This window comes from Salvelinus namaycush, chromosome 17 (assembly GCF_016432855.1).
Source record: "Salvelinus namaycush isolate Seneca chromosome 17, SaNama_1.0, whole genome shotgun sequence".
In the NCBI taxonomy this organism is placed as follows: Eukaryota; Metazoa; Chordata; class Actinopteri; order Salmoniformes; family Salmonidae; genus Salvelinus; species Salvelinus namaycush.
This window is the reverse complement of record NC_052323.1, coordinates 19,498,090-19,570,178: the sequence shown is the minus strand read 5'-3', so window position 1 is coordinate 19,570,178 and position 72,089 is coordinate 19,498,090. Positions and strand designations below refer to the sequence as shown.

Below are 72,089 nucleotides of genomic sequence, written 5' to 3'. Positions count from 1 at the left end.
GAATCCATGTCACAGGCAGGCTAGACAACAATATGACTGATTCACGTTGCCTTTAGTCACTGTTCAGTGTGTCTCTTGGCTCATTTCACTGTAACGGTGAGACTCCAGCTACAGAGGTAAGGAATGACAGACTCACCCTAGCTGCCTCTGAAAACCTGATACATACACAGAGGTATTTAAGACAGACCTATCAACTTGAAGATCCCACTAATCTAAGACATTAGGATGGATGAAAGAGAAGGATCCCACTAATCTAAGACATTAGGATGGATGAAAGAGAAGGATCCCACTAATCTAAGACATTAGGATGGATGAAAGAGAAGGATCCCACTAATCTAAGACATTAGGATGGATGAAAGAGAAGGATCCCACTAATCTAAGACATTAGGATGGATGAAAGAGAAGGATCCCACCATTGCTTCAACTCAGAGCAGTGTAAACCTTCAAGGAATGAATAGAAGGCATGTTCAGAGAGGATTTTACAGATACTACTGAACAAGAGTGCTTTATCAAGAGTTATCAAGAGTGCTTTATAGTCCAGGAGACGAGAGTAATGTAGGTCGAATCCAGGTTAGAATGATTCCACCTCATCTCTTTCCCACGCTCTCTCTCCCTCTCAGTTCTGGCTGAGTTTGGCCTTGGTGGCGAAGTCAACACTGAGTTTCCTCATTACCTCACCGTGGCTCTGACCCACCAGGTTTTGGCGAACACTGCCATAGTTCTCCTTGACAAAGTTGGCGAAGGGCGTGGGCGCCCGGGGCTTGGCGGGGGTGAGCAGGACCAGCGGACCCGTACAGACGGCACACACAAACCTCTGGGTGTCCAGAGACTTAGAGTGACGACCGAGTCTACAGAGGGGAGGAAGAGAACAGTTTAGCCATCAACTGGTTTTAGAGTTTAGCCATGAATTGATGGGAATCCATGGTAGACTGAGGGCTTGGACTACCTAGTCTGACAGCATTACTATAAACTGTGACAATACATACTGTAGTCTAGTCTCAGGCAACTAATATAGCAATAATATAATGCAATTTAGTGGACACTTTAATCCGCAGTGATTAACACAGTGAGTATATATTGTTGGTGTAATGTGACCCCTGCTGAGCCACACAGGACAACTACTTCATTTGACGGAATGACTCCGTTTCCTTGGATTAAATAAATCCATTTTAATATCCACAAACTCCCTTTCATTTGCAGCACTAAAACAGCATTCATGTAAGTGTAAGCCGGGGACAGACAGGAAGTTAGTGACCTACGTGTTTTTGCAGCGGCTGCACTGGTACTGGTACTTGTAGTTAATGTCGTAGCTGTGGCAGCGGGTGACCACGGGCAGCTCGGGGTGTGCCAGCGTGGCCTTGCGGGCGTAGAGCTTCCAGAAGGGACCGTGCCCATCCCTCACACTGTTGATCAACCAGGTGGCAGCGTGGCACATCTCATGGACTAACGTGTCACGCAGACGGTCTGGGAGGAGAGAAGGGGGAGGATGGGGATTGGAAGAGAGAGGGAGGGAGAATGAGGGAAGGTGGGAGATAAGAGATATTTTAAATCATACAGACACAGGCTATTCACATTAAAGTTGAACTTTAAATGACTTACACCAGAACCTAATTTAAAATGTTAGAACAACATGTCATTAGTTCTTCAACCAGTGAAGCCTTACCTGCAGAGTCACAGACTTTCTCAGAGAGCTGGATACGGGCGTACCGGTTCCCTCCTCCTCTCTCCTGCCCTGTGATGCAGTAGCCAGCAGTCTTTCTCATCTTGTTATTCCAGCTCACTGACATGTTACTGGGCAGCTGGGGAACAAAGACGTTATAAAGGTAAGAGGAGGTAAAACATGCAAGATAATCCCGGGTCACATGATGGTAAGGTGCAAGTCAACACAAAACACTTTATAAGATGCCATCTTTATCACTCTCCAAGTGATATGGCAGTATGTGTATGCTTATAACCTGTGTGTTTAACACTGTATAGCCTGTTGATGGGTTCTGACTTCTAAACGTGAAAATATGAAATATCCTTATTCATGTCACTGAGGGAGATGGAATGTAGAATATTTACATTCTGTCAGAACATGTTATTGTTAGACATCAGGGATCCTTTAAAAAGAAAAATGGCCACTGTCTGGTTGTTACACCAGAAGTTAATGGTAGGAAGAATATATATGGTGGAGTCAATGAAGCTTGGAGTGTTACCGAGTCAGGGAAAGGCAATCACATGGGTGCAGTAACTGATAAGGGTGGAGAGCTGTGGATTAGTGAGGAACGGGAGGGCAGGTCACATTAAGGGAGAAGGAACAGTTTACTACCCACATCACTTAACTTCCTGCCTAGCAATAAAGATGTGATGTATAGAGGGAAGGAGGAGTTCACCTAAATGGGAGTATCTATACTGGTGCTGGTGGGAACATATCTTAGTCTGTTCACCTGTCTGACCCATTGGATGAATAAACTTGGTTTGAGCTTTTCATAGTTGTCCGTCAGGTTCTTAATGACAGGGTCAAAACTAACACTCTGTATAGTTAAAGTGTGTGTTTACCTTGTTGTTGAACACGCTGGTGTTGTACAGGTGGTAAAGTTTGGTGGTGAGCTCCTCCTTGGTCTGTTTGAAGTTGCGGCTGTAGATGGAGCCTGGTCCAGACAGAGACTGGAGGAAACATCCCGGAGTCTGACACCCTGCTGCTGACACACTGAGGAGAGAAACACAGCCTGGAGTCTGACACACTGAGGAGAGAAACACAGCCTGGAGTCTAACACACTGAGGAGAGAAACACAGCCTGGAGTCTGACACACTGAGGAGAGAAACACAGCCTGGAGTCTGATACACTGAGGAGAGAAACACAGCCTGGAGTCTAACACACTGAGGAGAGAAACACAGCCTGGAGTCTAACACACTGAGGAGAGAAACACAGCCTGGAGTCTGATACACTGAGGAGAGAAACACAGCCTGGAGTCTAACACACTGAGGAGAGAAACACAGCCTGGAGTCTAACACACTGAGGAGAGAAACACAGCCTGGAGTCTGATACACTGAGGAGAGAAACACAGCCTGGAGTCTAACACACTGAGGAGAGAAACACAGCCTGGAGTCTGACACACTGAGGAGAGAAACACAGCCTGGAATCTAACACACTGAGGAGAGAAACACAGCCTGGAGTCTAACACACTGAGGAGAGAAACACAGCCTGGAATCTAACACACTGAGGAGAGAAACACAGCCTGGAATCTAACACACTGAGGAGAGAAACACAGCCTGGAGTCTGACACACTGAGGAGAGAAACACAGCCTGGAGTCTGACACACTGAGGAGAGAAACACAGCCTGGAGTCTGACACACTGAGGAGAGAAACACAGCCTGGAGTCTGACACACTGAGGAGAGAAACACAGCCTGGAGTCTGACACACTGAGGAGAGAAACACAGCCTGGAGTCTGACACACTGAGGAGAGAAACACAGCCTGGAGTCTGATACACTGAGGAGAGAAACACAGCCAGATTTAGCCACACACAAACACTTCACTGAACCTATGTATTTAGATCAGTGTAGAACAGGTGAAGGAGAGGAGACAGAGTATGGAGCTACACTCTGCCCTAGGCCCTAGTCAGCACAGTATTGAGCTACACCCTGCCCTAGGCCCTGTTCAGTAGAGTATTGAGCTACACTCCCAGGCCCTGGCTAGTCAGTAGAGTATTGAGCTACACTCTCAGGCCCTAGTCAGTAGAGTATTGAGCTACACTCCCAGGCCCTGGTCATTAGAGTACTGAGCTACACCCTGCCCTAGGCCCTGGTCAGTAGAGTATTGAGCTAGACTCCTAGGCCCTGGTCAGTAGAGTATTGAGCTACACCCTGCCCTAGGCCTTGGTCAGCAGAGTATTGAGCTACACCCTGCCCTAGGCCCTGGTCAGCAGAGTATTGAGCTACACCCTGCCCTGGTCAGTAGAGTATTGAGCTACACCCTGCCCTGGTCAGTAGAGTATTGAGCTACACCCTGCCCTAGATCCTGGTCAGTAGAGTATTGAGCTACACCCTGGCCTAGATCCTGGTCAGTAGAGTATTGAGCTACACCCTGCCCTAGGCCCTGGTCAGTAGAGTATTGAGCTACACCCTGCCCTAGGCCCTGGTCAGTAGAGTATTGAGCTACACCCTGCCCTAGGCCCTGGTCAGTAGAGTATTGAGCTACACCCTGCCCTAGGCCCTGGTCAGTAGAGTATTGAGCTACACCCTGCCCTAGGCCCTGGTCAGTAGAGTATTGAGCTACACCCTGCCCTAGGCCCTGGTCAGTAGAGTATTGAGCTACACCCTGCCCTAGGCCCTGGTCAGTAGAGTATTGAGCTACACCCTGCCCTAGGCCCTGGTCAGTAGAGTATTGAGCTACACCCTGCCCTAGGCCCTGGTCAGTAGAGTATTGAGCTACACCCTGCCCTAGGCCCTGGTCAGTAGAGTATTGAGCTACACCCTGCCCTAGGCCCTGGTCAGTAGAGTATTGAGCTACACCCTGCCCTAGGCCCTGGTCAGTAGAGTATTGAGCTACACTCCCAGGCCTAGGCCCTGGTCAGTAGAGTATTGAGCTACACTCCCAGGCCCTGGTCAGTAGAGTATTGAGCTACACTCCCAGGCCCTGGTCAGTAGAGTATTGAGCTACACTCCCAGGCCCTGGTCAGTAGAGTATTGAGCTACACTCCCAGGCCCTGGTCAGTAGAGTATTGAGCTACACTCCCAGGCCCTGGTCAGTAGAGTATTGAGCTACACTCCCAGGCCCTGGTCAGTAGAGTATTGAGCTACACCCCTAGGCCCTGGTCATTAGAGTATTGAGCTACACTCCCAGGCCCTGGTCATTAGAGTATTGCGCTACACTCCCAGGCCCTGGTCATTAGAGTATTGAGCTACACTCCTAGGCCCTGGTCATTAGAGTATTGAGCTACACTCCTAGGCCCTGGTCATTAGAGTATTGAGCTACACTCCCAGGCCCTGGTCAGTATTACCTGGAGGAAGAAAGGCTGCTGGTCTTGAGTCTGGATTCCGGCTGGGACACAGTGGGTTTAGTGACGGGCGGCCGCACCGGGGTCTTCAGATCCAAGGGCGTTCTCACTAACGGCCGAGGGCACACCTCTTTCGAGGCTTTTTGCCGTGGAGCTGACAGGGGGGGCTTCTGATTGGGCCCTGGATTCACACACACCAGGAAGCAGCCAATGAGATGACATGATATAGAAACGAAAATGGAAATGTACCAATTAAAGACCACAGCTGGCAGAAGCCTTGTTGGTGGACACTGTCTGAACAGAAATATATGAGTTATATTTAAACATGTTGGGAGCAGTATACCAGCATGCAGATTTACTTTGTTACGTTACCCTCTCTGATCCAACACCTTTTTAGGTATGTGCCTCCCCATTGTACAGAAAGATCCCCCGGTATTACACTCACAACTGCTGGACCTCCGACAGCAAGGCACTACAGAGGGTAGTGAGTACGGCCCAGTACATCACTGGCACCAAGCTTCCTGCCATCCAGGACCTCTATACCAGGCCGTGTCAGAGGAAGGCCCCAAAAAATTGCCTAAGACTCCATCCACCTTAGTCATAGACTGTTCTCTCTGCTACCGCACGGCAAGCGGTACCGGAGTGTCAAGTCTAGGTCCAAAATGCTTCTAAACAGCTTCTACCCCCAAGCCAAAAGACTCCTGAACACCTAATCAAATGGCTACCCAGACTATTTGCATTGCCCCCCTCTCGTCTATGCATAGTCACTTTACCTCTACCTACATACTACCTCAATTACGTCGACTAACCTGTACCCCCGCACATTGTACCAGTACCCCCTGTATATAGCCTCCTAACATTGACTCTGTACCAGTACCCCCTGTATATAGCCTCCTCACATTGACTCTGTACCAGTACCCCCTGTATATAGCCTCCTCACATTGACTCTGTACCAGTACCCCCTGTATATAGCCTCCACATTGACTCTGTACCAGTACCCCCTGTATATAGCCTCCACATTGACTCTGTACCAGTACCCCCTGTATATAGCCTCCTAACATTGACTCTGTACCAGTACCCCCTGTATATAGCCTCCTAACATTGACTATGTACCGTAACACCCTGTATATAGCCTCCACATTGACTCTGTACCGTAACACCCTGTATATAGCCTCCACATTGACTCTGTACCGTAACACCCTGTATATAGCCTCCACATTGACTCTGTACCGTAACACCCTGTATATAGCCTCCACATTGACTCTGTACCAGTACCCCCTGTATATAGCCTCCTAACATTGACTCTGTACCGTAACACCCTGTATATAGCCTCCTCACATTGACTCTGTACCGTAACACCCTGTATATAGCCTCCTCACATTGTACCAGTACCCCCTGTATATAGCCTCCTCACATCGACTCTGTACCAGTACCCCCTGTATATAGCCTCCTCACATCGACTCTGTACCAGTACCCCCTGTATATAGCCTCCTCACATTGACTCTGTACCAGTACCCCCTGTATATAGCCTCCTCACATTGACTCTGTACCAGTACCCCCTGTATATAGCCTCCTCACATTGACTCTGTACCAGTACCCCCTGTATATAGCCTCCTCACATTGACTCTGTACCAGTACCCCCTGTATATAGCCTCCTCACATTGACTCTGTACCAGTACCCCCTGTATATAGCCTCCTCACATTGACTCTGTACCAGTACCCCCTGTATATAGCCTCCTCACATTGACTCTGTACCAGTACCCCCTGTATATAGCCTCCTCACATTGACTCTGTACCAGTACCCCCTGTATATAGCCTCCTCACGTTGACTCTGTACCAGTACCCCCTGTATATAGCCTCCTCACGTTGACTCTGTACCAGTACCCCCTGTATATAGCCTCCTCACATTGACTCTGTACCAGTACCCCCTGTATATAGCCTCCTCACATTGACTCTGTACCAGTACCCCCTGTATATAGCCTCCTCACATTGACTCTGTACCAGTACCCCCTGTATATAGCCTCCTCACATTGACTCTGTACCAGTACCCCCTGTATATAGCCTCCTCACATTGACTCTGTACCAGTACCCCCTGTATATAGCCTCCTCACATTGACTCTGTACCAGTACCCCCTGTATATAGCCTCCTCACATTGACTCTGTACCAGTACCCCCTGTATATAGCCTCCTCACATTGACTCTGTACCAGTACCCCCTGTATATAGCCTCCTCACATTGACTCTGTACCAGTACCCCCTGTATATAGCCTCCTCACATTGACTCTGTACCAGTACCCCCTGTATATAGCCTCCTCACATTGACTCTGTACCAGTACCCCCTGTATATAGCCTCCTCACATTGACTCTGTACCAGTACCCCCTGTATATAGCCTCCTCACATTGACTCTGTACCAGTACCCCCTGTATATAGCCTCCTCACATTGACTCTGTACCAGTACCCCCTGTATATAGCCTCCTCACATTGACTCTGTACCAGTACCCCCTGTATATAGCCTCCTCACATTGACTCTGTACCAGTACCCCCTGTATATAGCCTCCTCACATTGACTCTGTACCAGTACCCCCTGTATATAGCCTCCTCACATTGACTCTGTACCAGTACCCCCTGTATATAGCCTCCTCACATTGACTCTGTACCAGTACCCCCTGTATATAGCCTCCTCACATTGACTCTGTACCAGTACCCCCTGTATATAGCCTCCTCACATTGACTCTGTACCAGTACCCCCTGTATATAGCCTCCTCACATTGACTCTGTACCAGTACCCCCTGTATATAGCCTCCTCACATTGACTCTGTACCAGTACCCCCTGTATATAGCCTCCTCACATTGACTCTGTACCAGTACCCCCTGTATATAGCATCGCTACTTATTTTATTGTAGCTCCTTAATTATTCTGTATTTTTCTATTTTTCATATTTAATAAATTTTTTACTTCAGCTTATTTTTGTAAATACTTGAAAACTTTATGAACTGCATTGTTGGTTAAGGGTTTGTAAGTAAGCATGTACAACTATGGTTGTATTCAGCGCATGTGACAAACACATGATTTGATTTATTACTGTGACCTGTGTTTAGGTGTTGGGGTGTTACCCGTGTCGTGTGGGGTGTTACCCGTGTCGTGTTTAGGTGTTGGGGTGTTACCCGTGTCGTGTTTAGGTGTTGGGGTGTTACCCGTGTCGTGTTGTTACCCGTGTCGTGTTGGGGTGTTACCCGTGTCGTGTTGGGGTGTTACCCGTGTCGTGTTGGGGTGTTACCCGTGTCGTGTTGGGGTGTTACCCGTGTCGTGTTGGGGTGTTACCCGTGTCGTGTTTAGGTGTTGGGATGTTACCCGTATTGGGTTTAGGTGTTGGGTTGTTACCCGTATTGTGTTGGGTTGTTACCCGTATTGTGTTGGGTTGTTACCCGTATTGTGTTGGGGTGTTACCCGTATTGTGTTGGGGTGTTGGGGTGTTACCCGTATTGTGTTTAGGTGTTGGGGTGTTAGCCGTATTGTGTTTAGGTGTTGGGGTGTTAGCCGTATTGTGTTTAGGTGTTGGGGTGTTAGCCGTATTGTGTTTAGGTGTTGGGGTGTTAGCCGTATTGTGTTTAGGTGTTGGGGTGTTAGCCGTATTGTGTTTAGGTGTTGGGGTGTTACCCGTATTGTGTTTAGGTGTTGGGGTGTTGCCGGTCTTGTGGTTCTTCTTAATTCTGTCCAGTAAGCTGAGGAACTCTTCCTCTGAGCTGGCTGAGTCCTCCACCTTCGACGGGGCTGAGTAGTTCCGCTGTGGAAGGGGGGTCTTGGAGGGGGTGAAGGAGGAGCGGAGAGGAGGAGAGCTGGGAGAGAGGAAAGGCAAAGGAGGAGGGGAGGGAGAGAGGGAAGGCAGAGGAGGAGGGCTGGGAGAGGGAAAGAAGATTTTGTCCTTCTGGTTACTTTGTAGGACGTTGACTTTGTGGGTCTGTGGCGGCGGCGGCGGCCGGTGCACAGGGTGGCATGTCCTCCACGTGCTCTTCATCACAATACCATCATCTTCTTCACTGTCGCTGAGGAAAACTGGAGTGTCACACTGGGACAGGGGTCTTCTGACTGGGGTCTGGAAGGATGACGACTTAGGGGTCTTAAAGGCACCTGTAGAAGACATGACGAGTCTCCATGTAATGCTGTCGGCCTAACAACTCCCCCTAGCCGTGACAATATATCATATTAACCAAGGCTTCCTGGGTATTACTTCAATTCTGGCTATGAAAATAAAAGTAATCACAGTGCTGAACTGAAATCAAGAAGAAGGAACTTAGAAACACATTTCAGATTACTACAAGCACGTATGAGGACAGTCAACGACAGCGTGTCAAAAGGCAACCTATTCACTAAATAGTCCACTACTTTTGAATAGAGCCCTATTCGCCCTGGTCAAAAGTAGTGTATTAAATTGCCATTAGGGAAGCAGTCGATGTTACCTTTAGAGGTAGGTTTTTTCTTCCTCTCAACGACAAAGTCATCATCGGAGGAAAAGCTGTCGACAATGAAGTTTCTGATGCTGAGGAAAAAACAGGAGATAAACCTGAGTATTTTACACACGATAGGGACCATAGTCATGGTAAGAGGTTGGCACCACTGTACCTGTCTACACTGCCACGTTCCGCTTCCTTGGGCTTAGGCTTGGGAGTTTTCACACGGCTCAGGACTTCAGGGGCACCAGACGAGACACAAGGGAACAGTAAACATGTCATCCCCCATGATGCAGCAGCGCCAGTTATACCTCTCACTTGGTCTTTTCCTCTCTGCTGTGACTAACACATTTCCGTTAATTACCTCATCATTCACCAGAAATTAGTCAAAATCGTGTGACTAACGTACGAATGTATGAACAGGCGGGTGGAGATCGATCTACAGTCCCCTACTCGATTTCTTCGTGGGGACAATGACACGAGTTTGGAGATGTGGAAGGGACCTGGGCCCGGTTTCCCCAATAGTGATGGAACTTACGAGTGTTTTAACGATGCATCTTTCCTACAACGGCCGAAGACGTAAAATAAGTTCCCCAAAACCCCACGCAGAGAGAACATTCACTAAGTACGTTGTTGGAGAATGTGTCCATACTGATAGGATTGAAAGAAAGGCTACGCTGCTCTCGGATCAGCTTTCTCCATTCAAATCTTACCTTAACATTATAATTATTTCATAATACTGACGACGGATCAGCTCCTAAAGAGATATTATCACCTATGGCTGCAAATATTGGGGTGGGTTATTCTACCGCTTAGCCTATAATAATGCATTAAATGAAGATTTGGAAAGTTAGGCTTCACATTGAAACATTTATAATATATAGGCCTATAGTCTATACTGTAGGTAGGCTATTTATAATATATAGGTCTATACTGTAGGTAGGCTATTTATAATATATAGGTCTATAGTCTATACTGTAGGTAGGCTATTTATAGTATATAGGCCTATAGTCTATAATGTAGGTAGGCTATTTATAATATATAGGCCTATAGTCTATAATGTAGGTAGGCTATTTATAATATATAGGCCTATAGTCTATAATGTAGGTAGGCTATTTATAATATATAGGCCTATAGTCTATAATGTAGGTAGGCTATTTATAATATATAGGTCTATACTGTAGGTAGGCTATTTATAATATATAGGTCTATAGTCTATACTGTAGGTAGGCTATTTATAATATATAGGCCTATAGTCTGTACTGTAGGTAGGCTATTTATAATATATAGGTCTATAGTCTATACTGTAGGTAGACTACTTATAATATATAGGCCTATACTGTAATGCAGTCATCTCGGGTTTTATTTGAAGTTTTGTTTTCAAATATTTTTATCCTTTGCTTGTTTGTAACATTTGCAATGACATTGGCAACTTAGTATTTGTAAATCAACTTCGTTGTGAAGTTATTGGCGGTCACAGAGAGTGATACACATCTTGATTCTATGTTTAGTGACGATCTTCTGTGTGTAAAGTGACGTGGTAAGAAACCCCCCCCGAATCTAACGACACACTTTGCTGTTCTACAAGTAGTTTGAGTTAGATGCATTTAGGAAACCAGTCAGAAAGACTTCTGTTCTTTGACTTAGAAATGACATACACCAAATTAGACATGGCAAAGACCCATTTACATACAACATTGTTTCAATAAAGAATTCTGAAGCCGCATTGGGTTTCAAAATATGATGACATAATGATCAAAACATGACTTCCCCAATACATATGTCAAGGCACCAGTATGATACTTACAGTTTTCAAAGTGGTCATCACTGTCTGAGCTTAATACAAGGACTGGTTCACTAGAGGGGAGAGAATCAGAGAAGAAACAATAACACATTTAGTCCAATTGAATGACTAGATAGAGAAAAGGGGATTAAGGGCACTATTCAATCCGTATCGTGGAAGTTCAGTGTTACAGCGTGATTGAAATGTAAAGGCAATGTTCCCAGGTTAGCGGAGAGCGCATTCACGGTAAACGCTGCATATGTCGGCCCAATCGGACATTGATTGAATAGAGCCATAAGACTACAAGGCTTTTAAGGCTGGAAGTAGGACTGTGACAGTTATGGAATTTTGAATGACGGTAATTGGCCAGCCAAATGAGAGCTGTCACTGTAATAAATGCAAAGAAATTAATAAAATAAACAACAATTATAATATTCTATTCTCCTCTGCATGCGCTGCCATAGAGATAGAATGAATAGAACGGGTGTCCCCATTCAAGTCAATTATGGCATAATGGGTGGACTGGCGGCCATTGCGAGTGTACCCATATGAGAAAAGCAGGAAGTAAAATGTGCTGCGATTTGTTGATTGAACTCAACTGACATTTAAAAAAAATACATTCCGTTGCATGAGCCACATCAGTTAACATCACTTCAATGAACATTCTACATTTCCATGGAAATGATTGCTTCACAATACCAGGCAGTAAACAAGACACCCCACTCCCTCATTTTTTCTGGTTACGTTACAGTCAGCTGCTATTGTATTGGTGTCTATGGGTTAAGCAGACCGGAACTGACCACTTTTTTAAAAAAATGGTAAAGTGAATTATCTTCATTTATCCACCATGTTTGAAATAGACTCAACAGGGCACTAATGCTGTCCCATCTTTACTGTGTTTTTTTTAACGGGTATTTTATTTTCATGACGGTCTTCATACATAACCGTCAGTTACAGTTATACGATAATTGTGCCAACCTTAGCTGGACAAATCACTACTTTACCTGACTTTCTTAGCAGCACTGCAATGTTTCCGAGAAGCCGTTTTGGGTGTAGCCTGCTCCACAAGAACTACAGACAAGAAGAACATGGAGATTCATTCATTCAACTACAGTATTTCAATGCATAGCTGTCATAGGCATACATGTTTTGCACCATGACAACCATAATCAGGAGTTGGCCAATGCTCATACAGCTCTGGACCAGGTGTAAAGGAATCTTCCAGATGAACAAAAAGACAGCAGTCGTAGGTCAAGTCAAGCAAAAACCAGTCCAGGTTTAATATAACTCACAACAAGGAGACACCCTTCAGCACAGAAGCAAAGAACATGTTTAACAGGCCTCTTGGAAACAGCCCTTTATATCCTAATAGTCTAGTAACCCAACCCACTGACTCTCACTTACACTGGTCGAAATCATCGTCACTGGACTCCATGAACACCTTGGTCCTGTAACTGTTGCCCTTGGAGACCTGGTTCTCTTTCCCTGAGCCTCTGTCATCCTCTTCCTCACTGTCTAGCAGGTGTAGCTGGACTGGGGGAGGAAGGTTTTGAGCACCCCTGGAGCCATGACAGCCTGTGGCCAGACGCCGAGACTTACTGATGCTCTTAATCAGCTGCAGAGAAGACACAGGATGTGTTTGAAATGGAACCCTATTCCCTATATAGTGCACTACTTTTGACCGGGGACTATAGGACTCTATTCCCTATATAGTGCACTACTTTTGACAGGGGACTATATTCCCTATATAGTGCACTACTTTTGACAGGGGACTATAGGACTCTATTCCCTATATAGAGCACTACTTTTGACCTGGTCAAATGTATTGCACTACATAGGAAATAGTGTGCAATTGATTAAGATAATCACTAGTGGTTGTAATTCATGTGACGAAGTAACCACAACATACCTGTTTCTCTGCGGTTTCCAATCCTCCCTTCTCTGACCAGCCCAGTTTCTCTGCAACTCTTTGAAATAATCTGTGATTATCGTCATCCATGGTCCCTTTCTCTCTGTAAGGGGGACAATATGACTATTATCTGGAAACAACACGGTAACAACATGCCCGGGCTGCTTACCCACCGATAGTTAGCAATGCCCTGGCCAGCCCTCTTTGGGCAATAAAAACAAACAAGACACATTTTGATAATGCAGTATCTTGATTAGCTAACAATAGCTAGTAGCAAGACACATTCTCGTAGCAGGCAAATGTATTTTAGCTAGGTATTTGATTATGCACGGGGTGTAAGTAGTAGCCTAGCTAGCTAATGGGCTGTGCTATCTGATATATCCTTGGGACGTCCCTAACCTAAACCCTAACTAACCTTAACTAACCATACCCCCTATCCTAACCATAACTCGTACCTAGCATCGTCGAGATCCAGGCTTCCAACGACGTGATTTGAGATATTGCAACGCTAGACTAACTCTTACCAAACCATTTTAAATGTAAACTTCAATGAGGGGATATAGACGTCCCAATGATACCGGATTGCACGTTACCTAATGCCTGCTACCAAAACCCCTATAACCACGACTGTAAATAAAGGCTAAACGTTACAGTTTCTCGTGTTTAACTCACTATGCATTACTATTGGTTTATTCAATATTAGATTTTCGCGAATCGGGACATAACGTTACCTTTGAAGATTATGGTCAGTACATTTGCTTTGGGCCCAAACCTCGGATAGCAACCGAAAGCGAACAACGAAGATTCAAAATTGTGCACCGGAAGTTCTCATAGGCCGAGCGGAAAACTAGTAGTAATGACGTGGATAAAGTTACACAGAGCAGGTTTGTATTGACGACTTCCAACTGTATTAACATAAATCATTCATTTGGCATCTTGGCAAGATAGAAGCCAAAGGTACACGATTGTAAATATACAAGTAGAAAGACAACGCTGTAATTGTGTAAGGAATTGTAATAGAGACTGAAAACTAGTAATAACTACATTTCAACATAAGCCATATTTTATACATAAATACACATACTCCTCATTTCTCTTGGATATATGCTGGACTTATTAAGACACCGACTACAGACACACATAATTCCCCTCCCCCATAATAACCACAGAACACTCACAACACATGCTTGGAGCTCAGGACAAAGAACTGTCTCAGGAACCAATGGAACGTGGACACCAGGCCTGTTCGGGACTACCCAAGACCCAGATCGACCAATCGGAAGGCCAGGCTCGCAGATCTACCTACTTTGCTTATTGTCTATATAATACTGTACGAGTCTTGAAACTCCCTCTTCTCCGACGATTTCATAAGAATCAGACAGAAAGGAGCCGTGCACGCTTTTGCCTGATATCTTTACACTTGAATAAAACGGCCTTATTATAAAATTATCCACCTCGTCCTATGTCTCCACTTGGTCTCCTGTCTCAAGTAAAACGAATTATCAACAATTGTAATGTTGAATCCCATAGCATTATTCTCTGTGTACTGAAACCAATAAACTAGTTAGCTTTTTCAAATGTTGTAATTTCATGTTTTAGACAGGACCTAGAGAAGAACACTTTGGATTTAGTTTTAGACCAAATATTTATTGAATTATCAGAAACTTTATCAGATCCCCAGAAGCTCACTCTCCCCATATCTGAGGAGGATGTTCCCCCTGAGCAGGAGCACTGTGAGCAGGAGTGGAGCCCCAGTCTGTGGCAGGAGGACCCAGAGCCCAGACAAATTAAAGAGGAACAAGATGAACTCAGGACCAGTCAGGAGGAAGAGCAGCTTCAAGGACTGGGGGAGGCTGGTATCATATAGTTCATATTCTCTCCTGCATGTGTGGAAAATGTATTGTGATCAAGAGAACCCACCTCAGCCCTCACATCTTCACCAAACCCAAACTGTGGAGGACAGAGAGAGGGACTCTCTACCCACCAACACAACTGAAGAAAACAGACCCTGATGGAGAGGATTACAGAGTATCAGAACCAATCAGTGACTCTCAACCCCTCTGCAGTAAATCCAGACTGTTCTGCAGCTCAGAGTGAAAACAGGGAAAGTGATGAAGTGGAGAGTAGAAGACTACTGTCAGGGTCTAAGACACTCAAATCAAAGAGAAATTGGACAATGAAAGAAAGCTGTGCTGGAGGCAGGATGGCCACAAAAATATAGATCACCTGCAAATTCACAGTAAAGAAACATTTTATTATCATACTTCTGTCCAATTTTTCTCTAAAAATACGAGTCCCACAGGGGAAAAATCATATCGATGCCAAAAATGTGGCAAACAATTGACTCAAAGACGAACCCTGAGGCCACATATGAGAATTCACACAGGGGAGAAGTCATGTCAGTGCAAAGAATGTAGGAAACGCTTCACACGGAAGGGTCACCTGACAGATCATATGAAAACTCATACAGGAGCGAAACCATATCGATGTTTAAAGAATGTGGAAAAATGCTTCAGCCATAGTAAACACCCTCTCCAAACATATTGTTTGATGATCCACAGAGGGGAGAAATAATACCAGTGCCAGAATAGTAAGAAACACCTCACACAGAAGGTATACCTGACTAAGTATGAGAATTCATACAGGGGATAAATCACATAGGTGACAAGAATGTAGCAAATGCTTCAACCGTAGTGACACCCCGACTAGGCATATGAAAATAAAAACTAGTGAAGAGTAGCGTGAAGGAGGAAGGAGGGGATACACCTGCGGGATCCAACAACAGACAAGAGTTCAAGGCCTTTTCTTGTTTGGGCACAAGTCCTTCCTCCACCTTGTCCTCTGTGACCCAGAAACCGTTAAGTGGTCGAGGAGATGTCAATTCGTTAGTAAGGGAACGAGTAAGAGGCTCCTCCCCTCAATAGCCACCTTTCATGGAGGATTGTCATGTGTAACCTGCCAGAGTCCTTCGAAATCTGTCACAGCCTTTGAATCTGCTGTTTTGTCAGAGGCGAAAAGCACGCATGCGTTTAAAAACAATATGCTACTCATTTTATCTAGAAAATGTCGTTTATCACTTTGCACATGTATTTAGGGACGTGGAGGAGTCATTTCATAGAAGCGCATTTTGTCCATATTCCCGTCTCACCGTCTCTCCTCGATTTACCTTTTCAAAAGGAGGCGAGACGACGGAAGCGGATGCAGGAGTTGAGCAAATCCAATTGAGAGAATGCCCAAGTCACAGGGGAGGGAAGGAGGGAGGCTTAACAGGAGCAGATAGCCCCTCTTGCCAAAAGCCAAGTGCCTGAGTGGAGGGTTAGGGGCCAGTGGAGGGTGAGGGGTCAGGATTCAAGCCCAGGCGCTTCTGCTGCTCTGGAAGGGCTGGAGTTGGGGACATGGTCATGTGTAGAGGTTAGAGGGCAGGTTGGGGCGGTGTGCATCAATCTATGGAACGTCTTTGATTAACGTTTTCAGAGAAATATGCTTCAAGGTAGAGTAATTGCCCTTTTGATAGCTGGATTTTGTTCATCATGATACAAGTTACTGCACAGAAAATGACTGAATGTTAAGACAAACCAACTCTTCGTTAGCTTGTTCAAAAATATATTTATAGTTTTATTCATTTTGCAGTTTTTTGTAATTATTACAAAACTACTACTTATGGCTAACAGTTATTACATTTAGAAAATCTATTTACAGCCACAGTTCTGTGTCTTGTGTACACCGTTCAGAACATCTATTTACAGCCACAGTTCTGTGTCTTGTGTACACCGTTCAGAACATTTACAGCTACAGATCTGTGTCTTGTGTACACCGTTCAGAACATTTACAGCTACAGATCTGTGTCTTGTGTACACCGTTCAGAACATTTACAGCTACAGTTCCGTCCCTTGTGTACACCGTTCAGAACATTTACAGCTACAGATCTGTGTCTTGTGTACACCGTTCAGAACATTTACAGCTACAGTTCCGTCCCTTGTGTACACCGTTCAGAACATCTATTTACAGCCCCAGTTCCGTGTCTTGGGTACACCGTTCAGAACATTTACAGCTACAGATCTGTGTCTTGTGTACACGTTTTGAAAATCTACATGGTAAAAACATTTTTTATACCAAATTGAGAAAAACATCTGTAAGGTGGAAGCAATATTGGGGGAACGTGCCCATACACTACCCTGATTATAGCAGCAAAATGATCACACATTCCAAGAGGTTTACCATATTTTTCTTTATTTCAACAGAAATGGAGTCAGAGCCTTGCAGCATACCAGACAAAGCTTAAATAAAACAGTTCACAGAAAGACCAGTAACAAAACTAAAACTGCTTAGAAAATACTTACCTAGGCCATTCCTGGTTGAAGTGATAAAATCAATCATTACGTAGGGAGAGGTGGGCATAACTAAGGGTGAAAGAAATACAGGGCCTTTCAAATGGGTCGTACTGACAAGAACCTCCTGTCTGTCCAGTTTATCCATACGGTTTGGTCTTAACCAGCATAGTGCGTGACATCGAACAAGAGGACAAAGCAATTGAGAGTATTTTTTTGTTTTCTTACATTGAAACATGACAAAATCCTTAAAGTTGGCATTTGGTGGTGGTGGGGGAAGGGAGCGGTTATGATCTTTCTCTCTGAAATGTGATAATAAACACCGGCATCTACTCTCATCCTGAATAACCAATAGCCTAAGATGAAAAAAACAAACTGTTTAAGCTGATTCAACGTTTTTACTTCAAGACTAGAGTTACTAGATGTTCAGACTGCGGTGCAACAGTCCCTTTATACTCTTACTGCAGATTACATTATTACATTGCGATGGAAAAACATTGATGCAGGCTTGTGTAACAAGCCCCATATACACACACAGAGAAGAGAAGAAGCCACGGGGAGTCTCTTCCAGGCGCTGGATGGAGGGCGGGATGGAGAGGGTGTTCCACCTCGTCCTCTCGTACCCTGTATGGAAGCTGTGGTTTGGGGAAGAGTCTCAGGTGAAGAGCAAAGTGGTTCTGGCTCAGTCTGGCTCAGGGAAACAGACATGGATGGGATATGACTAGAGTGGAGGAGGGAGAAGGTGGGATGAGGTGATGAGACGGTGGACACACCTGCAGGCTCTACAACAGACAAGAGTCCAAGTCACAGGGGAGGGTTGAAAGGGGCTAAATAGGAGCAGATAGGCGCGAAGCTTTGGGCAGGAGGGGTAGAGAGAAGGGCGAGTGGGGGTCAGTTCCAGCCCAGGCGCTTCTACTGCTCTGGAGGGGCTGGAGTTGGACAGGGGGTGAGGTTAGAGGGTGGGGCGGCTGGAGTTGGACAGGGTCAGGTGGTGAGGTTAGAGGTCAGGGTGGGGCGGCTGGAGTTGGACAGGGTCAGGTGGTGAGGTCAGGGTGGGGCGGCTGGAGTTGGACAGGGTCAGGTGGTGAGGTCAGGGTGGGGCGGCTGGAGTTGGACAGGGTCAGGTGGTGAGGTTAGAGGTCAGGGTGGGGCGGCTGGAGTTGGACAGGGTCAGGTGGTGAGGTTAGAGGTCAGGGTGGGGCGGCTGGAGTTGGACAGGGTCAGGTGGTGAGGTTAGAGGTCAGGGTGGGGCGGTTGGAGTTGGACAGGGTCAGGTGGTGAGGTTAGAGGTCAGGGTGGGGCGGCTGGAGTTGGACAGGGTCAGGTGGTGAGGTTAGAGGTCAGGGTGGGGCGGCTGGAGTTGGACAGGGTCAGGTGGTGAGGTTAGAGGTCAGGGTGGGGCGGCGTGCATCGATCGATGGGACATCTGGTCGGGGGCTGCATCCCATATAGCACCCTGTTCCTTTTTTTGTAGTGCACTACATTTGTCCACGTCCTCTTTAGGTCCTGGTCATAAGCAGTGTACTGAATAGGGTGCCATTTGGGACGTACCCAGGGTCCAGGACTTCAGGCGCTCTCGCTGCTCTCGACGGGCTGCAGTTTGACCAGGTGGTCTGGCTTGCCGCCGCTGGCGTGACGCTCCCACATCTGCAGGTAGAGCTTCTCCAGATCCATAGTGTACTGCTTGGTGTTGAACAGAGGGCTGCAGATACGCTGCTTCCACACACGGGACCGGATCATCTTCAGACTGGGGGGAGAACCGGGTCAGTTACAACAATGGTGAGAAGAGGGAGAGATGCTCAACCACAGGAGAGATGGAGAGACAGATGGAGTGTGAGAAGAGGGAGAGATGCTCAACCACAGGAGAGATGGAGAGACAGATGGAGTGTGAGAAGAGGGAGAGATGCTCAACCACAGAAGAGATGGAGAGACAGATGGAGTGTGAGAAGAGGGAGAGATGCTCAACCACAGGAGAGATGGAGAGACAGATGGAGTGTGAGAAGAGGGAGAGATGCTCAACCACAGGAGAGATGGAGAGACAGATGGAGTGTGAGAAGAGGGAGAGATGCTCAACCACAGGAGAGATGGAGACAGATGGAGTGTGAGAAGAGGGAGAGATGCTCAACCACAGAAGAGATGGAGACAGATGGAGTGTGAGAAGAGGGAGAGATGCTCAACCACAGGAGAGATGGAGAGACAGATGGAGTGTGAGAAGAGGGAGAGATGCTCAACCACAGAAGAGATGGAGACAGATGGAGTGTGAGAAGAGGGAGAGATGCTCAACCACAGGAGAGATGGAGAGACAGATGGAGTGTGAGAAGAGGGAGAGATGCTCAACCACAGGAGAGATGGAGAGACAGATGGAGTGTGAGAAGAGGGAGAGATGCTCAACCACAGGAGAGATGGAGACAGATGGAGTGTGAGAAGAGGGAGAGATGCTCAACCACAGAAGAGATGGAGACAGATGGAGTGTGAGAAGAGGGAGAGATGCTCAACCACAGGAGAGATGGAGAGAGATGGAGTGTGAGAAGAGGGAGAGATGCTCAACCACAGGAGAGATGGAGAGAGATGGAGTGTGAGAAGAGGGAGAGATGCTCAACCACAGAAGAGATGGAGACAGATGGAGTGTGAGAAGAGGGAGAGATGCTCAACCACAGAAGAGATGGAGACAGATGGAGTGTGAGAAGAGGGAGAGATGCTCAACCACAGGAGAGATGGAGAGAGATGGAGTGTGAGAAGAGGGAGAGATGCTCAACCACAGGAGAGATGGAGAGAGATGGAGTGTGAGAAGAGGGAGAGATGCTCAACCACAGAAGAGATGGAGACAGATGGAGTGTGAGAAGAGGGAGAGATGCTCAACCACAGGAGAGATGGAGAGACAGATGGAGTGTGAGAAGAGGGAGAGATGCTCAACCACAGGAGAGATGGAGAGACAGATGGAGTGTGAGAAGAGGGAGAGATGCTCAACCACAGAAGAGATGGAGAGACAGATGGAGTGTGAGAAGAGGGAGAGATGCTCAACCACAGAAGAGATGGAGACAGATGGAGTGTGAGAAGAGGGAGAGATGCTCAACCACAGAAGAGATGGAGACAGATGGAGTGTGAGAAGAGGGAGATATGCTCAACCACAGGAGAGATGGAGACAGATGGAGTGTGAGAAGAGGGAGAGATGCTCAACCACAGGAGAGATGGAGAGACAGATGGAGTGTGAGAAGAGGGAGAGATGCTCAACCACAGAAGAGATGGAGAGACAAATGGAGTGTGAGAAGAGGGGGAGATGCTCAACCACAGGAGAGATGGAGACAGATGGAGTGTGAGAAGAGGGAGAGATGCTCAACCACAGAAGAGATGGAGACAGATGGAGTGTGAGAAGAGGGAGAGATGCTCAACCACAGAAGAGATGGAGAGACAGATGGAGTGTGAGAAGAGGGAGAGATGCTCAACCACAGAAGAGATGGAGACAGATGGAGTGTGAGAAGAGGGAGAGATGCTCAACCACAGAAGAGATGGAGACAGATGGAGTGTGAGAAGGGGGGGAGATTTAGAAGGAGCTAGCTGGAGTGTGTGTTAGTCAGAAGTTCTTACTATTCCATGTCGCAGCCCAGTTTGACAGCCACGTCCTCATATTCCTGTCTGGTGTGGGCGATAAGCTCAGGACAACCCAGACACTGTAGCTGAGAGGCTGCCACGCGTGACGCCAGGGTCTCACCTGTACGGGCACACGTCACATTTAAAGACCGACTTGTCGTTCACACACCACTGCTACTACAACACACAGAACCGTACATCCCAATTATCTCTCCGTAGTGTGCATTTGTTCCCTTCATGGATTAGAAATGACTGGGACATAGGTTAGAGGGAGTTTCTAAGTCAACACTGATCCAAAACGTTGTAATTTATGGAGAGTAGTGAACACTTCTGGAGGAAACATCTGTCCTGCGATCCTACACGGTCTCACCTGGCATTGTAACCATGGGTGTCCCGGCCCAGAGGACGTCCATGCCGGTGGTGTGTCCGTTACAGAGTGGCGTGTCCAGACACACGTCGGCCAGCTGGCCCCGTCTCACGTGTTCCTCCTTGGGCGCCACGGGAGAGAAGATGATACGGGAGCCGGGCAGGCCGAAGTTCTGGGCGTACTGCTGGATGTTGGGCTCGCCCACCGCAGGGAAACGCAGCAACCACAGAACACTGTTGGGAACACGTTTCAGGATCTACAGGAGAGACCGAAGACGAGATCAGTAAGAGTCTGAAATGGAATTGAAATGGCACTACTGTTGACCAGAGCCCCTATTCCCCATATAGTGCACTACTACAACAGGATCATGGAGCATGGAGACAGTGTTTTCTAGCTTGGTGCTTACATTGGCCCACATCTGCAGGGTGGGAGGGTCGATCTTGTAGAGCTGGTTGAAGTTGCAGTAGACGATGGAGTCCTCAGGCAGCCCGTACTGGGAGCGGGTTGTCACCACGATGGTACGAGGAACCTCCTCTCCTGTAGCCGCCTTGTTGTTGAGCTGAGATGGAGGACAAGGAGGAGGTTATGATGGACAGATTTATTATGAGCAGAGAGAGATAGATGGGGGCAGAGGAGAGGCCAGTGCATAGTGACAGTGTTAACCTTACACCCCTGTTCTAAACCCTGTTCTGACCCCTGTTCACCACAGTACTGGAACCATTTTCGCAGGTGTCAAAGACCCAAAAGTAGACATGCAAGTGACCCAATGTCTTTATCCAGTACTAGCCAGTCTTTGTGCCATACCTGGAGTGATTCAGACCCTGATACTACAACCTTCTCCCCTGGAAGTATCTCAAAACACACAGTATACATGAGATGTAACACTACAGACCCTAGTCATGTCACATGGCTGGGATCAAAGGTCAACCATACAGGTAACTTCCTGCTTCACTTCAACCAGCAAAATAACAGCCTGGTACTCATTCTTATCCATTTCCTGTGTGTGTGTGCGTGTCCCTCCAGTACCTGTGTGGTGGCCAGTCCATTACTGACGGTGAATCCGTTGATGGTGACCTGTATCTGTCCCTGGTTGATCATGTTGATGATGGCCTCAGCGGCTGTGTTCATGGGGATGACGGGCATGGACAGAGCCCCGTTGGTTTCTGCTGCGCCACTCTCCCCAATGGAACACTTCATCTGGACAGGAAGGAAGGAAGGAGTCAGTGATCTACAAAGCATTTACATCATACTTTCTGGAGGATAAGGGCAGGTCTTCACTGTTCAAATTTAAGAACACAACAAGGAACAGACAATGGGGTACCTTTCCAATAGTTCAATGGAGATATGGTCACAGAACATTCCCTATGTCACCGTCTCACCTTGACGTCAGGCAGGCTGTCCAGGAAGGGTTAGGACTATTCACCATGTCCCTGTCTCACCTTGACCACCTTGACGTCAGGCAGGCTGTCCAGGAAGGGTTAGGACTATTCACCATGTCCCTGTCTCACCTTGACGTCAGGCAGGCTGTCCAGGAAGGGTTAGAACTATTCACCATGTCCCTGTCTCACCTTGACCACCTTGACGTCAGGCAGGCTGTCCAGGAAGGGTTAGGGCTATTCACCATGTCCCTGTCTCACCTTGACCACCTTGACGTCAGGCAGGCTGTCCAGGAAGGGTTAGGGCTATTCACCATGTCCCTGTCTCACCTTGACCACCTTGACGTCAGGCAGGCTGTCCAGGAAGGGTTAGAACTATTCACCATGTCCCTGTCTCACCTTGACCACCTTGACGTCAGGCAGGCTGTCCAGGAAGGGTTAGGGCTATTCACCATGTCACCTTGACGTCAGGCAGGCTGTCCAGGAAGGGTTAGGACTATTCACCATGTCCCTGTCTCACCTTGACCACCTTGACGTCAGGCAGGCTGTCCAGGAAGGGTTAGGGCTATTCACCATGTCACCTTGACGTCAGGCAGGCTGTCCAGGAAGGGTTAGAACTATTCACTATGTCACCGTCTCACCTTGACGTCAGGCAGGCTGTCCAGGAAGGGTTAGAACTATTCACTATGTCACCGTCTCACCTTGACGTCAGGCAGGCTGTCCAGGAAGGGTTAGAACTATTCACCATGTCACCGTCTCACCTTGACGTCAGGCAGGCTGTCCAGGAAGGGTTAGAACTATTCACTATGTCACCGTCTCACCTTGACGTCAGGCAGGCTGTCCAGGAAGGGTTAGGACTATTCACCATGTCACCGTCTCACCTTGACGTCAGGCAGGCTGTCCAGGAAGGGTTAGAACTATTCACCATGTCCCTGTCTCACCTTGACGTCAGGCAGGCTGTCCAGGAAGGGTTAGGACTATTCACCATGTCACCGTCTCACCTTGACGTCAGGCAGGCTGTCCAGGAAGGGTTAGAACTATTCACTATGTCACCGTCTCACCTTGACGTCAGGCAGGCTGTCCAGGAAGGGTTAGGGCTATTCACCATGTCACCGTCTCACCTTGACGTCAGGCAGGCTGTCCAGGAAGGGTTAGGACTATTCACCATGTCACCGTCTCACCTTGACGTCAGGCAGGCTGTCCAGGAAGGGTTAGAACTATTCACCATGTCCCTGTCTCACCTTGACGTCAGGCAGGCTGTCCAGGAAGGGTTAGGACTATTCACCATGTCACCGTCTCACCTTGACGTCAGGCAGGCTGTCCAGGAAGGGTTAGGACTATTCACCATGTCACCGTCTCACCTTGACGCCAGGCAGGCTGTCCAGGAAGGGTTAGGACTATTCACCATGTCACCGTCTCACCTTGACGTCAGGCAGGCTGTCCAGGAAGGGTTAGGGCTATTCACCATGTCACCGTCTCACCTTGACCACCTTGACGTCAGGCAGGCTGTCCAGGAAGGGTTAGGGCTATTCACCATGTCCCTGTCTCACCTTGACCACCTTGACGTCAGGCAGGCTGTCCAGGAAGGGTTAGAACTATTCACCATGTCCCTGTCTCACCTTGACGTCAGGCAGGCTGTCCAGGAAGGGTTAGAACTATTCACCATGTCACCGTCTCACCTTGACGTCAGGCAGGCTGTCCAGGAAGGGTTAGAACTATTCACCATGTCACCGTCTCACCTTGACCACCTTGACGTCAGGCAGGCTGTCCAGGAAGGGTTAGAACTATTCACCATGTCACCGTCTCACCTTGACGTCAGGCAGGCTGTCCAGGAAGGGTTAGAACTATTCACCATGTCACCGTCTCACCTTGACCACCTTGACGTCAGGCAGGCTGTCCAGGAAGGGTTAGAACTATTCACCATGTCACCGTCTCACCTTGACCACCTTGACGTCAGGCAGGCTGTCCAGGAAGGGTTAGAACTATTCACCATGTCACCGTCTCACCTTGACCACCTTGACGTCAGGCAGGCTGTCCAGGAAGGGTTAGAACTATTCACCATGTCACCGTCTCACCTTGACGTCAGGCAGGCTGTCCAGGAAGGGTTAGAACTATTCACCATGTCACCGTCTCACCTTGACCACCTTGACGTCAGGCAGGCTGTCCAGGAAGGCCTTGAGGTCGATACCATTCAGAACGATGCGGTTGTCAAAGATGTGGCCGTTAGACTTGAAGTCAATCACCGCCTTTTTCTGTTGAAGAAAATAAAAACAAGAACACTGGAGGTGAAGAGGTGAACTGCATGTCAAGTGTTGTTCCAAGAAACCAAGTCAGGGTTGTAGATCTAAAAAGCATTATTTTCATTCATCAAAGCACACCTTTTTCCTTTCAGATGAATGTCAGTGTATTTTTATGTAAACAGGGTAAACCCATTGAGACCAGGGTCTCATTTTCAAGGGTACCCTGGGAATAATAATTACCGCCATAGCACACAATAGAGCATTAACAACGCAAGAAAAGCCTCTATCACCGGAATGCTAACAAAACATAGCTGTTGTTAGCTAAAGGCTAACGAACGAAAAATCTTATTGCAGACAGGCAAATCCAGCTCAAAGTTATACAAGCATAGCTAGTAGCTACCGAATGTCATTTTCAGTGAGTGTGGACATTTACAAGCTTAAGTGAAGGAGAGAAATTGAGCAAATGAACAAAGTTGTGATGCATGCTTTTCAGAAGGAAGAACAGCATGTGTACCTGCAGCAGAGGGGAGAAGAAAAAAAACACTAATAGGAACAGGCTGTGGTTCAGGTGGTTGTTTTCCTTGATGATCTTTTTGGCCTTCCTATGGCATCGGGTGCTGTAGGTGTCCAGGAGGGCGGGAAGTTTGCCCCTGGTAATGTGTTGAGCAGACCACGCCACCCTCTGGAGAGCCCTGCGGTTTTTGGGCGGTGCAGTTGCCGTACCAGGCAGTGTTACAGCCCAACAGGATGCTCTCAATTGTGCATCTATAAATGTTTGTGAGGGTTTTAGGTGACAAGCCAAATTTCTTCAGCCTCCTGAGGTTTCAGATCGTCAGTGATGTGTACGGCGAGGAACTTGAAGCTTTTCACCCGCTCCACTGCAGCCCCATCAATGTGGATAGGGGCGTGCTCCCTCTGCCGTTTCCTGAAGTCCACGATCATCTCCTTTGTTTTGTTGACGTTGAGTGAGGTTATTTTCCTGGCACCACTCTGCCCGGGCCCTCACCTCCTCCCGGTAGACTGTCTCGTCATTGTTGGTAGTTAGGCTTACTACTGTTGTGTCGTCTGCAAACTGCATAATTGAGTTGGAGGCGTGCGTGGTCACGCAGTCATGGATGTACAGGAGGGGGCTGAGCACACACCCTTGTGGGCCCCTGTGTTGAAGATAAGTGAAGATGTTGTTTCCTACCTTCACCACCTGGGAGCAGCCCGTCAGGAAGTCCAGGACCCAATTGCACAGGGTGGGGTTCAAACCCAGGGCCCCAAGCTTAGTGATGAGCCTGGAGGGTACTATGGTGCTGAATGCTGAGCTATAGTCAATAAACAGCATTCTTACATAGGTATTCCTCTTGTCCAGATGGGATAGGGCAGTGTGCAGGCGATTGCATCGTCTGTGGATCTATTGGGGTGCTAAGCAAATTGAAGTGGGTCTAGGATGTCAGGTAAGGTAGAGGTGATATGATCCTTAACTAACCTCTCAAAGCACTTCATGATGACAGAAGTGAGTGCTACGGGGCGATAGTCATTTAGTTCAGTTACCTTTGCTTTATTGGGTACAGGAACAACGGTGGACATCTTGAAGCAAGTTGTGACAGGGAGAGATCGATTATGTCCCTAAACACTCAAACCAGCTCCTATACGCATATTCTGAGGACACGGCTAGGGACGCCGTTTGGGCTGGCAGCCTTGAGGGTTAACACGCTTAAATGTCTTACTCACATCGGCCACGGAGAAGGAGAGCCCACAGTCCTTGGTAGCGGGATGCGTCGGAGGCACTGTGTTATCCTCAAAGCGGGCAAAGGTTTTTAGCTTGTCCGGAAGCAAGACAGTGTCCGCGATGTGGCTGGTTTTCCCTTTGTAGTCCGTGATTGTCTGTAGACCCTGCCACATAAGTCTCGTGTCTGAGCCATTGAATTCCGACTCCACTGTCTCTGTACTGATGTTTTGCCTGTTTGATTGCCTTATGGAGGGAATAACTACACTGTTCGTATTCAGCCATATTCCCAGTCAACTTGCCATGGTTAAATGCAGAGGTTCGCACTTTCAGTTTTGCACAAATGCTGCCATCTATCCACGGTTTCTGGTTTGAGTAGGATTTAATAGTCACAGCGGGTACAACATCTCCTATACACTTCCTGATGAACTCAGACACCATATCTGTGTATTCGTCAATGTTATTCTCAGAGGCTACCCGGATCACATCAGTCCGCATGTGCAAAACAATCTTGAAGCATGGATTCCGATTGGTCAGACCAGCGTTGAAGACACCTTAGCACAGGTACTTCCTGTTTGAGTTTCTGGCTATAGGAAGGGTGGAGCAAAACGGAGTTGTGATCAGATTTGCCGTTCTACAGTACTAATGTGTTGGTAGAATTTCGGAAGCGTTTTCCTCAAATTTGCTTTGTTAAAATCCTCAGCTACAATAAATGCAGCCTCAGGATGTGGTTTCCAGTTTGCATAAAGTCTAGTGTAGTTCCTTGAGGGCCGTCGTGGTATCGGCTTTAGGGGGATGATACACGGCTGTGACTATAACCGAAGAAGATTCTCTTGGGAGGGAATACAGTCGGCATTTGATTGTGAGGTATTCTAGGTTGGGTGAACAAAAGGATTTGAGTTTCTGTATGTTATCACAACCACACCATGAGTAGTTAATCATGAAACATACACCACAACCTTTCTTCTTCCCTGAGAGTTCTTTATTCCTGTCTGCGCGATGTACTGAGAACACAGATGGCTATATGGATTGGAACAGTATATCGCGAGAGAGCCATGTTTCTGTGAAACAGAGTATGTTACAATCCCTGATGTCTCTCTGGAAGGAGATCCTCGCCCTGAGCTCAATACTGTGGAACTCTTAAAGAGATGGGTCTGATAGATATCTGGAGAGAGACTAATAGCTTATCCATGGACTATACATACTACTTCAATGTCCATAACACCTACTCTCGTATAGATTACATTTTTATCCCAAAGATTTCCATAAAGTCTGCCACTTGTACAAAATCGGACACACAGCAATTTCAGATCACGTCTTTGTCTGCCTCCGCTTTGACCTCTAAAAACATCCTGAGGTCAAAGAGCTGGAAATTCAACAGCTCCATGTTATCAAACGAAGCATTCCATACATCGGTTACTACATGGATCGACAACAAAGTCTCTCCTATTTCTCCGGCCAATGTGGGACGCTGCCAAAGCCACACTTAAGAGGTCTTCTAATTGCATATGCTTCCTCTAAGAAAAAAGCAATGGAAGCACACAGGTTAGATCTTGAGGGAGTTGGAACACAGCGAAAAAGTACATAAATAATCCCCAGACAGTAACCTCCTAGAGTCAACTTAAAGTAGCCAAAGCCAAACTAAACTTGGACTATACTCAGGAGATGTACTAAACAGAAATAGCAGATTGCTTGCCTATTAAAATAAGAGCAGTCAGAGCATACAATCATCGCCATCTGAACAGCAGACGATGAGGTCACATACGATCCCATTTTTTTTTTTTTTTTTTAACTTTTCATGGTTTTTACTGCAAATTATATACTTCTGAGAGAAAAACATAGATGCAGAACTCCATTCCTTCCTAGAGGGACTCTTGCGACCAAAACTATCTGAGACCCACCAAGATCTGAACTCCCTTTTCATGCCTGAGATCCTCAAAGCAATTATCTCCATGCCACCTAACAAGTCCCCAGGCCCAGATGGATTTCCCCAGAGAGTTCTACAAAGCTTTTTGGCCCCAGCTGAGCCCTATTTTCATGCGCTCTCCCAGACTATTACAGTGTTGTTAAAACGGGCGCTCTCCCAGACGATTACAGTGTTGTTAAAACGGCCGCTCTCCCAGACGATTACAGTGTTGTTAAAACGGCCGCTCTCCCAGACGATTACAGTGTTGTTAAAACGGCCGCTCTCCCAGGCGATTACAGTGTTGTTAAAACGGCCGCTCTCCCAGACGATTACAGTGTTGTTAAAATGGGCGCTCCCAGACTATTACAGTGTTGTTAAAACGGGCGCTCTACCAGACTATTACAGTGTTGTTAAAACGGCCGCTCTCCCAGACGATTACAGTGTTGTTAAAACGGGCGCTCTCCCAGACTATTACAGTGTTGTTAAAACGGGCGCTCTCCCAGACTATTACAGTGTTGTTAAAACGGGCGCTCTCCCAGACTATTACAGTGTTGTTAAAACGGCCGCTCTCCCAGACGATTACAGTGTTGTTAAAATGGGCGCTCTCCCAGACTATTACAGTGTTGTTAAAACGGCCGCTCTCCCAGACGATTACAGTGTTGTTAAAACGGCCGCTCTCCCAGACGATTACAGTGTTGTTAAAACGGCCGCTCTCCCAGGCGATTACAGTGTTGTTAAAACGGCCGCTCTCCCAGACGATTACAGTGTTGTTAAAATGGGCGCTCTCCCAGACGATTACAGTGTTGTTAAAATGGGCGCTCTCCCAGACTATTACAGTGTTGTTAAAACGGCCGCTCTCCCAGACGATTACAGTGTTGTTAAAACGGGCGCTCTCCCAGACTATTACAGTGTTGTTAAAACGGCCGCTCTCCCAGACGATTACAGTGTTGTTAAAACGGGCGCTCTCCCAGGCGATTACAGTGTTGTTAAAACGGCCGCTCTCCCAGACGATTACAGTGTTGTTAAAATGGGCGCTCTCCCAGACGATTACAGTGTTGTTAAAATGGGCGCTCTCCCAGACGATTACAGTGTTGTTAAAATGGGCGCTCTCCCAGACTATGTTCACAGCCCTCATTACAGTGTTGCTATAAAAGACAAGGACCCTCTATCCTGCTCGTCCTTCCAGCCCATTCCGACTATAAAATAACTACCAAAATGCTCGCCAAAAGACGAAAACACTTCTTCTCAAAGTAATAAAAGCGGATCAAACAGATTTTATTAGAGACAGATACTCTTCATTCACCATCTTTTTTTATATATTATAGATCAAGTTAAACGCACAGAAGACCACTGTCCTGCTGTCGTCACTGGATGTTGAGAAGGTGTTCGACAGGATGGAGTGGAACGTTTTGTTCTTAGTCTTAGAAAAGTTCAATATGGGCCCAAACTTTATTAAATGGATTAAGTCCCTATATTCTCATCCAAAATGCCATGGTGACTACTAACGGTCTGAATTCTGATAGATTCCCTTTGGAACGTGGCACAAGACAAGGATGCTCGCTGTAGCCCCTGTTGGGGGCGGATTTGATAAGGAGCAATCCAAGTATTATATGGGTGTTTCTGCAGGCGACCTTCAGCACAAGATTTCACTCTACGCGGATGATGTCTTGCATGGATCACAAACAGACAAGACTCAATGTGGATTCAGATAGAGGCCCAATCCTGTGGTTCATTGCCCCTAAGCTCAATTACATTCATGAATAACTTTAGCAAAGTGGGCAACATAGCCAAAACCTTAGCGATTGTGACATGGTATACTGCTGCTCTACTAATGTAAAAATGAAATAATCTAATTACACATTTGTGGTGTACAAATTGTATCACAGCCCAGTGAGAATCCATCGAATGAATACAGACATTTCTCCTGATTGTAAAATACGTACCTGTTCTTAGTTAAGTCTTTTTAAAACGCACATTGAAAAACCTGAGGGAGTTCAAGGTGCAGATCTTCAGGGTCAAGTCTACGAGACGTGGTTTTATCACCATTTAGCACTCATTTAAGATTGGTGAGCAATTTTTGATTTGAATCAAAGCCAAGCTGAAGGTCTTTAACCAGTTAAATGTAATCTACATAATGCCCAAAGGTAATTATCATGAGAAGGCCATAAACAATAACAATTAATGCTGCGTACTTAAGTTAAAATCTCACCTGTCTGATAAAAATAACTATAAATTGCTGAGGTGTAGTCGCTTGAAGACAAGCGCAAGTACAGTTACAAATATGAAAATGAAATATTTGATAATGCATTTCCTATTCAACAATAATGTATGAATAAGGTTTGAAATTATTTATATGCTTTCTAAATAAAGCATAATCAAATTATAAAACGACTAATTATACGATTTCACCTTCCTTATAACTGTAAAGTACATATTTGTATGTTTAGAGTTAGAGAGAACGTGCATATTTTCTTAAGGTCTCTTGATCAAAACGTCTGACCCCATCGCTGTGAACGTCTCAGGGCTCTAGTTTTGCTTCCTGAGCTCGCTAGGAACTCGCCATTCATCTCATATTCATCTTGTCCGTCTATGATAAACAGAAAGTGTTTTGTTCTATTCTTTATTTTTACATGAATGCGCTATGATGTAACGATTGCAGGAATGTGCTTTGTCAGTGGCTGCGATGTAGGGTTGAGCCAGGAGTTAATGGACAGTCGGAAGAGCGAATGAAACGGTAGGACGGACATCCCAGCTTCAAGTGGTTTCAGATTTCACATCCTACGTCACAAGCTCATATTTTTTTTATACAAAAAAATAAAAAAATATATTTTTTTAACTGTCCGTGGGAAACAGGGCTATCATTCAATGCAGGCCATTCTGATCTACGGCGTCCACAGATCGATTTAAGCAAAATTGACAGTCGGAACCGGTAACAGAAGCACTTTGGTCCCCAAAACAGGGGACCTTACATCTAAGAGGTTTTAAATGGTGAATAAATAACTCACCTGCACAGTCCCATGTATTATTAAAAAGGTACAAACCAACATTATTAAATGTAAATAGTGAACAATAAAGGGCCTAGTATTGAGCCAGGCAGCTTGCTCTCAACCAATTACCACACCTTTATATTTCAATTCACTGGAGTGATATCCTTGATGCTGAAACTTGACCTTTGACTTGAAAAACATATACAGGAAAAAAATAACCTTTATGTAAATATGCATATTATTTTATCGCTCTAGGAAAGTAATTTACTATGCATAGATTCACCCCCCCCCCCCACCCCACTCTATGCAATGCGCAATGCACAGAACACCGGAAGAAGAATTATCGTAATGTTTGAGCGACAACTAATCCCATAAGGGATATGTTGCCAACTGGCGATTTGAAATAAAATTCATTCATTCACAGGAAACATGGCAAGAGAACAAAACAGTCCCTCCAGGATTCCTTGATTGCAATTTGTTTGGCAAAATCAACAATTCCCTGTATATTATGAGGGCTTGCAAATTTGACCTATCACTACACATTAGCAACATAATAACATCCAAATCAAGCCACTCAACAAACTTTTAATTGACTTGATAAACAGGAATCTCACCTTGAGGTGGGGGAACATGTTAGCGTGGTCTCCAATGAAGAAGGTGTGTGGCATGTAGGCTAGTTTCTCAGAGTACTGCTCTGCCACCTCGAAGGGGGACGTCTCCTTGTCTGACACAATGTAGTCCATGAAGGGAGCTCCGCTGGTCCCTGGGTAGCCCAGCCACATACACTGAGAAGGAGAGAACAGTTGGCACAGTGAACTTTATTTGGACATTATATCCCGGCTGTGGTGTAGTGACTTTTTTTGATGAGGGAGCGCACTAAAAACAAAAAAACAAAAAAAAATGTAATGACAGATGTAGCCTACTGAATATCATTGTAGAATAGGCCTCAGTAACAGTGGCAGTCTGAATGGGGGTTATCATAACAGTATAGTAACAGTCTGAATGGGGGTTATCATAACAGTATAGTAACAGTCTGAATGGGGGTTATCATAACAGTATAGTAACAGTCTGAATGGGGGTTATCATAACAGTATAGTAACAGTCTGAATGGGGGTTATCATAACAGTATAGTAACAGTCTGAATGGGGGTTATCATAACAGTATAGTAACAGTCTGAATGGGGGTTATCATAACAGTATAGTAACAGTCTGAATGGGGGTTATCATAACAGTATAGTAACAGTCTGAATGGGGGTTATCATAACAGTATACGCCCAAATATATTGTCTCAATAAAATGTGATATTTTCAATACCCTCAAAACACCAAGTAAGGCTTAACTCATTTCCAAATAGGCCATCACTGTCAATCGTAAATGATAATTCTTCATGTGTTAATGATGAAATGTCCAAACCGAATGCCTGCCAACCATGTGATCTCAATCAGTTTCATGGAAATATGCAGTTAGATCTTCTGGAATTACTTTTGTGAGCAAAAAAAGATTGTTAAAATATTAGCCTTTCTTCTAGGCCTATTTTGTTTCAATTAAAGCATAGTGTACAAAACATTAGGAACACCTGCTCTTTCCATGACAGAGTGACTAGGTGAATCGTATGATCCCTTATTGACGTCACTTGTTAAATCGACTTCAATCAGTGTAGATGAAGGGGAGGAGACAGGTTAAAGAATGATTTTAAAGCCTTGAGACATGGATTGTGTGTGCCATTCAGAGGGCGAATGGGAAAGACAAAAGAGCCTTTGAACAGGGTATGACAGGCGCACCGGTTTGAGTATGTCAAGAACTGCAACGCTGCTGGGTTTTTCCACACTCAACAGTTTCCCGTGTGCGTCAAGAATGGGCCATCACCCCAAAGACATCCAGCCAACTTGACAACTGTGGGAAACATTGGAGTCAACATGGGCCAGAACCCCTGTGGAATTTATTTGACATCTTGTAGAGTTCATACCCTGACGAATTAAGGGATGTGAAAAAGGGGGTGCAACTCACACAAATGCGTGGACACCCCTTCAAATGAGTGGATTCGGTTATTTCAGCCACACCTGTTGATGGCAGGTGTATAAATACAGTTGAAGTCAGAAGTTTACATACACTTAGGTTGAAGTCATTAAAACTCGTTTTTCAACCACTCCACAAATTTCTTGTTAACAAACTATAGTTTTGGCAAGTCGGTTAGGACATCTACTTTGTGCATGACACAGGTAATTTTTCCAACAATTGTTTACAGACAGATTTTTTCACTTATAATTCACTGTCACAATTCCAGTGTGTCAGAAGTTAACATAAATACACTAAGTTGACTGTGCCTTTATACAGCTTGGAAAATTCCAGAAAATGATGTCATGGCTTTAGAAGCTTCTGATAGGCTAATTGACATCATTTGAGTCAATTGGAGGCGTACCTGTGGATGTATTTCAAGGCCTACCTTCAAACTCAGTGCCTCTTTGCTTGACATCATGGGAAAATCAAAAGAAATCAGCCAAGATCTCAGAAAAAAAATTGTAGACCTCCACAAGTCTGCTTCATCCTTGGGAGCAATTTACGAACGCCTGAAGGTACCACGTTCATCTGTACAAACAATAGTACGCAAATATAAACACCATGGGACCACGCAGCCGTCATACCGCTCAGGAAGGAGACGCGTTCTGTCTCCTAGAGATGAATGTACTTTGGTGTGAAAAGTGCAAATCAATCCCTGAACAACAGCAAAGGACCTTGTGAAGATGCTGGAGGAAACAGGTACAAAAGTATCTATATCCAAAGTAAAACGAGTCCTATATCGACATAACCTGAAAGGCCGCTCAGCTAGGAAGTGCTCACTGCTCACAAAACCGCCATAAAAAAGCCAGACTACGGTTTGCAATTGCACATGAGGATAAAGATCGTACTTTTTGGAGAAATGTCCTCTGGTCTGATGAAACAAAAATAGAACTGTTTAGCCATAATGACCATCGTTATGTTTGGAGTAAAAAGGGGGAAGCTTGCAAGCCGAGGAACACCATCCCAACCGTGAAGAACGGGGGTGGCAGCATCATGTTGTGTGGGTGCTTTGCTGCAGGAGGGACTGGTGCCCTTCACAAAATAGATGGCATCATGAGGGTGGAAAATTACGTGGATATATTGAAGCAACATCTCAAGACATCAGTCAGGAAGTTAAAGCTTGGTTGCAAATGGGTCTTCCAAATGGACAATGACCCCAAGCATACTTCCAAAGTTGTGGCAGGACAACAAAGTCAAGGTATTGGAGTGGCCATCACAAAGCCCTGACCTCAATCCTATAGAAAACGTATGGGCAGAACTGAAAAAGCGTGTGTGAGCAAGGAGGCCTACAAACCTGACTCAGTTACACCAGCTCTGTCAGGAGGAATGGGCCACAATTCACCCAACTTATTGTGGGAAGCTTGTGGAAGGCTACCCGAAACGTTTGACCCAAGTTAAACAATTTAAAGGCAATGCTACCAAATACTAATTGAGCGTATGTAAATTTCTGACCCACTGGGAATGTGATGAAAGAAACAAAAGCTGAACTAAATCATTCTCTCTACTATTATTCTGACATTTCACATTCTTAAAATAAAGTGGTGATCCTAACTGACCAAAAACAGGGAATTTTTACTAGGACTAAATGTCAGGAATTGTGAAAAACTGAGTTTAAATGTATTTGGCTAAGGTGTATGTAAACTTCCGACTTCAACTGTGTGTATATATATACAGTATATAAAATAAAAAATAAAGCACAGCCATGCAATCTCCATAGACAAACATTGGCAGTAGAACGGCTTTACTGAAGAGCTCAGTGATTTTCAAAATGGCACAGTCACCTTTCCAACAAGTCAACAAGTCAGTGCTCCGGTCAACTCTAAGTGTTGTTATTGTGAAGTGGAAAAGTCTAGGTGCAACTACGGCTCAGCAGCGAAGTGGTAGGCCACACACGCTCACAGAACGGGAACGCCGAGTGCTGAAGCCTGTAGCGCGTAAATATCGTCTGTCCTCGGTTGCATCACTCACTACCGAGTTCCAAACTGCCTCTGGAAGCAACGTCAGCACAGGAACTGTTCATCGGGAGCTTCATGAAATTGGTTTCGATGGCCTAAGATCACCATGCGCAACGCCATGCGTTGGCTGGAGTGGTGTAAAGCTCGCGGCAATTGGACTCAGGAGCAGCGTAAACGCTGTCTGTAGAGTGATGAATCACACTTCACCATCTGGCAGTCTGACGGTCGAACCTGGGGTTGGCGGATGTCAGGAGAACGCTACCTGCCCCAATGCATAGCGCCAACTAAAGTTAGATTATGGTCTGGGGCTGTTTTTCATGGTTTGGACTAGGCCACTTAGTTACAGTGAAGTGAATCTTAACGCTACAGCATACAATTCATTCTGTTATTCAATGCGTTTGTATGGTCAAATAGCAGTAAGGCCGAATACAATTCATTCTGTTATTCAATGCATTTGTATGGTCAAATAGCAGTAAGGCCGAATACAATTCATTCTGTTATTCAATGCGTTTGTATGGTCAAATAGCAGTAAGGCCGAATACAATTCATTCTGTTATTCAATGCATTTGTATGGTCAAATAGCAGTAAGGCCGAATACAATTCGTTTTATACTTCAAGGGGTATTTAAAATTCATAATCAAATAGCAAAATGATCGTTGGTATGACATTAAAACAATTAAATACAGCTCATGAAACATGGCACAAACACTTCACATGATGTGTTTATATTGTTGTTCAGTATCGAAATGAACACGGCTAAATAAAGCCTGATTATCTCACCTGGATGGGAGCGGGGCGCAGGGCAAACAGCTCGTTGCGGGCTCCTTTGGTATAGCCGTTCATATTGACCAGGATGTGGAGTCCATCCTGATGGATCCTGTCTGCTGCCTTACCGTTACACGGGAGCTGACAGAGGGGAGGAGTGGAGATGGAGGGAGAGACAGGAGGAGGGGGAAGGGAGAGGCTTTCAATCTGTACTCTGAAGTGCTGGATGTGGCTGAGAGGACAGAGAAAAGGAAGCTACTTCTAAAGTACTTAGATTCAGTTCTCAATCTGAGTTTACTCACCTGTGACAGGTCAGTGAAGTGATGGGCCTCGGCCACTACTTTAACCCTAAAGTTGGTGTTGTCATCTGGGCTCAGGGCATAGCAGAACACCTGGGGAGAGGATGTTATAACCATGTTACGACCAACACATTTCAAGTAATGTTTGGTCACTATAACACCTCACTCTTATCCATTATTTATTCAGTTACGTCAAAAAAAACATTGGTTTAAATGAAAAATCTAATCCAAGTAAGCAAACATCAGTTCATTTTAAATCATGGGTTGTTACCAGTCTAGTGCTAATGTCACACAACAGTAAGAAACCCTCACCTCAAACTTCTCAGAGTTGTGCATGCCGGGGATGGACTGCATGAGGTGGGAGGTGGGGTGGTTCCCGAAGTCAGAGCTGACATATCCCACCCTCAGACGACCCGCGCTGGCCTTCAGGTCTTTGGGGTACTCAAAGGCCGGCTTGTGGAGCGCATTGATCTGTGGGGGGGGGTTAGACTAACCAGGATGCACCCCAAATGGATTCCTATTCCCTATATAGTGAACTACTTTTAACCAGAAGTACTGCTCTATGTAATGAAAAGGGGGCCATTTGAAACCTAGGCCAAGGCTCTATTCTAGCATACTACATAGAATGATTGCTAGTATGGACATTGGAACATCATAGCCTGTCCGACAATGACCATAAACCCTAACTCCTTTCAGGTGGTCCAACTTGACAAGGTAGATTGTGTAATGGACGAGGGATCTGGATTCAGTTACAACTAGCCTGAACCTGACCTTAACATCCAACTAACCACCCGACCCTAACCAATCTGACTGAACCAACCTCTTCACCCTGCAAGCAAGCCAACCACCTTCTGCCATCTAAGGCTGCTTTTTACTGTTTATTATCAACTAAATAAAAGACTACGGGCCTAAGTTTCCTTAAAATAACTTCTAAGACATCCCACCTTACCGTTTACCCTTCACCATGCAAGCATCCCAGCCTAACTTTCCCCTGAATAAAAGGTCAATACTGTACTTGCTTTGATGAGGGCCTGTACCTTGTCCAGACAGAGGTTGCCGTGCCTCTCAGCGATGGCCTTGCGGAAGCCGTGAGAGAGGGGGTACAGCATGCTGTGGTGGGGGTGCACCGAGGGCAGCCGGTTCTTATCCAACTGGTCAGCCACGATGCTCACCAGCTTCTTCATACGATCATCATAGTCTGTCCAGTCACACACAATCTGGGGAGAAGAGAGGACTGCTGTCTAAGTGGTGAGGTGTGAGAAGTGAGGCAGTCTGAAGTGGAAACTCAGAGAAATGTCAATCAAAGAGCAGTAACTCGAGCATTACTTGGTTTATCTCTCGCAATGGCTCACATCAATACATGACTTATACTCAAGTTACAGTTAAGTCCCAAATCAGGATTTGGCATCAAGTGTATCTGCAGTAACTTGACATAGGAGACTAGTGTGTGTGTGTGTACCTGCAAGCAGTGTGCTAGGTTGCAGTAGGCATCAGGGAAGTCAGGCTTCAGTTTCAGGGCTGTACGGTATGAAGCAATGGCTTCTGGGATGTTACCAGAGTCCTGGGGGGGGGGGGGGGGGGGGGCAATAACATATCATTACAATAATGCAATCATAGGACAACTTCCTTTATAAATACATGCATTTTAATATTTTCATTAATTAAAAAACAAATTGCAGACCAATTTTGTCCTACGGAATATCAGTGACAGAAGATGAGTGATGCCAACGCTAAAGTCTACTTCACTGCACTTCTGTAGGTCTGATAGGAGTTGATTTAGAAATGGGGGTTAGAACAAAGATGGCAGACGAGTCACCTTGTGTATGGAGGCCAGGTTAGAGTGAGCATCAGCGAAGGCAGGGTTGATCTGGATGGCTCTGGTGTAACACTGTAGAGCCCCCTGGACATCCTGCATCTCCTTCAGAGTGTTGCCCATGTTGGAGTAGGCATCAGCAAACGTAGGGCTGATTCTACAGCGACACAGAAACAATTCAGTAGGACGCAAATCAACTAGAACCTTGAAACAACATCCCTAAAAGTCGTGTCTCTGTCGATTGTCAAACCACAACTGATTGAGATAAGAGGGAGAGACAGAGGGAGGCGTCTGTCTACGGACCTGATGGCCTCCTTGTAGTGCATGAGGGCCTCCTGGAGTTTCCCCTGCTGCTGCAGAACGCTGGCCAGGTTAGAGTGGGCCGCTGCAAACTCTGGAAACACCTGAAGACAACACAACCACACGTTAAAATACATATTACAACAGAACACTGGCCAGGTTAGAGTGGGCCGCTGCAAACACCAACACACACACAGGTTATAGGGTGTCCAATCAAAAAGTGCATAATTTGACCACTGGGTAAGATAGAGGATTATCTACGATATTAACATATTAAAACCCATGTTCCAAACATCAGGTCTCTACCATGATCCATTCAAAAATTATTGGCGTGTTCACCCTTGTAGGATGGCCAGAATCAGGACGACTAAATCAATGGAGGCCAGAGAAAAAGTAGTAATAAAATATAAATCTGGAAAATTGCATCGCGTCAGATAGGTAGCCTAAATTCTACACATAATTCAGCCTAACAGCTCACCGTTGAACTCGTCCCCTTCTCCAAATCCGCAGGACATGTAATCAATAGATGCTAGATGACATCGACTGAGACATGTAGTATTTTCATATTTTAGTAAGAGGTCTCAAAAAAACAAGCATATGATGTGAAGTGTCAACGGAGCACTGGGCGTATACCAAGCTTTTTACATATAACTCTGCTCGTGTCATGCTAAATGTAGCTTTTTACATATAACTCTGCTCGTGTCATGCTAAATGTAGCTTTTTACATATAACTCTGCTCGTGTCATGCTAAATGTAGCTTTTTACATATAACTCTGCTCGTGTCATGCTAAATGTAGCTTTTTACATATAGCTCTGCTCGTGTCATGCTAAATGTAGCTTTTTACATATAGCTCTGCTCGTGTCATGCTAAATGTAGCTTTTTACATATAACTCTGCTCGTGTCATGCTAAATGTAGCTTTTTACATATAGCTCTGCTCGTGTCATGCTAAATGTAGCTTTTTACATATAGCTCTGCTCGTGTCATGCTAAATGTAGCTTTTTACATATAGCTCTGCTCGTGTCATGCTAAATGTAGCTTTTTACATATAGCTCTGCTCGTGTCATGCTAAATGTAGCTTTTTACATATAGCTCTGCTCGTGTCATGCTAAATGTAGCTTTTTACATATAGCTCTGCTCGTGTCATGCTAAATGTAGCTTTTTACATATAGCTCTGCTCGTGTCATGCTAAATGTAGCTTTTTACATATAGCTCTGCTCGTGTCATGCTAAATGTAGCTTTTTACATATAGCTCTGCTCGTGTCATGCTAAATGTAGCTTTTTACATATAGCTCTGCTCGTGTCATGCTAAATGTAGCTTTTTACATATAACTCTGCTCGTGTCATGCTAAATGTAGCTTTTTACATATAACTCTGCTCGTGTCATGCTAAATGTAGCTTTTTACATATAACTCTGCTCGTGTCATGCTAAATGTAGCTTTTTACATATAGCTCTGCTCGTGTCATGCTAAATGTAGCTTTTTACATATAGCTCTGCTCGTGTCATGCTAAATGTAGCTTTTTACATATAGCTCTGCTCGTGTCATGCTAAATGTAGCTTTTTACATATAGCTCTGCTCGTGTCATGCTAAATGTAGCTTTTTACATATAGCTCTGCTCGTGTCATGCTAAATGTAGCTTTTTACATATAGCTCTGCTCGTGTCATGCTAAATGTAGCTTTTTACATATAGCTCTGCTCGTGTCATGCTAAATGTAGCTTTTTACATATAACTCTGCTCGTGTCATGCTAAATGTAGCTTTTTACATATAACTCTGCTCGTGTCATGCTAAATGTAGCTTTTTACATATAACTCTGCTCGTGTCATGCTAAATGTAGCTTTTTACATATAACTCTGCTCGTGTCATGCTAAATGTAGCTTTTTACATATAACTCTGCTCGTGTCATGCTAAATGTAGCTTTTTACATATAACTCTGCTCGTGTCATGCTAAATGTAGCTTTTTACATATAGCTCTGCTCGTGTCATGCTAAATGTAGCTTTTTACATATAGCTCTGCTCGTGTCATGCTAAATGTAGCTTTTTACATATAGCTCTGCTCGTGTCATGCTAAATGTAGCTTTTTACATATAGCTCTGCTCGTGTCATGCTAAATGTAGCTTTTTACATATAGCTCTGCTCGTGTCATGCTAAATGTAGCTTTTTACATATAGCTCTGCTCGTGTCATGCTAAATGTAGCTTTTTACATATAGCTCTGCTCGTGTCATGCTAAATGTAGCTTTTTACATATAGCTCTGCTCGTGTCATGCTAAATGTAGCTTTTTACATATAACTCTGCTCGTGTCATGCTAAATGTAGCTTTTTACATATAACTCTGCTCGTGTCATGCTAAATGTAGCTTTTTACATATAACTCTGCTCGTGTCATGCTAAATGTAGCTTTTTACATATAACTCTGCTCGTGTCATGCTAAATGTAGCTTTTTACATATAGCTCTGCTCGTGTCATGCTAAATGTAGCTTTTTACATATAGCTCTGCTCGTGTCATGCTAAATGTAGCTTTTTACATATAGCTCTGCTCGTGTCATGCTAAATGTAGCTTTTTACATATAGCTCTGCTCGTGTCATGCTAAATGTAGCTTTTTACATATAGCTCTGCTCGTGTCATGCTAAATGTAGCTTTTTACATATAGCTCTGCTCGTGTCATGCTAAATGTAGCTTTTTACATATAGCTCTGCTCGTGTCATGCTAAATGTAGCTTTTTACATATAACTCTGCTCGTGTCATGCTAAATGTAGCTTTTTACATATAACTCTGCTCGTGTCATGCTAAATGTAGCTTTTTACATATAGCTCTGCTCGTGTCATGCTAAATGTAGCTTTTTACATATAGCTCTGCTCGTGTCATGCTAAATGTAGCTTTTTACATATAGCTCTGCTCGTGTCATGCTAAATGTAGCTTTTTACATATAGCTCTGCTCGTGTCATGCTAAATGTAGCTTTTTACATATAGCTCTGCTCGTGTCATGCTAAATGTAGCTTTTTACATATAGCTCTGCTCGTGTCATGCTAAATGTAGCTTTTTACATATAGCTCTGCTCGTGTCATGCTAAATGTAGCTTTTTACATATAGCTCTGCTCGTGTCATGCTAAATGTAGCTTTTTACATATAGCTCTGCTCGTGTCATGCTAAATGTAGCTTTTTACATATAGCTCTGCTCGTGTCATGCTAAATGTAGCTTTTTACATATAACTCTGCTCGTGTCATGCTAAATGTAGCTTTTTACATATAACTCTGCTCGTGTCATGCTAAATGTAGCTTTTTACATATAGCTCTGCTCGTGTCATGCTAAATGTAGCTTTTTACATATAGCTCTGCTCGTGTCATGCTAAATGTAGCTTTTTACATATAGCTCTGCTCGTGTCATGCTAAATGTAGCTTTTTACATATAACTCTGCTCGTGTCATGCTAAATGTAGCTTTTTACATATAACTCTGCTCGTGTCATGCTAAATGTAGCTTTTTACATATAACTCTGCTCGTGTCATGCTAAATGTAGCTTTTTACATATAACTCTGCTCGTGTCATGCTAAATGTAGCTTTTTACATATAACTCTGCTCGTGTCATGCTAAATGTAGCTTTTTACATATAACTCTGCTCGTGTCATGCTAAATGTAGCTTTTTACATATAACTCTGCTCGTGTCATGCTAAATGTAGCTTTTTACATATAACTCTGCTCGTGTCATGCTAAATGTAGCTTTTTACATATAACTCTGCTCGTGTCATGCTAAATGTAGCTTTTTACATATAACTCTGCTCGTGTCATGCTAAATGTAGCTTTTTACATATAACTCTGCTCGTGTCATGCTAAATGTAGCTTTTTACATATAACTCTGCTCGTGTCATGCTAAATGTAGCTTTTTACATATAACTCTGCTCGTGTCATGCTAAATGTAGCTTTTTACATATAACTCTGCTCGTGTCATGCTAAATGTAGCTTTTTACATATAACTCTGCTCGTGTCATGCTAAATGTAGCTTTTTACATATAACTCTGCTCGTGTCATGCTAAATGTAGCTTTTTGCAACCTGCGGAAACACCTTGGACGACGAGCAAAATGGAAAATCCTCAAAAGTCGAGGCGAGAAACCGGCGCCGCTCTGTCAGAGCTCGGTGCATATTACCGGATGTATTACGTTACGAAATCCAACTCTTTACATATCATGTTAATATTAGAGAAAGACCACCACTGAACGATTCAGAACATGAATAAATCATATTTGTCTTGGTAAAATGTACATTAAAATATAAGGAGGCGAAATGATCGCCAAAGCACGTTTTCACCCACTCTGGGCAGAGTGAGTGGACACCTATAGGTTAAAATACATACTACAACGGGACACTAGCCAGGTTAGAGTGGGCCCGCTGCAAACTCTGGAAATACCCCCCCCCCCCAAAAGGTTCAGTCACCACCAGATTCATGAAATGACACTTCCTTAAAAAGAGAACACTGAGCTGACGTGATTAAGATTGTGGGGGGAAAAACAAGGGCTTATAAACAGCCTTCCTTTAACCTATCATGACAGGTAAAATACTTTTCAATGCTACCGTCAATGCTTTCTATGAGCATTCTGCCATATAGTTAACTATCTCACCTCCAGGGCTTTCCTGTAGAGCTGGACGGCGTCCTCGATGTTGCCCTGCTCCCTCTTGATGTTGGCCAGGTTGTTGAGAGAGTCTGCGTGGGTGGGACACAGACGCAGGGCCGTGTTGTAACACTCCTCAGCTTCGGACACCTGGGAGAGGCGGGGTTCAAACCACACATGGTTAAACCACACACACACACACACAGCCAGATACATTCACAGACACACAGACACCCCACACACAAACACTCAGATTTTCATACAGAAAAGGGAAACCCCAACAGACTGACGCCAAGGCCCAGAGGCGGCCAACAGAGAGGCAGAACAGAGACAACAGCAACAGCTAACGGACAGCTGGAACCCATATCAATCTACATCTATTTGTAGTTGAACAGAGGACATTTAAGCATCCCAAAATAATCATTGTCTAGAGTAGTGGTGAAAGGGATGGCCTCACAACAATCATGAAGATCAGTGTGTCATGCATATCCATCTAACCACACCCAGTCTGATCTCTGACCCCTGTCGTCTAGTAAACTGGGTCAAGGAAGACATGGCATGCACAGGGCACAGTGACCTGCTGCGGCCTGCTGGGACAGCCATGCCTCACACACTGGGAGTAGGGATGCAGAATAACGGAGCAGTTGCTCACTGCGTGGACACACACACACACCGTGTTCTTCCTTACATTGCCCTTCTCCTTGAGGGCGTTGGCCAGGTTACAGTAGGCGTCGGGGAAGTGGGGCTGCAGCTCGATGGCACGGCGGTACGTGTCGATGGCCAGGTCGATAAGACCCTGCTCGTAGTAGACGCACGCCAGGTTGCCGTGGACGACTGCGTGGTTGGGGCTCAGGCTGAGGGCACGCAGGTAGCCAGCCACCGCTCTGAATGGTTGGAAGAAGAGAGAAGGGTGGGTAAACTACTGGTAACAATTAAGGCAAATACTACTAAAGGCTGAGGACTCAGCGGTAGCCCACCACCGCTCTGCAGAGGAGAGTATAGAGTGGCATTAGTGCTACTGAGCTGTAGTAAAATTAGTCTTTGCTAAGATGGCGCTGTACTGGATGGCCTCCGGTTTGCCAACTTTGAGATTATTTTGTACTTTATTTTCTCTAAATGTATTCGCTATCATTTCTTACAAACGGACGACTTTTGAACATCAGATCGGCAGTTACCGCAATTCCGGCTTCAACTTATCTGCCCTGGGCTCTTTATGTTATTCCGACCAAATTCAGGCTACCCAAGAAGAAACAGCAACATTAAAGGTAAGGGGGGGGGGGGGGGGGGGGGGGGTCGTCATGGAGAGATTAAGGTGAAGGGAGAACCGGCCATCTCGTCTAACCATTCTACTAGTCACTTGATAAAAAGATAACGTCCGATCACAGATTTGCTACCAACGGGACTCCCAAAACTGAAATAGTCTCTGCTTTTCTGAAACATGGCTCTTGGGCAAGATACCCCGTCATGGCTATTCAACTCGATTTGGGCTGTCACACCCCCCCCCCAAAAAAAAACTAGAGTTGTTTGTTCTTTCGTTCAACGGTTTGTTAGAAATGTTAAAACATTTATTTTTCCCAATAAAGACACAACCTGTGTTTAATTAAAATCAACAATATGTAGGCTACTGAGCTCATCTGATGCTTTAAGCACACTGTAATTAAATAACACAAATGACTCGAGCCTAACCATGAAAAACAATAATAGTATCTCAATGTAGCTTATTTGAAAAATCTTTACAGCTCTCTTTCAATAAAGACGCAGCATTAAAAGAAAGAAGTAATGCTCTGATCCCATAGAAACATCGTAAAACAAGCCTACCGGATTACTTTTTTATCCCTTGCAGAGCTTCCAGCCATGTCTGTCCGGAGCTCACTGGGAAACAGAGCCGAGAATATTTTATACAATTAGCAAGTAGCCAATGTGATTTATACAGCCTATCAACCAAACAAACTGACCCATCGACTAAATGGGGTCAGCCCTAAACTCGATGGATTTCTCCATTCACCGTGTCGACAGGACAGCGGGAGAAATCGAGGAGGGGCTTTTGCCACTTCGACAACTGGTGTGCTGACTAGAGCGTGGTGGAGGTGTCGACTCATTGTTCACCACTTTTGAAATACATGGTCAAACGCTGCCCCTTTTCCTTCCAGGGGCTGCTTTTCGGGGTCGCCGGAGATATTTATTCCACGTCATTAAGACACTTGATGGCCAACTTTCATCAACAAGTCTCCCTTGCCACGTGGCACCGTCATAGGATGCCACCTTCCCAACAAGTCAGTCAAATTTCTGCTCTGCTAGAGCTGTCCCAGTCAACTGTAAGTGCTGCTATTGTGAAGTGGAAACGTCTAGGAGCAACTATGGCTCAGCCCCGACGTGGTAGTCCACACAAGTTCACAGAAAGGGAAGGCTGAGTGCAGAAGCCTGTAGCGCATAAAAAATTTGGTTGCAACACTCACTACCGTGTTCCAAACTGCCTGTGGAAGCAACGCCAGCACAATAACTGTTTGTCAGGAACTTAATGAATTCAGTTTTCATGGAAGATCACCATACGCAATGCCAAGTGTCAGCTGGAGTGGTGTAAAGCTCATGGTTTTTCATGGTTCGGGCCCCTTAGTTCCAGTGAAGGGAGATCTTAACACTACAGCATACAATTACATTCTAGATGATTCTGTGCTTTCTACTTTGTGGCAACAGTTTGGGGAAGGAGGCTCTTTCCTGTTTCAGCATGACAATGCCTCTGAACAAAGCGAGGTCCATACAGAACTGGTTTGTTGAGATCGGTGTGGAAGAACTTGACTGGCCTGCACAGAGCCCTGACCTCAACCCCATCTTACACCTTTGAGATGAATTGGAACGCGGGCTGCAAGCTAGGCCTAATCGGCCAAAATCAGTGCCCAACCTCACTAATGCGCGAGGCTGAATGGAAGCAAGTCCCTGCAGCAATGTTCCAACATCTAGTGGAAAGTCTTCCCAGGAGAGTTTAGTGAAGAGCACTTTTTGCCAGTCCTGTCTGGTCCAGCGATGGTGGCATTGTGCCCATAGGTGACGTTGTTGCCGGTGAAGTCTGGTGAGGACCTGCCTTACAACAGGCCTACAAGCCCTCAGTCCAGCCTCTCTCAGCCTATTGCGGACAGTCTGAGCACTGATGGAGGGGTTGTGCGTTCCTGGTGTAACTTGGGCAGTTGTTGCCACCCTGTACCTGTCCTGCAGGTGTGATGTTCGGATGTACCGGTACAGGTGTTGTTACACATGGTCTGCCACTGCGAGGACGATCAGCTGTCCGTCCTGTCTCCCTGTAGCGCTGTCTTAGGCGTCTCACAGTACGAACATTGCAATTTATTGCCCTGGCCACATCTGCAGTCATCATGCCTCCTTGCAGCATGCCTAAGGCATGTTCATGCAGATGAGCAGGGACCCTGGGCATCTTTCTTTTGGTGTTTTCAGAGTCAGTAGAAAGGCCTCTTTAGTGTCCTAAGTTTTCATAATTGTGACCTTAATTCCCTACCGTCTGTAAACTGTTAGTGTCTTAACGACCGTTCCACAGGTGCATGTTCATTAATTGTTTATGGTTCATTGAACAAGCATGGGAAACAATGTTAAACCATTTACAATGAAGATCTGTGAAGTTATTTAGATTTTTATGAATTATCTTTGAAAGACAGGGTCCTGAAAAAGGGACGTTTCTTTTTTTGCCGAGTTTATTTTCCATAACCAAAAATATTGCATTTTCAGCTAGTGTACAAAACCGAAAGTACGAGAATAATAGAAATAGTGCATATAGAACAGTTCTACATCTTGGATTTGCTTTCAATGAGAAAGACAGATCTATAACTCACATTTCTATGTGAATATGCAAAAAAAGTTATATATTCCAGCTTTAAATAAAAGGTTAAATACTACAGAAAGTCAGATTATGTACAATTTATACTATATAAAACATACTTACCCACAAGATACTATACTACCCTTACAAACCAGAACCAAGGCCCGACAAACGCTCTACTTGAGGCAGAAACATTGGGTTTGTGCGCTGCTGCTACTACCTACCACTACCAAATCTACTACTACCTACCCTTACTACTAAATCTGCCTACCACCACCAAATCTACTACTAAATCTGCCTACCACCACCAAATCTACTACTAAATCTGCCTACCACCACCAAATCTACTACTAAATCTGCCTACCACCACCAAATCTGCCTACCACCACCAAATCTACTACTAAATCTGCCTACCACTACCAAATCTACTACTACCTACCCTTACTACTAAATCTGCCTACCACCACCAAATCTACTACTACCTACCCTTACTACTAAATCTGCCTACCACTACCAAATCTACTACTACCTACCCTTACTACTAAATCTGCCTACCACCACCAAATCTACTACTAAATCTGCCTACCACCACCAAATCTACTACTACCTACCCTTACTACTAAATCTGCCTACCACCACCAAATCTACTACTAAATCTGCCTACCACCACCAAATCTACTACTAAATCTGCCTACCACCACCAAATCTACTACTAAATCTGCCTACCACCACCAAATCTGCCTACCACCACATCTACTACTAAATCTGCCTACCACTACCAAATCTACTACTACCTACCCTTACTACTAAATCTGCCTACCACCACCAAATCTACTACTAAATCTGCCTACCACCACCAAATCTACTACTACCTACCACTACTACTAAATCTGCCTACTACCACCAAATCTGCTACTACCTACCCTTACTCCTAAATCTGCCTACCACCACAAAATCTGCCTACCACCACCAAATCTACTACTAAATCTGCCTACCACCACCAAATCTGCCTACCACCACCAAATCTGCCTACCACCACCAAATCTACTACTAAATCTGCCTACCACCACCAAATCTACTACTAAATCTGCCTACCACCACCAAATCTACTACTACCTACCACTACTACTAAATCTGCCTACCACCACCAAATCTGCCTACCACCACCAAATCTACTACTACCTACCACTACTACTAAATCTGCCTACTACCACCAAATCTGCTACTACCTATCCTTACTCCTAAATCTGCCTACCACCACAAAATCTACAGCTACTACCATGCATATGGTTCTGTGTGTGTTTGACTTTCTTCAAAATGTAATTACAAGGTGTCAGAGCGTCATATGAGCGCCTATGGCGCACTAGGTGAATTGAGGATAATTAGGACTGAACGAGGGAGTGTCTTCAGGTCTAACTCGTTATGCCATGGGAAAAGTCTCTGACCTGTCAAAGATGCGAGCCTCTTTCAGAACGTTGCCCAAGTTGATGTAGGCATCCAGGAAGTTGGGATCCAGAGTCACAGCCTGACAAACACCCATAAATACATACATCAAAACAGACAGGACATAACTGTATTAGAAGTGTGTTAAACATTTCCTCCAAACACCAGTTGTAATGGGAAATATTTAAGATGAATAAAGTTCCTATTCAGTTTAGAGTAATTAACACAATGCTTAGCATATTTATATAAGTCTTCCCATGTTATCCACATGATTTTAAGTGTTCTATTTGTGACACAGGTTGGTCACAAGATGTAATGCTGGATGTTACTCATATCTGTTGAAAGGGACTGACGCCAGACTGCAGTTTCAAGGAGACTGATTGTTGTTGTATTCTGTTGAACACTGATTCTGTGGCTAGCAGCCGACAAGGTCTTGGCTTTCTGGTGCTGTATAATTACGATAAGGACCTTCTCTGCGAAGGCCAAGTTAAACATTCTCTCCGCTGCTGTTGCAACTTGAATTAAACATAGATTTTCTGATTGACTATATCCACCACTGCGCTTGCTTTTGTTCACCTGAAAAATCTCCTTTAGACCAGTGAACAGGGACAGAACAGTCCACAGTACTCTACTTAAAATGTTCTCAGACATTAATAGTATTGTGTGTGAATTATCAAATGTTTCAGCCCAGACATGAATCATTAGTTAGTGACAGACTATCCTGGTCTGTCCTTTGTTTTTACATCATCGGCTGTGTAGAAAAGTCTTACCTTCTCAAAGTGGTGTATGGCCAACCATATCTCTCCCTGGGCGTTGAACACACAACCCAGGTTGCTCCAAGCCACCGCAAAGTTAGGCTGAGTCTCAATAGCCTTCAGGTAACACGCCTTCAATGGGTTAACAATCAAAACCAGAGGAGGAGAGGAAGAGTAGCGGAGGAGAGGAAGAGTAGCGGTAGGAGGAGGCGAGGAAGAGTAGCGGTAGGAGGAGGCGAGGAAGAGTAGCGGTAGGAGGAGGCGAGGAAGAGTAGCGGTAGGAGGAGGAGAGGAAGAGTAGCGGTAGGAGGAGGAGAGGAAGAGTAGCGGTAGAGGAGGAGAGGAAGAGTAGCGGTAGAGGAGGAGAGGAAGAGTAGCGGTAGAGGAGGAGAGGAAGAGTAGCGGTAGGAGGAAGAGAGGAAGAGTAGCGGTAGGAGGAGGAGAGGAAGAGTAGCGGTAGAGGAGGAGAGGAAGAGTAGCGGTAGAGGAGGAGAGGAAGAGTAGCGGTAGGAGGAGGAGAGGAAGAGTAGCGGTAGAGGAGGAGAGGAAGAGTAGCGGTAGAGGAGGAGAGGAAGAGTAGCGGTAGAGGAGGAGAGGAAGAGTAGCGGTAGGAGGAAGAGAGGAAGAGTAGCGGTAGGAGGAGGAGAGGAAGAGTAGCGGTAGGAGGAGGAGAGGAAGAGTAGCGGTAGAGGAGAGGAAGAGTAGCGGTAGAGGTTGTAAAAAAAAATATTTGAAGACAAGAAAACGGGAAAAAAAAGAAAAAAAAGTAGAGGAAACAGAATTAGTGACCGTTCTCAACTAAAGCAAAAAGTGAGTGTGCAGCATGGGCTCGCCTGCGCTGAAATCTGCGGCGCTAAGCTGCCTTGCTTATTCCTACGCTGCGCAGATCCAACCAGCACCCACACGCAGACCGACATTCTGCAGTTATCATCATGGCCTCACAACACGAGGAACCGAAACGACTAGACTTTTCTGCTGCTTGGTTATGAAAATGTACAGCCCTTAAGCTGCTGATATGAGTGTAGGAAAATAGCTAAAAGATATTCAAATGTATAAAACCAGTAACTGGTTTATACAGCAACTGATATTTGATAGCTGACTATATTTACTAGCGGTATCTCTCACAACCTTGAATGGCGGGTGCTGCGTGCAGGTGGAGGTCCCTGTAATGCGTGCGCACAAAAATCTACGTGGGCGGGCGTGTCCTAGGTGTGTCTGACTACAACCAAAGTCACCCCGCACGCCACCGACCCTGCTGCTGCTTAGCAACACACGGTCGTTGTTTGCCGCCGCCGCGCTCGCTGACCCCGGCCACGTTGCGGTCCGGCTGCAGACCCAGAGTCCCGGAAGACGCCCTGCTTACCCAGACTGCCACACTCTGTACCCACAATGCCTTTCAGAACCAATGTGCGGCAGGGGAGAGGGTTGGGGTTAGAGGTCATTGAGACCGCAGCCAAGCGGCTGGTTAGATAGAGGGGGAATACAGAAGTGGAGTTTGAAGTTTAGGGGCATCAAGATGGCCTAGTGTCTGATGCCCTAAGAGGAGGATAGGAGAGTTGATCTACCACCAGAGCCCAGGGGCTGTTCCGCAGGGCAATGGGGAAATAGAGGAGTTGTTTTAGAGAGACAAATTGTGTCCTATTGGAGGTTGGGGGTACGCTGGGTGCCAGGCTGACAGAGGGCGTCGGGGGGAGGGTCTGTACCCAGCAGGCCAGGGGGGAGGGGGGGAAGGAAGCGTCGCTTGAGCCTGAGGCCTTGGAAGGTTTGTTCGCTGCGCAGCCCCTGCGTTACTACACACTCACAGCGCCGTCTGCATCATCCGCAGAGCACTGCAACTCCAAAACCAAGAAGGAAAAGAACTCAAATCAACAGGGAAAAAATGCAACCAACAAGTAAGAGTTAGATGGTTCTTACTTTTTCTTTACTTAATATTTTCCCGCTAATTGCTTCCATGTTTGGTATATATTTTTTTGAATGTACTGATATAGGTTTTGGCCGTTGTTGTCATGGTAATTTAAGGTATTTAAAGGAATGCTTACTGTACTTCTCTTTTTGTTTTTGTTTGTTTTACTGTTCTTTTCTTGTTTTGTTTCTCTGCTCTTCAGAGGAAGCCACAAGACAGAGGCATGATGTAGTAGTAGTAGTAGTTCGTGGTTTTTTCTGTTGCTGGCAGTTTACAAACCCGTTACCACATTGTTTGGACTTTGAGGGGCGGCAGCCTCAGCAGCTGGTGGTTGAGGACTGATGCTGCCCTAGTGATCCGTGTTTCAGCCAGGGCACCTAGGGTACGGTAGCAGGAGTAATGTCATCACCCACCTGAAACAACCTTCTAAATAACATCATCAGTCGTGGAAAAAACCCAAGAGACAAAATAAAACAAGAGCGTTAGTAAAAGTTGGCAAACAATACATTATTTTTCTCTCCCTCTCATATGGAAATTAAATAAAACAGCACAAAAAATAAACAGCACAAAATTAAGACAACCTGCTCTGTTTATATTCATGTTTATTTATTTTTAAAATGATGTTTCGGGGGTGGGGGGGTTGGCACGAGGGAAGAAAGGCTTCGATAAAATGTGTTATCAATCACTAATATTAATAGTATGGCCAAGCTAGGAGAACGGAGGGAGGATAACTAGCTTGATCTTCATCAAATGAACTGATGACATTTCTTTGGGAATAATATGTCATAGCATACGCTTTCCTTCAACCTCTTCTTCAAAAAGGATTTGTTTTAATGCTTGGCTTTTTCTTTGTCCTGTTGTGCATGAATCCTGGCCAATGGGGAGTGAGAAGAAAAGCCTTGGTTGTGTAATGTTTGGACATCTAGAAGCATCCATAGGTAGCTCTGAAATAAAGAGGGTTTCTCTCTAACCCAGCCAACTGAACGCGGGCGGCGGAGTGCAGATTGTGAGCTGTCTGCCTGACGCAGCATCGGACCGTACTACGGGCTCTTGTAAGGAGGGGTGTGTGAGAGATAGGGTATGCAAACGTGGTACAGTCCTGACTATTCTATTAACCCACTCTAAGACAGCAGGAACAGTCAGATAAGATAACCAGTAGGGTCCAGTTGGCACTAGTGACAGCATTGGCTGTTTCTGATCAGATGGGGGGGGGGGGCATGTGGAGCCTCTGATTGGGGTGTAGCTGGGGTGTCAGGAAGGCAGCTCTTAGCGCCACACTCCACCGTACCTAGCGAGCGCGCGGGGGGGAGGAGCAAATGCGCAGGGGTCGGCTGGCCTGGCAGCTCCCTGGAGCTCCTCCCCCTTCTGGCACCAAATAAGATGGCCTGGCACCAGGTCACCTAGCAAGATGTCAACTCCACAGCTCCAGCTTCCACCCAACCCAGGGAAGGTATAGATATCGTATCAGGGAGATGAATAGAGATATCACTAAAAAAGAGCCAATGTATGCATGGCTTAGAGGTGGTAAATAAAGAGGGATTAACAGGGTCAGAGGGCACTCCATAAAATACAAGACTAGCAAATCGGCATGGGTACGGAGTAGTGGGAAAACTGGATTGAGTGGTGGAGTTGTCAATTTGTTGTTAAATAATTGGAGTAATGTGGTTTGGTTAGAGGCCATCTTATCTTTTGCATTGCAGAGATGAACTATCTTCATCAGTTCATTTATCAGTCCAAGACCGAGCCAGCATTATCCCTCCAAAACCACCTTTGTTTATATCATTTCAGGAGTTTTTAATGGGAAGGAAAAAGATTTTTTTTATTGCTAGCAATTTGAAAAGCCCAGCCTTTCTTCCTGTGAGGGGAGGGGAAATGACCTGAGGTTGAGAGGTCAGAGCACTGTGAGTGGAAGGAGGGGAGTTGTGTGGGGGTGTTGGGAGTGGAGCTAGGCTCAACAGGAACAAAGTATAAAGCGGTCTGAAAAGTCACTTAGAGGAAAAAAAGAGGGTTTAATGGGTTGGGGGTCTAGAGAATTTATCCCCCCCCCCCCCAAAAAAAGCCTCATAAGAGGGAGGGGGAATCTGCCCAGAGTCAGGGTGTACTGGGGTGGGGCCTGCCCAGGGCGATAGGGCCTGCCCAAGGCGTAGTTGGGGGCCTGAGATGGCATCAGGGACAGAAAAATCACACTCAAGTGAATGAGTAGAGTGAGGGGGGGAAAAGAGCACTGGCTCAAAGGGGGCGGGAATATAACTGACAAACAAAACATCTACAAAAGAAATTAAAGTACAAAGTAAATTTTCAACCAAAAGAAAGATAAGCAAAAAGCTGTGCCGGTGTCAAGCCCCTGGAACATACCTTAGCCTCTTCCAAACGCCCCAGGGCTTTGAGCAAGTTCCCCAGGTCGCTGCGGACACAGTACAGATCCTGAGGGAAAGGAAACAGATTAGAGCTCCAAACCAGAAATGCACTACTAGACTGACTAACACGTCATTTCAGATCTACTTTTTGAGATCTACACCCGCATTAACATCTGCTAAATATGTGTATGTGACCAATAACATTTGATGTCAGATTGGGGTAGCTTGAGGGTGCAAGACATGTTCAGAGTCAAGGTCTGGCAGAACACCAAAACACTGGGTTTTGTGCTGGGCTGCTACCTTATGAGGTACACGAACTGGGTCCAAGGTCTACTCACAGGGTTGTACTGTAGGGCTGAGACGTAGGCCTGGACGGCGCCCTCCATGTCCCCCGCTGCCACCAGGGCTGCTGCCAGGTTGATGTACCCGTCGATGAAGTCTGGTTTCAGCCGCAGGGCGTGGCGGTAGTGCTCTATAGCCTCCTGCAACTGGCCGCGCTCCTTGTACACGTTGCCCAGGTTGGAGTAGGCCTCAGCCAGCATAGGATTCTGCTTGATGGCCAAGGTGCTGAAGTGGGCAGATCTGGAAGGACGGAGGGGGTGGTCACGAGGCTGGTAGGCAGTACTGGAGAGATGCGGTGGTGTGTGGTCCAGTACTGGTACTTTGGTCAATGGGAGATCTCATTTAACACACTAGCTGGTGTGTTGTGAGATAGTGGGACAACTAAATGATTGTGTGTGTGTGTGTGTGGGGGGGGGGGGGGGGGGTTAAACATATGGTTCATTCAAATCACTTGCTTGTGCTTATAGTACATAGTAAGAGCAACAAGCAAAAAAAACAGAGAAAAACAGTCAAATCCAAGCCAACAGCTGGATCACCTGTGAGAAGAGAAAACTCCCACCACCCCCTGTAAGAGTCCTTTTAGAGATGCAGGAAGATTACGGACAGACCAGCTGCACAGCCAGCCATTCCTTACTCCTCAACACCACAGATGTGTAGTAGTAACATGTACTGTAGCAGCCAGAGTGCTGCAGCTTCAGCCAGTCACAGTGGACCCAGTATTCTCTCCAGACCAGGCCCACCATGTAGACTGACTGCAGTGTGAGCTGACCTGACAACCCTCGCTGCCCACCTCACCTGTCGAGCCTGCGACACTGGAAGTGGATGGAGGAGAGCAGCAGTAGCACGCCCGTGTTGTCGGGCTCCTGCCTCCACAGCTGCATACAGTGGCGCTCGGCAGCCTCAAAGTCACCCGACTGGTATTCCCGGTGCGCCAGCTCGGCCAACCCTTGGAAGGAAAGCATACGTTGTTTTGTCGGTTCTGTATCACCAACACCCAACAACCCGAGGAGGGGGGAAACACGTTAGAAGAGATGGAAGAACATGAGGACAGAGACAAAAAAATAAACAAGATAAAGTACTTGAAATCAAATCAGACCATTTATAAAATGCCCTTGGGTGCTAAATAATTGCACCGTTGAAGTAGATCAATCAATAGTTTAATACAAATCGCTGTGTAGCAATGGACTGTCAATCACAGGGTATTAGTCACGTTTTAAGAGACAAATATGTGGCTATAGGTCAGATAGCTACTGTTATATAGGCCAAGAAGTCAACCGTCTGTGAAAATAGCAGCAGGCATTCTTCCTTTGAAAGATACACTATGTGACCAAAAGTACGTAGATACCTGCTCGTCAAACATCTCATTCCAAAATAACGGGCATTAATATGGAGTTGGTCCCCCCCTTCACAGCTATAACAGCCTCCACTCTTCCACTAGATGTTGGAACATTGCTGCCACATTCAGCCACAAGAACATTAGTGAGGTCGGGCACTGATGTTGGGCTTGTAGTCGGCGATCTAATCATCCCAAAGGTGTAAGATGGGGTTGAGGTCAGGGCTCTGTGGTGGCTAGTCAAGTTCTTCCACACCGATCTCAAACCATTTATGTATGGACCTCGCTTTGTGCACGGGGGCATTGTCATGTTGAAACAGGAAAAGGCCTTCCCCAAACTATTGCCACAAAGTACAAAGCACAGAATCGTCTAGAATGTCATTGTATGCTGAAGCGTTAAGATTTCCCTTCACTGGAACTAAGGAACGTAGCCCGAACCATGAAAAACAGCCCCAGACCATTATTCCTCCTCAACCAAAATTTACAGCTGGCACTATGCATTCGGGCAGGTAGGGTTCTCCTGGCATCCGTCAAACCTAGATTCGTCTGTCGGATTGCCAGATGGTGAAGCATGATTCATCACTACAGAGAACATGTTTCCACTGCTCCAGAGTCCAATGGCGGCGAGCTTTACACCTCTCCAGCCAATGCTTGGCATTGCGCATGGTGATCTTAAGCTTGTGCACGGCTGCTCGGCCATGGAAACCCATTTCATAAAGGTCCCAGCAAACAGTTCTTGTGCTGATGTTGCTTCCAGAGGCAGTTTGGAACTCGGTAGTGAGTGTTGCAACAGAGGACAGACGATTTTTCCACTCTACACGCTTCAGCGGTCCCGTTCTGTGAGCTTGTGTGGCCTACCACTTCGTGGCTGAGCCATTGTTTGTCATAGACTTCCACTTCACAATAACAACACTTACAGTTGACCAGGGCAACTCTAGCTGGACAGAAATTTGAAACTGACTTGTTGGAAAGGTGGCATCCTATGACAGTGCCATATTGAAAGTCACTGAGCTCTTCAGTAAGGCCATTCTACTGCCAATGTTTGTCTATGGAGATTGCATGGCTGTGTGCTCGATTTTACACTTGTCAATGGATGTGGCTGAAATAGTCGAATCCTCTAATTTGAAGGGGTGTCCACACTTTTGTATATATAGTGTAGCTAACTAGCTAAATGATTAGCCGCTGTTAGCTATATAAGAGTCAAGAGCTAAAGAAAAATTGTGAATTAGGATTTTAACTAACGTTAACTAGGCATCAGCTTCGTTATAAAAACCATCAACATTTGCTAGTTAGAACTGTCTGACACGAAATATTATGAAAGACGCAATGTTGTGCGATTAAATGAAAATGGACCAAAGTAACGTACATAGCTAGACGAAATGTGAGGTGATTGTTTACAAATGTAACGTCACGCTAGTTGGCGGACAAAACCAACCCCCATCAACATCTAACGCTACCTAACAGTAACGTCAGCTAGTATAGTTAAAATTAGATTGATGCCTAAAAATGTATAGGGAAAACTAAACGGTCTATAAACAAAATAGTCAATGCACACAGTGTCAAATAATTATCCACGTTACCTAGGTAAATTGCATTGTATCAAACGTTGGGTAAGATAACTAAAATTAAGTTTAGCGAGATTATGGTCAAGATAGCTAACACAATAACATCCTTCGGGCTTCATGATTGGCGGGTTCACCTACCAACATGATCCGTTTTGTGTATTTACACAACATATCGCTACATAGACACACCTGGCTAAGTGACATGCTATAATTGAAGTTGGCGCAAAATTTGGATTAGTTACACGCCGGCATAAAGTTTTTTTTTAAATGTTTCTGCAAGATGTTAGCAGACTCGTGTCATGTTAACAGCGTTAGCTAGTTAGCGAGAGCTCTACCTGTGCTGTCAGCCACGTTTCCCACGGAGCTCGCCATCTCCTCGGTCTTCGAGTCTTGCACGGTGGTCGTCAGTGTTGTGGTTTGATAATATCAAATTAAGAGAAACGTTTAATTATATGCGTCGATTGGTCGACGTTTCTAGAGCTGTTGCTAGCTAAAGCTGTTAGCCTAGCTATGCTAACCAGAGTCAATGCTAGCTAGTCAAGAAGAAAGCCACTCTCTTTTCAACAGTTGGCTAGCTCATAAGCGATTTACTGTCCTTGTAATATATACGTTTAACTGCTAACAATCAACGTACTGCTACGGGACTCAAATAATTATTCCTTCAAATTCGCAACCATGAAGTGCTGCTTCGTCTTCAACAAAGCGACTCTCGAGACACAAAATGGCGAATGAGCCTCAGCCAGGGACACATTTTTTGACAGAAAATAGATCCAATGAAAATAATAAATCCACAAACTGTACAGAAAATGAGCGTAATTTATTAACATTTTGATGTCGTATGAAATATTCATTAATTATTCAAAGAGCACAAACCCAACGTTTAAAAACGAGTATATGCAAACATTTTGTAAATAATAATTTTAGCGCGGATAGATACACAATCGCAGTGAGGTTTTTTGTTACGCATCATTCCCACATGTGCACTGCGGCAAATCGAAGGCGAAGAGAATGTTCTGAAAATTGACATTCATTTGAGGGTTGTGAAGAGAAACCAAGGCAGTTAGCAGATGGAGAGACTGAATTGTTATGACATTGATTGAAAGACAGAAAAATGCATGTGTTTGTTGTCTAACTAGAAGTAGTTTAAACGTGTCTGGCTAGGGGCTGGAGGCATAGCTGTTCACACCAGTGGTTGACCTCTTTCTCGTTGCAACATGATGAAACGATTGATACATATTCTTACTTTTCCTATACCCCCTCTGAGAATTGTTGTGTCCATGTACAACTAAGTAGTAGGTAATGTGCAGTGATAGTGCACACTTTGGCAAGGTGAGCGCCACCGACTTTAGGCATTTCATTTTTTGACCACGACCAATAGGGGGCAATCGCTACATACCTTTTGATTCATTGTTTTTTATTTAATTATTGTACGGAAATGTCAATAATGTAAAGCACAGGTGTCAAACTCATTCCACCGAATGCCGAGTGTGCGGTTTTCGCTCCTTCCTTTTACTTAATCGACGAATTGGTAAGGAACTCCCCACACCTGGTTGTTTTGGGCTTAATTGAAAGGAAAAACCTGGAGCCACCATAGGCCCTCCATGGAATGAGATTGACACCCCTGATGTAAACGCTCTGCAAGATTGTCATGCACAGCCTATTATTATACCGTACATGTTTATTCTTATCTAATTACACACAGCTATGTATATCCATTCTATGCATAACCATGTCATGTTGAACTTTTGACTGTATTTGTGGCGAAATTTACATGTGAATACATGTTACTCACCAGTGGTGTAACACACTTAAGCAAAAAATACTTTAAAGCACTACTTAATTGTTTTTTTGGGGGTATCTGTACTTTACTATTTATAATTGACAACTTTTACTTTTACTTCACTACATTCCTAAAGACAATTATGTACTTTTTACTCCATACATTTTTCTTGACACTCAAAAGTATTTTTTTATGCTTAGCAGGACAGGAAAATGGTCAAATTCACACACTAATCAATAGAACATCACAGGTCATCACTATTGCCTCTGATCTGACGGACTCACTAAACACAAATTATTTAACGTAAATTATTTATGGATGTTGGTGTGCCCCTGGCTATCCATAAATTAAAAAGATTTGCTTAATATAAGGAATTTGAAACGATTTATACTTAAATTTTTGTTACTTAAGCATATTTTAGCAATTACATTTACTTTTGATACTTAAGTATATTTAAAACCAAATACTTTTGGACTTTTACTCATGTAGTATTTTTCTGGGTGACTTTCACTTTTACTTCATTTTCTATTAAGGTATCTTTAATTTTACTCAAGTATGACAATTGGGTACTTTTTCCAACACTGTTACTCACAAATGTAACCAGTTTAACAAGGCTATAACTTTTGTAAATACTTAATTTTTTTGCTAGAGGGGCCTGTAACATGTCATCTCTGGTGTGCAAGCTCTTTCTCTCCACTATCTCTCTCTCCTTTCTTTCTCTCCACTCTCTTTCTCTCCACTCTCTCTTTCTCTCCTTTCTTTCTCTCCACTCTCTCTTTCTCTCCTCTCTTTCTCTCCACTCTCTTTCTCTCCTCTCTTTCTCTCCACTCTCTTTCTCTCCTCTCTTTCTCTCCACTCTCTCTCCTCTCTTTCTCTCCACTCTTTCTCGCCACTCGCTCTCCTCTCTTTCCTCTCTCTCCTCTCTTTCTCTCCTCTCTTTCTCTCTAGTCTTTCCCTCCTTTCTTTCTCTCCTCTCTTTCTCTACTCTCTTTCTCTCCACTCTCTCTTTCTCTCCTCTCTTTCTCTCCACTCTCTCTTTCTCTCCACTATCTCTCTCCTCTCTTTTTCTCTCCACTTTCGCTCTCCTCTCTTTCTCTCCTCCCTTTCTCTCCTCTCTTTCTCTCCTCTCTTTCTCTCCACTCTCGCTCTCTTCTCTTTCTCTCCACTCTCTTTCTCTCCACTCTCGCTCTCTTTCTCTCCACTCGCTCTCCTCTCTTTCTCTCCTCTCTTTCTCTCCTCTCTTTCTCTCCTCTCTTTCTCTCCACTCGCTCTCCTCTCTTTCTCTCCTCCCTTTCTCTCCTGTCTTTCTCTCCTCTCTTTCTCTCCTCCCTTTCTCTTCTGTCTTTCTCTCCTCTCTTTCTCTCCACTCGCTCTCCTCTCTTTCTCTCCACTCGCTCTCCTCTCTTTCTCTCCTCTCTTTCTCTCCTCCTTCTCTCCACTCTCTATCTTTATTTCTCTCTCTTCAACCTGTGCCCTTTCCTGTATCCCCACTCTCCAGCTCTTTACCATGTAAATGAAAAGCCAGGATCCTTGCTCTTTACCATGTAAATGAAAAACTGGGGTCTGGGAACAAACAACAGACCCCAAACATTTTCACCCCTTCTCCTCCTCCCTAACCCCTACCACCCCCTTCCTCTTAGCCTCTCCATCTGATTGACATGTCTAAAGAGACCCTAAAGGATGTTGAGACCTTATATGAGAGTCATTAACTTCCCATTCTACGTTCTGCCCTGCCTGAGGATGTTGAAAAGGCGACACTGCACCTCTCCTGTTTTCCAGAGCCCATCTATGGGAACAAGGCTGACATCATTGACCATGTCGGGTCCTCTCTGTGTGCTCAGAGCATGCACAGCCGCATCCAGCTTGTGTGTTCATCCCCCCTTTTTTCATTCCATTCCCCTCCCTCCATCTCTCTCTTTCCACTCGGCTCTGCTGTGCCGGTTGACGATCGCCTAACGCAGCTAGGGCCAGGGAAGGGGAATGATGTCATGGGTAATGGGCAGTGTCTGCAGCGATTCTATCTCACATGTTTTATCTTTGTTCAGGCCCCATTACTGGTTGGGCCAGTCAGGGTGGATACACACGCACACACTCTTCCACTTCTTCTCAACCCCAAAGTTAACTGCTGGGCAGATTCCCCAAAACAAGGGTGGCCAGAAATATCACCCATTCACTAAACTCTCTCAGTCTGGGTTGTTCCTAATAGGCTGTGGTATGAGACTACACCCACAATTGAAGTGTGTACAGTACTGATAACTTGTCATTATGAAATAGCCTATACTGTTATAAATGTTATGTTTACACTTACTGCCCAATTCTGATCTTTTGCCCAATTATTGGTGTTTTGACCAATAAGGTCATATATTTTACCTATAATTCGGCAAAAGATCAGAATTGGGCTGCCTGTGTAAACGCAGCCATACAGTACTGAGCCCAATAATGTTCTGTACCAATAGTTGTGTCTCTTGTTTGGGGATGTTGTTGTGCTTCTTAGTTAAGCCTATTGGACCACATCATATCTCATGGGTGACCAGAGGGATCTCAGCCAAATTGTTTTAGGGTACGGATGGTCCAGTTTCAGATACCGGCAAATATAGTACCAATCAAAAGTTTGAACACACATACTCACTCAAGGATTTTTCTTTATTTTCACTATTTTCTACATTGTAGAATAATAGTGAAGACATCAAAACTGAAATAACACATATGGAATCATGTAGTAACCAAAATATGCTTAACACTTGTTGGCTGCTTTTCCTTCACTCTGCGGTCCAACTCATCCCAAACTATCTCAATTTGGTTGAGGTCGGGTGATTGTGGAGGCCAGGTCATCTGATGCAGCACTCCATCACTCTCCTTCTTGGTCAAATAGCCCTTACACTGTCTGGAGGTGTGTTTTGGGTCATTGTTCTGTTGAAAACATATGATATTCCCACTAAGCACAAACCAGATGGGAGTGTGTATCGCTGCAGAATGCTGTGGTAGCCATGCTGGTTAAGTGTGCCTTGAAATCTAAATCAATCACAGACAGTATCACCAGCAAAGTACCATCACACCTTCTCCTCCATGCTTCACGGTGGGAACCACACATGCGGAGAGCAGTCTCACAAAGACATGACGGTTGGAACCAAAAATCTCAAATATGGTCTCATCAGACCAAAGGACAGATTTCCACCGGTCTAATGTCCATTGCTCGTGTTTCTTGGCCCAAGCGAGTCTTTTCTTATTGTTGGTGTCCTTTAGTAGTGGTTTCTTTGCAGCAATTTGACCATGAAGGCCTGATTCACGCAGTCTCCTCTGAACAGTTGATGTTGAGATGTGTCTGTTACTTGAACTCTGTGACTCACTTATTTTGGCTGCAATTTCTGAGGCTGGTAACTCTAATTAAGTGCAGCAGAAGTAACTCTGGGTTTTCCTTTCCTGTGGTGGTCCTCATGAGAGCCAGTTTCATCATAACACTTGATGGTTTCTGCGACTGCACTTGAAGAAACTTTAAAAGTTCTTGAAATTTTCCGTATTGACTGACCTTCATGTCTTAAAGTAATGATGGACTGTCGTTTCTCTTTGCTTATTTGAGCAGTTCTTGCCATAATATGGACTTGGTCTTTGCCAAATAAGGCTATGTTCTGTATCCCACCCTTACCTTGTCACAACACCAATGATTGGCTCAAACGCATTAAGAAGCAAAGAAATTCCACAAATTAACTTTTAAGGGCACACCTGTTCCTTGAAATGCATTCCAGGTGACTACCTCATGAAGCTGGTTGAGAGAATGCCAAGAGTGTGCATAGCTATCATCAAGGCAAAGGGTTTTGATGTCATAGTTTTGATGTCTACACTTTTATTCTACAATGTATCCCTGTTGAATATACAATGAACAAAAATATAAACGCAACATGTAAAGTGTTGGTCTCATGTTTCATGAGTTGAAAAAAAAAAGAACATGCATTTTCCATACATACAAAAAGGTTATTTTTCTCTAATTTTGTGCACAAATGTGTTTACATCCCTGTTAGTGAGCATTTCTCCTTTGCTAAGATAATCCATCCACCTGACATGTGTGCATATCAGGGCATAATGAATTTATTTCAATTGACTGATTTCCTTATATGAACTGTAACTCAGTAAAATCTTGAAATTGTTGCATGTTGCTTTTATAATTTTGTTCACGTTTGTTCACCTTTAGGGAACCATAAATTATCATCAGCAGGAGAAGAGAAGATTACAATACTGTGTGGAATATAGTTGGGTTACGTTGGGATCTTCCCCCTTTCCCATATGTCCCTGACTTGCAGTTGGTAGAACAGCCAGTAGGTGGACCACAAAGTTACCTTGAAAGTACACTGACTTTGTAAAGTAAACACTGCAGCAGAAGAAACATAAATATTATAGTTGTCAGCTGATCCTGACATCCTTCTGACTGAGGACCAATCCTCAAGGTTGTTTGAGAAAATGAATGAAGAGATAAAGTTGACAACCTTTTCTATAGAATTACTTCAATGTAATAAAACAGCCTGTGTAGGGAAACACTATTTATGTGATTCTTATTTGTCGTCATTCTTATAAACAGCATACTGGGGAAATGCCCATATGGATACACACAATAAATAATGAGCTACAAGATGGATACACTGAGTAAATAACAAGCTATTCAGTATCCTGTTTATGCTCTGGACAAACTGTCATACTGTTGTTGTTGATACACTAGCACACTGTTGTTGTTGATACACTAGCACACTGTTGTTGTTGTTGATACACTAGTACACTGTTGTTGTTGATACACTAGTACACTGTTGTTGTTGATACACTAGCATACTGTTGTTGTTGATACACTAGCACACTGTTGTTGTTGATACACTAGTACACTGTTGTTGTTGATACACTAGTACACTGTTGTTGTTGATACACTAGTACACTGTTGTTGTTGATACACTAGTACACTGTTGTTGTTGATACACTAGTACACTGTTGTTGTTGATACACTAGTACACTGTTGTTGTTGATACACTAGCATACTGTTGTTGTTGATACACTGTCATACTGTTGTTGTTGATACACTAGTACACTGTTGTTGTTGATACACTAGTACACTGTTGTTGTTGATACACTGTCACACTGTTGTTGTTGATACACTGTCACACTGTTGTTGTTGATACACTAGTACACTGTTGTTGTTGATACACTGTCACACTGTTGTTGTTGATACACTAGCACACTGTTGTTGTTGATACACTAGTACACTGTTGTTGTTGATACACTGTCACACTGTTGTTGTTGATACACTGTCACACTGTTGTTGTTGATACACTGTCACACTGTTGTTGTTGATACACTAGCACACTGTTGTTGTTGATACACTGTCATACTGTTGTTGTTGATACACTGTCACACTGTTGTTGTTGATACACTGTCACACTGTTGTTGTTGATACACTAGCACACTGTTGTTGTTGATACACTAGTACACTGTTGTTGTTGATACACTGTCATACTGTTGTTGTTGATACACTAGTACACTGTTGTTGTTGATACACTGTCACACTGTTGTTGTTGATACACTGTCACACTGTTGTTGTTGATACACTAGTACACTGTTGTTGTTGATACACTAGCACACTGTTGTTGTTGATACACTAGTACACTGTTGTTGTTGATACACTAGCACACTGTTGTTGTTGATACACTGTCACACTGTTGTTGTTGATACACTGTCACACTGTTGTTGTTGATACACTAGCACACTGTTGTTGTTGATACACTGTCACACTGTTGTTGTTGATACACTGTCACACTGTTGTTGTTGATACACTAGCACACTGTTGTTGTTGATACACTAGTACCATGTTGTTGTTGATACACTAGCACACTGTTGTTGTTGATACACTAGTACACTGTTGTTGTTGATACACTAGTACACTGTTGTTGTTGATACACTGTCACACTGTTGTTGTTGATACACTGTCACACTGTTGTTGTTGATACACTAGTACACTGTTGTTGTTGATACACTAGCACACTGTTGTTGTTGATACACTAGCACACTGTTGTTGTTGATACACTGTCACACTGTTGTTGTTGATACACTGTCACACTGTTGTTGTTGATACACTAGCACACTGTTGTTGTTGATACACTAGTACACTGTTGTTGTTGATACACTGTCACACTGTTGTTGTTGATACACTAGTGCACTGTTGTTGTTGATACACTGTCATACTGTTGTTGTTGATACACTGTCACACTGTTGTTGTTGATACACTAGTACACTGTTGTTGTTGATACACTAGCATACTGTTGTTGTTGATACACTGTCACACTGTTGTTGTTGATACACTAGCATACTGTTGTTGTTGATACACTGTCACACTGTTGTTGTTGATACACTGTCACACTGTTGTTGTTGATACACTAGCATACTGTTGTTGTTGATACACTGTCATACTGTTGTTGTTGATACACTGTCACACTGTTGTTGTTGATACACTGTCACACTGTTGTTGTTGATACACTAGCATACTGTTGTTGTTGATACACTAGTACACTGTTGTTGTTGATACACTAGCACACTGTTGTTGTTGATACACTGTCATACTGTTGTTGTTGATACACTGTCATACTGTTGTTGTTGATACACTAGTACACTGTTGTTGTTGATACACTAGCACACTGTTGTTGTTGATACACTGTCATACTGTTGTTGTTGATACACTGTCACACTGTTGTTGTTGATACACTGTCATACTGTTGTTGTTGATACACTAGTACACTGTTGTTGTTGATACACTAGCATACTGTTGTTGTTGATACACTGTCACACTGTTGTTGTTGATACACTGTCACACTGTTGTTGTTGATACACTAGTACACTGTTGTTGTTGATACACTAGCACACTGTTGTTGTTGATACACTAGTACACTGTTGTTGTTGATACACTAGTACACTGTTGTTGTTGATACACTAGTACACTGTTGTTGTTGATACACTAGTACACTGTTGTTGTTGATACACTAGCATACTGTTGTTGTTGTTGATACACTAGTACACTGTTGTTGTTGATACACTAGTACACTGTTGTTGTTGATACACTAGCATACTGTTGTTGTTGTTGATACACTAGTACACTGTTGTTGTTGATACACTGTCACACTGTTGTTGTTGATACACTGTCACACTGTTGTTGTTGATACACTAGTACACTGTTGTTGTTGATACACTGTCACACTGTTGTTGTTGATACACTAGCACACTGTTGTTGTTGATACACTAGTACACTGTTGTTGTTGATACACTGTCATACTGTTGTTGTTGATACACTAGCACACTGTTGTTGTTGATACACTGTCATACTGTTGTTGTTGATACACTGTCATACTGTTGTTGTTGATACACTAGCACACTGTTGTTGTTGATACACTGTCACACTGTTGTTGTTGATACACTAGTACACTGTTGTTGTTGATACACTAGCACACTGTTGTTGTTGATACACTGTCACACTGTTGTTGTTGATACACTGTCATACTGTTGTTGTTGATACACTGTCACACTGTTGTTGTTGATACACTAGCACACTGTTGTTGTTGATACACTAGTACCATGTTATTGTTGATACACTAGCACACTGTTGTTGTTGATACACTAGTACACTGTTGTTGTTGATACACTAGTACACTGTTGTTGTTGATACACTGTCACACTGTTGTTGTTGATACACTGTCATACTGTTGTTGTTGATACACTGTCACACTGTTGTTGTTGATACACTAGCACACTGTTGTTGTTGATACACTAGTACCATGTTGTTGTTGATACACTAGCACACTGTTGTTGTTGATACACTAGTACACTGTTGTTGTTGATACACTAGTACACTGTTGTTGTTGATACACTGTCACACTGTTGTTGTTGATACACTGTCACACTGTTGTTGTTGATACACTAGTACACTGTTGTTGTTGATACACTAGCACACTGTTGTTGTTGATACACTAGTACACTGTTGTTGTTGATACACTAGCACACTGTTGTTGTTGATACACTAGTACACTGTTGTTGTTGATACACTAGTACACTGTTGTTGTTGATACACTGTCATACTGTTGTTGTTGATACACTAGCATACTGTTGTTGTTGATACACTGTCACACTGTTGTTGTTGATACACCGTCACACTGTTGTTGTTGATACACTAGCACACTGTTGTTGTTGATACACTAGTACCATGTTGTTGTTGATACACTAGCACACTGTTGTTGTTGATACACTAGTACACTGTTGTTGTTGATACACTAGTACACTGTTGTTGTTGATACACTGTCACACTGTTGTTGTTGATACACTGTCACACTGTTGTTGTTGATACACTAGTACACTGTTGTTGTTGATACACTGTCACACTGTTGTTGTTGATACACTAGCACACTGTTGTTGTTGATACACTAGCACACTGTTGTTGTTGATACACTAGTACACAGTTGCTGTTGATACACTGTCATACTGTTGTTGTTGATACACTGGCACACTGTTGTTGTTGATACACTGTCACACTGTTGTTGTTGATACACTAGTACACTGTTGTTGTTGATACACTGTCACACTGTTGTTGTTGATACACTAGTACACTGTTGTTGTTGATACACTGTCACACTGTTGTTGTTGATACACTAGTGCACTGTTGTTGTTGATACACTGTCATACTGTTGTTGTTGATACACTGTCACACTGTTGTTGTTGATACACTAGCATACTGTTGTTGTTGATACACTAGCATACTGTTGTTGTTGATACACTGGCACACTGTTGTTGTTGATACACTAGCACACTGTTGTTGTTGATACACTGTCATACTGTTGTTGTTGATACACTGTCATACTGTTGTTGTTGATACACTGTCACACTGTTGTTGTTGATACACTAGCACACTGTTGTTGTTGATACACTGTCACACTGTTGTTGTTGATACACTGTCACACTGTTGTTGTTGATACACTAGTACACTGTTGTTGTTGATACACTGTCATACTGTTGTTGTTGATACACTAGCATACTGTTGTTGTTGATACACTAGCATACTGTTGTTGTTGATACACTGTCACACTGTTGTTGTTGATACACTAGTACACTGTTGTTGTTGATACACTAGCATACTGTTGTTGTTGATACACTGTCACACTGTTGTTGTTGATACACTAGTACACTGTTGTTGTTGATACACTGTCATACTGTTGTTGTTGATACACTAGTACACTGTTGTTGTTGATACACTGTCATACTGTTGTTGTTGATACACTAGCACACTGTTGTTGTTGATACACTAGCACACTGTTGTTGTTGATACACTGTCACACTGTTGTTGTTGATACACTGTCATACTGTTGTTGTTGATACACTGTCACACTGTTGTTGTTGATACACTAGCACACTGTTGTTGTTGATACACTAGTACCATGTTGTTGTTGATACACTAGCACACTGTTGTTGTTGATACACTAGCACACTGTTGTTGTTGATACACTAGTACACTGTTGTTGTTGATACACTAGCACACTGTTGTTGTTGATACACTAGTACACTGTTGTTGTTGATACACTAGTACACTGTTGTTGTTGATACACTGTCATACTGTTGTTGTTGATACACTAGCATACTGTTGTTGTTGATACACTGTCACACTGTTGTTGTTGATACACTGTCACACTGTTGTTGTTGATACACTAGCACACTGTTGTTGTTGATACACTAGTACCATGTTGTTGTTGATACACTAGCACACTGTTGTTGTTGATACACTAGTACACTGTTGTTGTTGATACACTAGTACACTGTTGTTGTTGATACACTGTCACACTGTTGTTGTTGATACACTGTCACACTGTTGTTGTTGATACACTAGTACACTGTTGTTGTTGATACACTAGCACACTGTTGTTGTTGATACACTAGTACACTGTTATTGTTGATACACTAGCACACTGTTGTTGTTGATACACTAGCACACTGTTGTTGTTGATACACTAGTACACAGTTGCTGTTGATACACTGTCATACTGTTGTTGTTGATACACTGGCACACTGTTGTTGTTGATACACTGTCACACTGTTGTTGTTGATACACTAGTACACTGTTGTTGTTGATACACTGTCACACTGTTGTTGTTGATACACTAGTGCACTGTTGTTGTTGATACACTGTCATACTGTTGTTGTTGATACACTGTCACACTGTTGTTGTTGATACACTAGCATACTGTTGTTGTTGATACACTAGCATACTGTTGTTGTTGATACACTGGCACACTGTTGTTGTTGATACACTAGCACACTGTTGTTGTTGATACACTAGCACACTGTTGTTGTTGATACACTGTCATACTGTTGTTGTTGATACACTAGTACACTGTTGTTGTTGATACACTAGTACACTGTTGTTGTTGATACACTAGCACACTGTTGTTGTTGATACACTAGTACCATGTTGTTGTTGATACACTAGCACACTGTTGTTGTTGATACACTGTCATACTGTTGTTGTTGATACACTAGCACACTGTTGTTGTTGATACACTAGTACCATGTTGTTGTTGATACACTAGCACACTGTTGTTGTTGATACACTGTCACACTGTTGTTGTTGATACACTGGCACACTGTTGTTGTTGATACACTGTCATACTGTTGTTGTTGATACACTGTCACACTGTTGTTGTTGATACACTAGCACACTGTTGTTGTTGATACACTAGCACACTGTTGTTGTTGATACACTAGCACACTGTTGTTGTTGATACACTGTCATACTGTTGTTGTTGATACACTAGCACACTGTTGTTGTTGATACACTGTCATACTGTTGTTGTTGATACACTAGCACACTGTTGTTGTTGATACACTGTCATACTGTTGTTGTTGATACACTAGCACACTGTTGTTGTTGATACACTGTCATACTGTTGTTGTTGATACACTAGCACACTGTTGTTGATACACTAGCATACTGTTGTTGTTGATACACTAGCACACTGTTGTTGTTGATACACTGTCATACTGTTGTTGTTGATACACTAGCACACTGTTGTTGTTGATACACTGTCATACTGTTGTTGTTGATACACTGTCATACTGTTGTTGTTGATACACTGTCATACTGTTGTTGTTGATACACTGTCACACTGTTGTTGTTGATACACTGGCACACTGTTGTTGTTGATACACTAGCACACTGTTGTTGTTGATACACTGTCATACTGTTGTTGTTGATACACTGGCACACTGGTGTTGTTGATACACTAGCACACTGTTGTTGTTGATACACTGTCATACTGTTGTTGTTGATACACTGTCACACTGTTGTTGTTGATACACTAGCATACTGTTGTTGTTGATACACTAGCACACTGTTGTTGTTGATACACTGTCACACTGTTGTTGTTGATACACTAGCACACTGTTATTGTTGATACACTAGCACACTGTTGTTGTTGATACACTGTCATACTGTTGTTGTTGATACACTGTCATACTGTTGTTGTTGATACACTAGTACACTGTTGTTGTTGATACACTAGTACACTGTTGTTGTTGATACACTGTCACACTGTTGTTGTTGATACACTAGTACACTGTTGTTGTTGATACACTAGCACACTGTTGTTGTTGATACACTGTCATACTGTTGTTGTTGATACACTGGCACACTGTTGTTGTTGATACACTAGCACACTGTTGTTGTTGATACACTAGTACACTGTTGTTGTTGATACACTAGCACACTGTTGTTGTTGATACACTGTCACACTGTTGTTGTTGATACACTAGTACACTGTTGTTGTTGATACACTAGCACACTGTTGTTGTTGATACACTGTCATACTGTTGTTGTTGATACACTGTCATACTGTTGTTGTTGATACACTGGCACACTGTTGTTGTTGATACACTAGCACACTGTTGTTGTTGATACACTGTCACACTGTTGTTGTTGATACACTAGCACACTGTTGTTGTTGATACACTGGTACACTGTTGTCATGTGTGTGACAACAGTGTTGAGGGCCCGTCAGGGGTGCGTGCTTAGTCCCCTCCTGTACTCCCTGTTCACCCGCAACTACGTGGCCAAGCAAGACTCCAATTCCATCGTTAAGTTTGCTGACGACACAACACAACACCGACAATGATGAGACAGCCTATAGGGAGGAGGTCAGAGACCAGGTAGTGGGGTGTCAGGACAACAACCTCTCCCTCAATGACAGCAAGACAAAGGAGATGATCATGGACTACAGGAAAAGGCGGGCCGAACAGGCCCCCATTCACATCGACAGGGCTGTAGTGGAGCGGGTCGAGAGTTTCAAGTTCCTTGGTGTCCACATCACCAACAAATGATCATGGTCCAAACACACCAAGACAGTCGTGAAGAGGGCACGACAACACCTTTTCCCCCTCAGGAGACTGAACATTTGGCATGGGTCCCCAGATCCTCAAAAAGTTATACAGCTGCACCATTGAGAGCATCCTGACTGGTTGCATCACTGCCTGGTATGGCAACTGCTCGTCATCTGACCGTAAGGCGCTACAGAGGGTAGTGCGTACGGCCCAGTACATCACTGGGGTCAAGCTTCCTGCCATCCAGGACCTATATAATAGACGGTGTCAGAGAAAGACCCAAAAAATTGTCAAAGACTCCAGTCACCTAAGTCATAGACTGTTCTCTTTGCTTCCGCACGGCAAGCGGTACCGGAGCGCCAAGTCTAGGTCCAAAAGGCTCCTTAACAGCTTCTACCCCCAAGACTGCTGAACAATGAATCAAATGGCCACCCGGACTATTTACATTGACTCTCCCCGCCCCCTTTGTTTTTATACTGCTGCTACTCGCTGTTTATTATCTATACATAGTCACTTCCTAATCTCCTGGCAAATGTATGACCATATTAGAGACACATATTTCCCTCAGATTACACAGCCCCACAAAGAATTTGAAAACAAATCTGTCACGCCTTCTCTCGCTCCTCCTCTCTGGCGCTTGAGGGCGCCAGGCTACCCGTCATCATACTCACCTGTTACCATCATTACGCGCAGCTGCGCTCATTGGACTCACCTGGACTCCCTCACTGTGTTGATTACCCCTGCATATATGTCTGTTCCTCTGGGTTGTTCCCTGTAGTAGCACTGTCGTGTCGTGTTTATGTCCAGACGCTGTTCTTTTTCCGTTGCATGTCCGTCTATATTAAATGGTTCACTCCCTGTACCTGCTTCTCATCTTCTGCGCTGGGCGTTACACAAATCACATTTTGATAAACTCCCAGATCTGTAGGGTGAAACACCATAGTGTGCATCACAGCAGCAAGATTTGTGACACACTAGCATACTCTCA

The 72,089-nt window shown here is 44.4% G+C and overlaps 2 protein-coding genes across 7 annotated transcripts in view; both read right to left on the bottom strand.

Annotated features, from left to right (window-relative positions):
- The window catches only part of LOC120062402 (acidic repeat-containing protein-like), a 14,079-nt gene extending 139 nt beyond the window's left edge, over nt 1-13,940 (bottom strand). The window contains exons 1-13 of one of the 2 annotated variants that reach the window (XM_039012359.1): nt 13,854-13,940; nt 13,123-13,225; nt 12,618-12,828; nt 12,218-12,284; nt 11,238-11,287; nt 9,603-9,666; nt 9,440-9,519; nt 8,460-9,110; nt 4,985-5,162; nt 2,542-2,692; nt 1,664-1,799; nt 1,260-1,464; nt 1-848 (exon numbers count right to left, since the gene is read on the bottom strand). The exon at nt 1-848 is cut by the window's left edge and continues 139 nt beyond it. In XM_039012359.1, the coding sequence (XP_038868287.1) occupies nt 617-848; nt 1,260-1,464; nt 1,664-1,799; nt 2,542-2,692; nt 4,985-5,162; nt 8,460-9,110; nt 9,440-9,519; nt 9,603-9,666; nt 11,238-11,287; nt 12,218-12,284; nt 12,618-12,828; nt 13,123-13,212 (2,115 nt within the window). In that variant the 5' untranslated portion in view covers nt 13,213-13,225; nt 13,854-13,940 and the 3' untranslated portion in view covers nt 1-616. The remainder of the gene's footprint in view (nt 849-1,259; nt 1,465-1,663; nt 1,800-2,541; nt 2,693-4,984; nt 5,163-8,459; nt 9,111-9,439; nt 9,520-9,602; nt 9,667-11,237; nt 11,288-12,217; nt 12,285-12,617; nt 12,829-13,122; nt 13,226-13,853) is intronic. The other variant, XM_039012360.1, reaches the window with a different exon arrangement.
- Nucleotides 13,941-17,330: 3,390 nt separating this feature from the next.
- Nucleotides 17,331-57,658, bottom strand: LOC120062401 (UDP-N-acetylglucosamine--peptide N-acetylglucosaminyltransferase 110 kDa subunit). Of its 5 annotated transcripts, XM_039012355.1 has the most exons (23): nt 57,279-57,658; nt 54,841-55,024; nt 54,042-54,285; nt 53,702-53,770; nt 49,459-49,575; nt 48,691-48,770; nt 44,096-44,306; nt 43,432-43,572; nt 38,821-38,921; nt 38,521-38,674; nt 38,164-38,265; nt 37,742-37,921; nt 37,017-37,175; nt 36,708-36,797; nt 36,421-36,546; nt 32,243-32,413; nt 24,917-25,033; nt 22,432-22,602; nt 21,812-21,964; nt 21,409-21,661; nt 21,036-21,159; nt 19,002-19,197; nt 17,331-18,171 (listed from the first exon to the last, which is right to left on the bottom strand). In XM_039012355.1, the coding sequence occupies exons 1-22, from the start codon at nt 57,313-57,315 to the stop codon at nt 19,017-19,019; spliced, it is 3,165 nt and encodes a 1,054-aa protein (XP_038868283.1). In that variant the 5' UTR covers nt 57,316-57,658; the 3' UTR covers nt 17,331-18,171; nt 19,002-19,016. The 5 variants fall into 5 exon arrangements, with proteins under 5 accessions (XP_038868283.1, XP_038868282.1, XP_038868284.1 ...); XM_039012354.1 differs by having other exon boundaries at nt 17,331-19,197; XM_039012356.1 differs by having other exon boundaries at nt 17,331-19,197; nt 44,111-44,306.
- Nucleotides 57,659-72,089: the final 14,431 nt, after the last annotated feature.

Excerpts from the sequence above, each read along its gene's own strand:
- LOC120062401 (XM_039012354.1), bottom strand. The coding sequence starts at position 57,315 with ATGGCGAGCTCCGTGGGAAACGTGGCTGACAGCACAG. Across the intron at positions 49,576-53,701 it reads GGCGTTTGGAAGAGGCTAAG|GCGTGTTACCTGAAGGCTAT; the intron begins GTATGTTCCAGG and ends AACCCATTGAAG. Across the intron at positions 48,771-49,458 it reads CCATACACCACTTTGAGAAG|GCTGTGACTCTGGATCCCAA; the intron begins GTAAGACTTTTC and ends GGTGTTTGTCAG.